We start from the raw sequence: 72,089 nt of genomic DNA on the forward strand, positions 1-72,089 counted from the left end.
TCATATCTCTTGGTAGTATATACTTGGCTTGTTGCTCAGGAAGGAGAGCTGAAAATGGATGCTGATTGAATACAGTCCAAAGCTGAGTGGAATTACTAGCAGGTTGCTCATTGAGAAAGTGTAAAATGATTATTGGTGATGGCTGACATTTATTGAGTACTTCCTGTATGCTAGGAACAGTACTAAGTTCTTGTATGCATGACCTAATTTATTTCTCTCACCACTCTTTGAAGGAGATACTCTTATTTCTGCATATTTTTCAGAAGACTAGATCCATTACTTAGAGTGGTTAAAGAAATTGCCTAATCTATTAAGTGACAGAGAACAGGTTTTGATTCTGGCCACTTGACTCTGGGGCTCAGTTTCTTTACCTTGAGTGTTCAGGTAATGAGAAGGTTGGTGCCATAGAGAACTGAAGGCGTTCGGGTTAAAATGCATTATAAACTATATTTAAGACTCTCAGAAGGCATAAAGACTTGTGACAGTAAAGCACTGCCCCTTTCCCCAATTTAAGATACAAAGCTCGCCCTCTCTGATGGCATTGCTGATTCCTCTGTAAGTGGTAACTGTGAGAATGAATTTGGTTGGTGCACTCCTTTACACATTCTTTACGTATACATTTATCCTTAAACAACGTACCTTGCTGTTTTGCATTGCTTTTAATTAGGTCTGATATGAATATTTCTTTGGAAGTTGGAAAGAAGGAGCCTAGACAGAAAATGGCAATCATGGAGCTTGTCTCCTAGGTGAGTGTGTCCTGCAACAGTAACCTGTTTTACAGGGTTTGGTACTTTCTCAGGACTGCATTCAAGAACTGAACGATTTTGCCCGCATGTTTTCAGGGAAAATGTTTCTGAACCACAAGTACATAAGACAGATCTTGAAACTGTTGCCCTTTCTTGCAACCTGGGGGGCAGAACCCAGTGTGCCCTGTTGTCTGCACTGTGTGATTGTCAGAATAGCTAATTTTCTTTGATTCTGCATTTTCTGGCATTTGGAAAATGTACCCCAAGAAATTAAATCCTTTCTCGGTGCTCCGTGGCAGCTGCCTGCCTGGTGGCTTCTGGTAGTTCCGTGAAACGTGTGGGCAGAGGAACAGAAGGGCTGAGGAAGGAAATAGAGTGACTGGAATAGCATTTGCCGGCAGAATGTTTGTAGCTGAAGGGGGAGCATATCCAGAGGACACTGTTTGGAATATTTTAAAATCACAGGTGCACTTGTGCTCCCTGCAATTTAAAGATACATTGCAAATGCAATTTGTATAACTGTTTCACAGAGTGGATACATGGCTTCCTTGTTTCTAAGTTGGGGTTCTTGTGGGCCCTCCATAGGCAAAGGGGAAATGAGTTGTGTCTACTTCTCCCAGGAGTGAATGAGTTTTAAAGCAGCTCTCCTTCTCCAGCACCCAGGATAGAGCCTGTAGGAATTTAAGAAAGTTGGTTTTGTTTTGTTTTTGTTTTGTTTTTTGGTTTTTGGTGGGGTTTTTTTTGGAAAAAAAAAATGAATAAATAGACATGTCATCTCTTCCAACTTGAGGCTAACCCAATTGTGGTTACAATTTTTACTTATGTCTGTTAGCCCCACTATACTTATCTATTTTAGCTCTGAGGCAAGACAAGTGCTAAAGACTGCTTACCCTTAGGTGGATTCTGAACGTACTTTCAGAAGGTGAAAGAAAAGACTTTCCTGTGTTCCCCTTCCATTTACTTACTAAAATCTGAAATTCCACTTGAGAAATTTTATTTAAGGGAGTAGAAGAAGGAAACAAAAGGGAACCTCCTAAAAGTAGTTCAAAATTCTAAAATTATATATCCCATCAATAAACTTTTTTGAATACTTACTCCAAAATATGCATATTTATCGATTTATAAATTATATATGTACTATTCCATGAATTGTTAATACATAATAGAGCCTATGCAAACATTTTAACTGGAGGAGACAAAAGTGAGATAAAATATTTCATATAGTAATGGTACAAAGTCCTTTACTTTCACAAAAATTTTCATTGTGACCATGATTGGTTATAATCAACAATATTTTATCATCTTGGTTTAGTACTTTCTGATGTAGCGTGGTCTGGTTCTAAATTCAGCTTATTTTGAAATTTTGTGTTGGTGTCTGTTACAGGTAAAAAGGATACTTCATCAAAGTGTGTAGGCCTTTGGCTGCACTTACTAATTTGTGATACTCAGTTTTTAGTTTTCCCTTCCCCAATATACAGGCAAATGTCCATCTTTCCTAATGCTAATCAGTTGTCTTTACAGAAGAATTAGAAGGTATACATTCTTATATTTTAAACAAATTGATTTAAATTCCTCTGAGAGCTTTGATCTGGGGATTTTTAAACAGGTTATTCTATTTTCAAGATGCTATTTTAAACAAGTTATTCTATTTTCAAGTTGTTAAAAAGTATGAATTATGAAGATATGGGAGCTTTTTATAGCATTTTATAGGCGACAGACATACCATTTTCAGTAGTAAAATCATATTAAAATGGAAATAATGCTAAATACCAATTTTTAAATATTCTTTCCATGGCCCAAGTTTTAGTTTTAGTTTTTTTGGGTTTTTTTTTTTTTTTTTTTTTTTTTTTTTGCTTTAATACAGTATTTCTTGCCCATGAAATACCAAGTTAAACCTTACAGGCCAGATGAAGTATGTTTTTTTTTTACTCCAAAACGTCAGCAAATTCATACCCTTTGATTTTTTTGTAAAAGAAAAATGCAAACATATTTATAAGTGTCCCAAGATTTTCTTTTAAAAAATTTTTTTTAAAGCTTAAAAAAAATGTTTATTTTTGAGAGAGAGGGGCAGAGAATCCCAAGCAGGCTCCATGCTGTCAGCACAGAACCCAATGTGGAGTTTGAACTCATAAACAGTGAGATCTGAGATCAAGAGTCCAGACACTTAACTGACTCAGCCACCCGGGTGCCCCATTGTCACCAGAGTTTCTAGTTCTTGGTCATGAGATAATCAGCCAACCTCTGTGTGGTATAAAAGATTTTTATGGGCTTTTTCTGTCTTATTGCAGAGAATTATAAATATTTTACTATATTTTAAAGGTTTTGTGGTTTTCATGGTTGTTTTTAATGCTGTAGGACTTTGACACTTAAAGCTTCAACATTTTTGCTATAATAGCTTATTAATGATGCCAGTGGAAAGTTTTTGTTTTTTTTTACATAAATTTTTAAATCTTCTCACTATCTTGTGTTTAGTTTACAATTGTCTAGTTACAACTTGGTAACAGGAATCTATTTAAGCAAGCCTGAGGGAACCTCACAGTAAACTGTAAGCAGTCTGATGCACCCTTGTGAACTGCTACATAGTAGATTTCCTGATCTCTCCTCAGGGTACTTCCTGTACCTTATGCGACCTATGACCACTTGAAAGGCAGACTTACCGGGGAACTGGAAAATTTCTATGTTAAATATTAGTGAATCTTTTAATTATTCTACATGAAAAATACATATTAAGAACTAGTATTTTTCTTCCCTACCCCAGTGTATCGCTGTGTGCATCCCAGATTTGCAATTGCCTTTCTAACATTGATCCTGTTACAAAGCAGATCTCCTTGGGTGATGGAAGTTCTTGAATTAACTCCACTTTTTTTTGGGAAATAGATTTTGGTAGGGTGGGAACATGAGTCAAGTAAATAGTCTTGGCCCCTGGTGGTAGTGGGTAGTTATTTGGAACTCAAGGAGAGATGGAGAAGATAATGTGCAACAGTGGGAAGCTAGGAGAATGAAACCTAAATTCTGGGATTTTGTAACAGTATGTTCCTTCTTCTGACTTCTGTAACAATTCAGAACCATAGTACAGGGCAAAGCAGACACCCCAGTTGTCCTCTCATCCCAGCTCAGAGTGCAGCTCTGTACTGGGCCCACCAGAAGGAAAGGTATGGGGCCAGGACCAAAGGGTTTGGTTCAAAGCTCAAGTGATTTGAGGCCTAAGGATGATATTGCTCCATGGATGGTTGACTGCCATCCCTTGGATTATGAATATAAGTCTGGAATTCTTTGTGAGGTCTAAACCCTACATGTTTGGGTAGCTTTTCCGGATGATGCCATTTTCCAGTGGGGGAGGTTGAGGAGGCTGCTTAGTTTAACTACTGCAGTAAGGTCTCATACCAGCTTAGTGGCAAGGTCAGTATTTTCAAAGACTCTCCCAATCCTCTCATGAAGGTTGGTAACTTTCTTCCTCTTATTCTGTCTTGAGCCTGGCAGCAGAAGTAGGGGATGTGTTTTCTTTGCTATATTATTTTTATTTCTAGCTGCTAGTATCATGATCTCACTTCTTTCCTCTGTTTTCCTCTTGCTCACTCTTACTTCACTCCCTGCTGAAACGCTACCCCCAGACTCCAGAAGTCACTAGTGGTAGTTGACATCTTTATGATATTCACCATCACAGATGATCATCATCCAATTACCTAATTAAATCATGACTCCTTTATACTTGATGCTGAGAGGAATAGGATGAGCAGTTTATAAGAGGACATTTTAGACCATTTATGTCTTTCAACATCTATCCGTTCTCTGGAGAAAACATGTTCTCCCTCGCTGAGTAAAAATACATCTATTTTCTCTAAATCCTGAATGCCACATCAGCTTATGTTACACTCCATGAGATGAAAAAAACCCCTCCATGTAGCACATGGAAGATAAAGTCTCTACTCTGTTTGTGCTGAGTCTGATGCTGATGGATGGAAACTTATTAGAGGAATGTGCTCACCATGCTTGGAGACTTTGCTGTTAACAGTTTTCCATATCTCATTTTTCTGATGTGAGTCCTGTTTCAGAGAATGCAGATTAGATGATGAAAGACTGAGGAAGAAATCTAAAAAATAAGAAAAGGGAATCCCCCTAAACTTGTATACTTTTTAGATTGATGTAACTCATAGGTGAAGGTGGATGATGAAGAGGAACCAAAAGCAGTACACATTCTCAAGTTACCTTCCTCTACAGAATCCACATGAACACCTCGGATTTCATTGGCTCTGTAACACGAAAAGCAGCTCACCAGCCATAGAAATAAATTCTGTAAAGTATGCTTAACTGGGGGATGGTCAGTCTCTGGGAAAATTCTGGATTATGGAACTTTATATACTCAGTGTTTTAAAATATAATAGCACTATACCTGTGGAGAAGCCAGATCGACATTTCGTCATCAAGACTAAATTCTAGAACTCAGGAAGACTTGGCGAAGGCCTTACTGGCAGTGCAGAGACAGGCTTCCAGAAATGTAAGGGACTTCCTAGGAGAGCTTGGCATTTCTCACAGTCCCTCATCTGGACCATTGTGTGTACAATGAGGCACTTTACTAGAAACCCCAGAGACATACTGATAGATAATGAAGAGCAATGAAAAGAAGGAGATGAAAAGCTATTAGAGGCCAACATAAGTGTGATAATTTGACATGACTTAATATAGAAAAAAGTGGTCTTGTAAGGCATAATACAGTTATTTTCATGATGATGATTTTGAATAAATAATGGGTTAAATTATGATCAGTGCATTTGGTTTGATAACGCAGATAATTGTGTGATATATTTTTCTAAATCCTTTCAAAAAGGCTTGAGTAATAGTAATTTTCATGTATTGAGCATTGATTGGGACAAACATTGATCTGAAGGCTTTTATAGGCATCATCTCATTAAATCTTCAGAGTGACTCACACTATGAAGAGTTACCATTGTTTTCCCCATCTTACAGATGAGGAAACTGAGGCAAAAGACATTAACTTGCTGAAGCTAAAGGCAGAAGTAGACTCAGCCTCAGCCCCCATGTTTAACCATTATACCATACCTCCCTAATTAAAATAAATAACCATTGCCACTTAAAGTCAAAATCTTAGTTGTCTGGGAATTTTTCTTACATGGATTCCTGATGACGCACTGTAAAAGAGACATTCATGCATATGTCTAAATAGCTTTCATTACAATGAGGTTTCAATTTTCTTTATAAAGTCTTTTCTGAGACTTTAAGTGATAGATAAGAATGTTTTTACAGTTAAAGCTTTGAGTATTTTCTGTAGGTGGTGGTTTACATACAGTGTGAGGGAGCTTCAAGGTTGACAACTTGGTGTCCAGATACTTAGGAGAATGTTGATTCTGTCCCAGAATTTTAGATTTACAAAATCATCAAGCCTTGTTTATGTTATTCTTTTGCTTTGCAAAAATATGTTTTTAACAGACAGTACAAAGGTAAACTTTAGCTTTGCTCCTGTCAGAATTATCTAATTTCTAATTAGGGGAGCCTGATTTAATGAGATTTTCCTAAGTAGTTTGGATAAGCCTTGGATGACTGACTTTAAGTAAGTGATGTAGCTTTTTTTTTTTAACTAGTTAATCATTTGTTGCTTTCATAATTGATCAGTCCAGCATTTCTCATAGAGCTGGGTAATTAGGCATTTGTTACAGATACTGTGGGACTGAGATGAGGGATGAGAAAGGAGAGCCCAGAAGAAGAGAGGCAAGCCCTGTAGTTCCCCAGTCCCGTGCAGGCTGTGAAGGGGCGGGGCGGTTCCAGCCAGCACACCTGGAGGCCTGCCCATGACAATGTTCATCACCAGACCCAGGGTCCTGCTCACTACCTCTGCTAAATATTGGAGCTTGTCCACACATTTGCACCAGTGGTTTGGTGAAGTCAGTGCTATACTAGCAGCCAGTGCAATTGCATTTCTCCACATTTTTAAAAATGTTTTTAAATGTATACAGGACCATTGGAAATCACTGAAAAGTAGGGAGGAGACAGCCATCTGAAAATGTATGGGACACCATATTATTTTGAGATGATGAAGGGCACCATAGAGTAGAATATCCTGGAGGTCTCTAACAGTTTATCAGTTAAGTTCAATGACGTGCTTGGAAGTTATCCAAGAACAGGCAAACAAAATGACAATCTTAGCTACCAAGTAGTTGGTTTAACCTGAGTTATTTTAACCAAGATATCTATTAATCATTTTCATGAATTTAAATAAAAAATATTTCCAGAAAGTGAGAATGCTCTGGGTTTTCCAACTGTCTCCACATCCGTGGAGTATACCAAATTCAAAAGGCAATGCCTTTATGGAGAGCCTGGTGTGGCAGCTTGGAGAATTTATTTTGAACAGACAAAAGGTGGCCTAGCCCTCACATGTATAAACATGTGCTCCCATAACCCATTTCTTTTAAAAAGTAATGAATTACCTCCCCTGTTTTCCTGAACTTCAGCCTTTTTCCAAAGGGCTATGCAGAAAAGTGCATTGATGTGGAACAACCAGGTAAGAGGAGACAGGGTGTTCAACCCATGTTATTAAAGAAATTGGTTCACCTTTTTGATTCTGTGTCATTGTAGTTTCAACCATTCATTTGTTCAATAAGCAGTTTGGTATGTTCTGGGAAATAATGAATATTGATCATAAAATCGATCACTTATTAAGAAACAGACTAAGGGAAATTGTTTATCCAATCAATTGTAATTTTTGATTTGTTATTTATATTTTCCAATTTCGTCCACCCCTCCCCGAGGCTCTCCCGCTCTCAGGAACACCAAGGGAAAGGCATATAGACACTGGCTAGAACTTTGGAAAGAGTACAGAACCCAATACATTCACCATAGATCACGTTGGCTGAAATAGCCCATAATAAAAGAGAATGTGATTGAGAACTGCAGACACACTGCCTCTTGCACCTGTGGCTATTGGGATGAAACTTTATATAGTAATCCGACTTGCTAAAAAGGGTGTGTGCTTGCTGCTCATGATGTGTAAGCTCGCTGGGTCGTGCTTTGGGAGACAAAACAGTTGCACACAATTAAGATGTTTGCACAAGCCAACAAAGATTTTGAGCGAGCCGGGAAAAAGAGGTCGATTACTTAGGATATACACAGTTTTTGTTTTACTGGAAGCATTCCTTTTTTTTTTTTTTTTTTTAATGTTTTTGGTACAATAGAAATGAAATGCATCACTCTAGAATTTTCTGAAGATTTAACACTGAAAATGTGTCCGTTTGAGGCAGGTTTGAAGTCACAAAATGATGTGATGTGTAGACAGATCTTCCAGGGATATAGGGAGAGGAAGAAGGCACATGTTTCCTTCGAGATCCTGGGAAAAGGGACCACTGTCTTCTTGTGTAAAATATTGACACGTACTTGGATGAATCCTTGGGGAGAGATTGAGTGAGTCCTGCAATGAAACAGCCAACCTGATCACCATTCTCGATGTTCTTGTTAAAACAAGGAGTGAATCTGGTACCACCTCAGGGTATATGTTTCTAGATTCATTTTTCACTTACGTGGAAAACCAGAATATGAAGCCAGTGTATAAACAAATCTCATTCCTGGTGGAATGATTCCAACTTTTTGCCCTTTTTCCCACAGTGCATCTAAGGTAGAGAAAATGTAACTGCATCCCCAAGTGGCTAATTAACTTTCTCTGGGATTTGTGAGCACCGGGCGAATACTCTGCTCATGCTCATACTTCATCTGAAATGTGATTTTGAATATCCCTTTAGCTGGCTGCAGACAGTGATGAAAATTGCCTCTCTTTATCTTTCTCTTTCTTTTTTCCACCCTGTTTTCCAACCCCTTCAAGATCAGAGACCTTCATTCATTCATAGCATATGGTAGTGGGTCCAAATTCCAGCTGAAGTTTCAAGAGAAGATGTTCAGTGCTTATCTTAATGACTACAAAACCTGAGAGTCCTTTGTTAAAGAACCAAAAGAATGGTCAATTTTACTAGTTGGGCATCCTTCTTGCATTTGTTTTTAGACTTGACTCATCTTTTGTCTTTTGCCTGCTTTTACCTATTATCTTCAAAGTTTTCCTGTGTGAAGTAGTTTTCAATTTAGTTTGTTCAAATGCCTTTTCATTGTGAACCTACATTCACTATAGGAGCAAGGACTACTACTAATGCAATGTGATAATAATCTTATGAACATTGTATCACAGTGAGTTCTTGTGACCATCTCTTCAAAATGATTTCTTTTATTAAACTGTATTATGTCTTTTTATTTCCTTCTTTTTGTTTTCCTACCTCAAGGCCTATACTCCAGCCTTCCCTTGCATGCATCCAGGTTCGTATTTTTAGCCGTAACCTCTCCCTTGGGCTCTGGAACTGTGTTTCTAACTCTTTATTTTCAGATTTTTGTTAAAGCCACAGCCTTCCTCCTGGGCATCCTACTTGCACTAGTACTTCTGTAACTATATAAAGAAAATTTCTTTCCCCAGGACTTTGCTTGGGGATGGCCCAGTTGATCCATGTTTACAAGAAGTGCTTGGAAAAGTATGTTGAGATGGGTGGTGAGTACCTCACAGGGCTGCATGGGTAGCGATATGGCAGCTGAGCTCCTCTCTGAGGTGGACAGTCTCTGTTGGGATCTCAGCTCTGAGCTTTTCTAAGCATGGCCTAGGGGTGCTGGGCTATGCAACATCTGGAGTAGCAGCCAGGTCAGAACTATGTTGCTTTGTGTAATAAAGGGCTGATACATTTTAAATTCTCAAGGGAAAAATTTGGAAGTGGGAGATAAGTGCTAACAAGGCTAGATGCTATGTGGGAGCTTGAAGACAGAGAGGCAAAAAACTTTTTTTTTTTTTTTGTTTTGTTATAAATCTTGAGGCAGGCGTGGGTGAAAAAGCTTGGGGGAAGGTATGTATCTGTTGGGGGATTTTGAAGCAAACAGCTACCTTGCTGTGAAATGTAAGGAAAGTCTCCACTGCTGTTCTCTTCATAAAATTGTCAGTGAAGGCTCCATTATGTATTGGTAGGTTGTTTTTGTTTTTTGTTTTTTGTTTTGCGACTGAATTCTTTGGAGACTTTCCATGGATGCTGAGTCCTGTGGTTGGGTTGCAGAGGGTTTAAAAATGAGGCACTGCTGGGGGGTGAAGTGAGTGGGGATTAGAGGAGCAGCTACTCATACTTACTATAGTCTTCTCTCCCCTGTGACTGCAAACTGTTACCCGGCCTTGGTAGTGTCATACCACATTTATTTCCTCTCACCTGGAAATATGTGCTGAGGTTGTATCAACTGGGCTTCTCCTCGACCAGTATAAATTTCATGAAACTGTAGTTATCTTAAAACACAATCCGATCACGTTAGAAAATGGGTGGAGTTTCATCGGTTTCATCATGAAAAACCTGTGGCTCCACTTTGAGTGCAATTTTGATTGGCCTCAGCCAGACAGCACATTTTTCCTTCATTTTGAAGCTACTTTTTTGAAGTGTGTTTGTTTGTTTATTGAGAAATAGGGGAAGAGAGAATCTCAAGCAATGTCCGTACTGTCAGCACAGAGCCCAACACAGGGCTCGAATTCACAAACCATGAAATCATGACCCGAGCTGAAACCAAGAGTCAGACACCTAACTGACTGAGCCACCCAGGTGCCCCTGGAAGTTTTTATGTATGTCATATTTGCTATAATTTCCCCAACTCCCTGTTATCTGACATCCAGCCTGCGTCACACTTAATTGGTTATATGCCTCTGAAGCCAGTGGAGTCTACACTCCTAGAAATTAAGACCAGAAGGATTGAAGTTAGATGTGAATTTGAATCCAGCTCAACTACTTGCTCTGTGATCTTGGGCAAGCTCTGAGAGCATCCTGAACCTTTAGTTCTCTCATAGGTAAAATGGGAATAAGATTATTTTACTGTGAGGTTGTGGTGATTATATGAAATTCTATTAGCACAGAGTAAGCCCTTAAAATGATAGTAATTAATTTTTATGTCTTTCCTCTACACTGAAACCTTCACAATTTCTTATTGTTTTCTAAGTAAAGAAACCAAACTTATCCTAGCCTCTGGACCCTAATGCTTTGACCCTGCTGTGTCTTTTCTGGTCTCACTTCTCATTATACTCCTGTGCACACTGTATCCATCGACTTATTCGCTGTTCTTCGAATAGGCTCCATTTATTCCTGTTTCTGTGGCTTTGGTCTTGCCTTCCCCATCTATTTATATTGTTTCTTTTCAGATCTTCACCTGTCATAAACCTACTTACTTTTCAACACTCAGTTGAAATATTCCTTCATGAAGACTTCCTTCTTCCCTACAGATGGAAGTCTCCCTGCCCATTGCCAAAACCCAGTGATTATCTCAAGACAAAGGTCACACTTGCCTTACACCTTGAGAATTTAGTTTCTGGATCGTCAGCTCTTTGAAGCATGGACCATATTTGCTTCGTCCTTGTAGTCATCATGACACCAGGAAGTCTGCAGTTCTCCGTCTCATTCCCCAAAAAAGGTTCCTGAGTGCCTGATCTGTGTGGGACTCCAGATGTATGCCTGGTGCTCAGCAAAAATATATTGAATGTAGGAATACATCAGTGAAGAAATGTGTTAGTAAATGGATGGTAAGCCAGTGAAATTTGTGATATCCTAACTCTCTTGATGCATTTTAGCAATGGAATCAGACCAGTCATCTAAACACTTAAGGTATTCTGTTTCTTAAAAACTGCAAAAGGAGTTCTTTGGAAGTTTATGTTCTTTTAACCCACCTTGGCCTCTAATCTTAGTCTATTATCATTTTTGCTCCTAGTTGCTGTTTTTAGTGTACCTCTCTTGCAAGGTCCCAAAGAATAGAACTTTTAGGAGTCAGATTCTTTCTGTTTATTACTTCCATTCCAAATCTTTCTCTTTCTTCTTTTCTGACTGGCTCTCACCCTGGCTTAGTGTTGGTAAATTTCTCTCCACTGTTTTTAGGTGGTAATCTTAATTTATTAGTTTACTAAATAAGAGGAAAATTATAACTCTCTAAAGAGATGCATTTGTATGTATTATTCAAAGTATGTAGACTTGTGTATATAACTTTTCAAAGGGTATTATATGCATTCACTTTTCTTTTGCTTACCCCTTTAAGTTTTAATTTCCCAGTAGATACTCCAGCACCGTTGATCTGTGTCAGGCTTTCTGGGAAATAAAGAGGACAACCCCAGTGTCCTTGGGTGTTGCGTGGGCATAAGAATAGGCACTCACTCTGGTGGTTGAGCATTGGAGACCTGAGTCATAGAGACCTGAAACATCCTTTGGGAAACTGTCCCAGCAGGTTACGAGCAACTCTAGCAGTGTGCCATTCTTGTGTAGCACTTTCAAGTAGTCTTTGCTGCTCCCTCCCTCTGCTTCCACTTTCCTTTTTTCCCACTACATTTATGAATGGCTTTTCTCCCTACTCTCATTCTGTTATCTTGTGGCATCTACATCCCTATGACTTCTGATATTTCATAGCTTCAGTTTACTGCCCTTGTGTCTTTCAGAGTGTGTGACACATTAATTCCTCTCTATAGGTCTTTCCACATGACACCTTCAAATCTCCCACGGTGAAGATATGATTGACTAGTGTTCAGTATATAATGACCCCGTTGGTTAGAATTCTGCACAGAGTCACTGAATGGGTTTCCTTTAAATCTGTTCCTCAAGTGTCTGGCTTTGGAACAGGTGCCTGGTAAAAACATTTAGAATATTCCTGGTACAAACATTTAGAATGAAGATTTCAGGAATAGAGGCCTCAAAAGCAGAGTAACCCATGAATGAGTAACTAGATATGGCTTCTTTATTCAGAAGATCATGAGTCTATAGGTTTTCATTCTTTACCAATTTTTTTAAATCTAGAAAATATTTTAAATTATTTGTTTATAGATAGACATAAGACATAAGACAAGGTAGGTATATTGGAGATTTTGATTCTCCTATGAAGTTTCTCGCTATAGGTAATACTGTCTGATGATGTCTGGATATCAAAGAATCGTAGTGCTGAAAGGGGTCTCAAATCATCTAGTCCAGTAGTTCTCAAATCTGTTGATAGGAGGGCTACTTAACAATCTTAAAAATTATTGGGGCTCCTGTGTGGCTCAGTTGGTTAAGCGTCTGACTTTGGCTCAGGTCATGATCTCAGTGTTCCTGAGTTCAAGCCCCGTGTCGGACTCTGTGTGCTGACAGCCCAGAGTCTGAAGCCTGCTTTGGATTCTGTGTCTCCCTCTCTTTCTCTGCCCCTCCCCAGCTTGTGCTCACGCTGTCTCTCTCTCTCTCAGAAATAATAAATGAATATACTTTAAAAAAATTAGGATCCCAAAGAGCTTTGGTTTATGTGAGTTGTATCTGTCATTTATTGTATTAAATATTAAAGTAAAATGCTCATTAATACATTAAAAATACATTATAAATAAAGATTTTTGTGAGAAACAATACATTTTTATTAGTAAAAAGGGTGGCATTGTTTTACTTATATTTGTGACTCTCTTTAAGATCTGGTTTAATGGAAGATAACTAGATTCTCATGCCTGCTTCTTCATTTAATCTGTTATGATATTACATGTATTAAAACATAAACTGAGGCACATTAAAATTTTCAGGAGTTTATTTGAGCAAAAATCAATTCACATTGGCCAGCACCAAACTGAAAGTGATTAGGAGCACTCCATTGACAAGAGCTAGGGGCAAGATTTTTAATAGGGAAGATGCAGAAACAAAGAAATTACTTGACTGGTTATAGCTTCAGGAATGGCCTTATTTGGGAAAGCCAAGTTGGCTCTTTGTGATTAGTTGTTCTTGTTTCCTTTTCTTAGATTCAGGTGCCTGGACTATGGCTTTGGTTTTGATCTGCTTATGTAGGTTATCAAGGCATGAGCACCGCCTCAGTCTCATGACCACCGCCTCAGTCTCATGACCACCTCATGTGCTTTTGGAAAACCACACCGAACACTTATGAGCAAATGAGAATAAAATAGGCAGATTACATCTTAGTATTATTATGAAAAGTTTTTTTTTTTTTTTTTTTTTAATCTCACAAACACTCTGAAAGGATTTCCGAGCCCTCTTGGGTCCTGGGACATTTTGAAAACAATGAAAGAAACTCATAGAGGAGAAAACAAGGGTTCAGATACTGGAACTGACTTGTTCAGGGCTGCACGGTAAGTCAATAGCAGAGCTGGGGTTAGAACTCAGCTATCCTCTTTCTTCATTCTATCCAGATTCAAGTCCCAAAGAACCAACTTTGCCCAAATTGTGATCCAACGAGTTGATATAATGCCAGGTCTCCACCTATTTCCTACTGTGGAATCTTGGCTTCAGATAGTTAGCTAGGCTCTAGGAGATGAAGAGGGGTGGTTACATACCATCAGAAGGGGCACAAGCATTAGAACACAGGATCCAGGAGAAACCCATCCTCTCGTTAGCCTGTGTGTGCTGCAGTTTCATTCAGAAGCCTTACCTACCAAAGGTTTATTATAGAAAAGTAAACAAATCAGGACTTAAGAAGACATGACTGGTTCACACCAGTTCCTTCTCAGCATTTCTCAAGTTAGATCAGACGGGGCAATTCCAGAAGCACATTCTCCATTATTGCCTTTAATTTCCCCATGGCTCACGACTAACATTGTCCGTTCCTTTGTTGTGCTCTTGGCAGAAAGCCATTCCCTCATGGTTAGACTTAATTGGAATCCACGCCAAAGGGGGATGGGACAGGCTGCCAAGTTGTGCCACTTCCCTGAGCCAGTTCTTTGGGGAATATCTGTGTTTAGTTGATATAATGATGTAATACAAGGTTTATTGCATGGTACGTGGTATTAAAGGAAGAATAAAATTAAAAAAATTTTTAAGATTAATTTTAAGGAAGCAAAAAAGATGTGTTTTTTACTCAAATTTTCACTTGAATGTATATGTATATAATGTATGTATGTATGTGACTGTGTATATATGTGTATTATATGTATATGTACATATATATGCACACGTGTGTATTTCAATCTCAAGTTAATGGTCTTTAGGTAATTATAGTAGTAAACACTCTCAGAGCAGGTGCATGTCCTTTTAGAGAAACATCTGAAAAAGATTGAAATTGTTCAGTTTTAAACTTAGAATTTAAATCCTGAGCTTACTATTGACAACCTGTAAGTATATGCATTTTAACCCATAGGAACCTTCTGATTATCTGAATAAATGATTAATTTTTAGAAGTTTTCAGATTTAAGAATAAAATGCTATTTGTGTTTCAAGTGGGTTGTTTCCCTTTTGAATGAAGAATTTCCATGTTTTGCAATCTTTATGCCCCCTGTCTTGGAATGTAAGTGTCCAGGTACATTTTCATCTCTAACTATGCATATTGTTGAGATTGTAGCTAATTAATCCCTGTGCCATGAGGTGGGATTACACCCTCTTCCAAGGGGAGTTGGAGGAAGTGACTGGCCAGCATTCTGTTATTCCATTTTCTCTGTTCTCTGATTTTGCAGAGTATTCTAATCTTCTCCAGATGAGTGCAATTGCAGTCCTTTTTGCTTGACAGCCAAAGACAAAACACCAAGCTGTCCAGAAGATCGAGTGCCATTTTATTCCTCTGTCGACATTCCTGATGAGACAGGCAACACATCAGGAAATTCTCCCAAGAAGACTTTCTGAGCTTTCATAATATTAGAACTGACATTTTCTAACTGAACTAATACCATAATCTTTTTCTTTCCATGAAAATCTTAACAAGCTGTCCTTACCAAAACAATTATATAGGAACAATGCTTTGCCCACTACCCATCAACCAAACTCAGAATATTTTCTGACCTTTGGGATTTATTTTTAAAAGTTTTTAGAGGATTTTGGAAGTTCTTTATGTAACTCTTCAAATCTCATTCTCTCAGCCTTGTTTCCTCTAGGTAATAATAACCTGCATTTTTAGTTAACCATTCCTTTGTTTTTTCTATTTGACATTTTTCAATGTTATGAAAATGGGCTTATTCTCTATGCAGTTTTCTGCAGTTTAGTCCTTTCTTGATGTGTTAGGAGATTGAGATTCAGCCATTATTTGAGACTCATTCATTACTGTAACTACTTAATTTTTTTAAACCAAAGAGAATCAGAACTATCTAAGTTAAGTGGTCATTTCTCTGTCACCTTTTTTTTTTAGAAGATCTTACCAAGTTTTTAGCCACTTGGTCACTTATTCCTGTCAAGTTGTACATGCTGTGGTTTATTTTTATTTTATAAAAGCCAACACTACTTACCCATGATTAGTTGAGAGGCTTTCAGAGGCCGTCGCTATCAACCACAAGCAAAAAAATCTCTAAAATGCCATGTGTACTTATGATTCAAGTATGTTTTCTGTGACAGGTTAGTTTAAAAATTGGGTAAGTGCCTTCTAAAGTATTTACAAAAAGGGAAGAATGTGAAAGAACAAACAATAGCGTTTATAGTCTTATATATACTAACAAGAGAAAAGATATTTTTACACATTGGAGGCCTAAAATGTCCCAGTTCCAATGAATTGGCCCTTGACAGTTATGAATGGTGGACTAGTTGCATTAAAGCAATGAGGGAGCTAATATCGGGGTTGAAAACTGGGTTTGAATAAATCATCAGCCGAATGCATAACGGCACTGGGAGAACAGGCCAGACCCGGTGCAGCCATGTACTCCCTTGCTGCCTGGAGACCGTGAATCTTGGGTGTTGTATAAATATTGGAAATGTGTTTTTGGCTACCTAAAATTTTCTAAATTATTTAAAATATAATATATTTAAAAATTAAATTTAAAGTTCAATATATATTTTTCTTAAACTAACTCTGCCACCATTATACATAAAGTGTTCATGATTATATGTAAGGTGTTTGGCAGCTTTAAAATTAGGGTGTATATTTGAAGTCTTAAATGGAATTGACCTTTATATCACTCTTGAATAGGTATAACAGGACTACTGTGCTACCTCCTAGAATCTTTTCAGTGATTATATAATTCCTCCAATATGGTATCATTAAACTTGTAGGAGGTGGAAACCATTACAAAAAGTCCATTCAGATTTGGTTAAAACTCTTATGAAAATGATTTATTTAATTTATACATATAAATAATATAACCAAAATGCAGGAAAAGAGTTACTAAAACATAATTCTGTATTAAATTAAAACTGAGTGTTTTCATTTTGCCTCTCTTATTATGAAAGTTGAATAGTATATGCTATATGAAATAGATGTCTGGTAAAGAGCAAAGATCAAGAGATGAGTGTTTTGAACAGTTATATGTTAAAAATCTATAAATAGCTTAATAAATATATTATGTGTAGAAAGCAGAAAATTGCAGGCTACAAAATGATTATCTAAACGGTGCTATTTTGAAAGCACCTTTGGAACAGTACACATTGTCTTATCCAGTTTTATAGCTCCTGCATATAAAACTTGTTTTTAAAAAATGGGTCCTTTTGAAATATATATTTTTTCTTTTATGTTTCATTTCATTCCTGAAATTATTTGAAGTGACTTACATCTTACTGGGTTTAGGAGGGCAGAAGTTGTACTTGAGGTAATCAGTAGAGAGAAAATCTGAGTAAGCAAATGAGAGTCAATGACCAGGAATTCACAGATCGTGTGTCCACAGTCCTATATATTTGCTAGTGTGTTTGCTATCAAACCACGAATATGTCTCTGAATTTCTTAGCAACCATGGCAAGGAGGGACAGGCTCTTGTTGTTGTTTTTTTTTTATGTTTATTTATTTTAAGAGAGCATGTGAACAGGGGAGAGACAGAGAGGGAGAGAGAGAATTACAAGCATCCTCCATGCACCAGCATGGAGCCTGATGTGGGGCCTGATCCCACAACGCGAAGATCATGACCTGAGCCAAAATCAAGAGTTCGATGCTCAGTCGACTTCCCAGGCACCCCTCGTGGTTTTGTGATATATATAAAAACAAGTTTTTTTAAATGTAATATGTACATATATATCTGTATATAAAGCAACCTAGATTTTTCTTTTGCTGAGAGCTGGGGAAAATTTCTTTTAAACTTGTATAGCTGGCCTAACTTCTGATCTCTCACCATTAAGTTACCCTTAAAGTTATCCCTAAAGTCTACCCTATTTCTTAGCGGGTATTTTATGCTTTCTTAATAAGTAAATACTATAGAGACAATGGGGCTCTCCTCAGCCTTAGGATAAGGCTGACTCCTTTTAAAGCCATAGGAGCCCCAAACAAACACAACACAATATTTGTGTGCACAAAGAACTAAGTGTAAGTCAGTGGCCTCAAACAAATTTCATTTTCCTCTGATACAGCAACCCAAAGTAAACATTCCAGGTCAATAGGTGGCTGTGCCACACATTCAGGGATCCAGGTTTTCCCTCCCATTGCTCTACCATCACTGTGGTTCTTATCATCATCTTCATGGTTGACACAAGGTTGCTGTGGGTTTTAAGCAGCAGCAAGGGGGAAGAGCACAGAGAAGGCACACCCAGTCTTCAGGACTAGGTCTGGAGGTGGCACATTTTACTTCTCTTCCTCGTCCTTTGGTGAGAACTATCCTGTAGCCACCCCAAGATTCAGAAGAGGCTGGGAAGTATAGATTAGTCGTGTTCTCAGGTAATAGAGAATGACAGATTTTGGCAGAAAACTCAGTCTTTTAGAAAGGAATATTTTCAGGGAAACACACTGAGTTCTTGTCCATCTGTTGAATACCTAATAAATAGAGTATTGTGTTCAATTTTAGTGCCCTTACTGGCAGAAATGTAGAGAAACTAAAAGTAAACTCATTTCTTCTGATTTCCATTTCCATATATGCTCTTCATTTCTTCCTTATGTACATTCATTTAATGTTATTTCCTAATTTTGTGTATTTTGTATTCCGTAATCAGGTTGGTTTCTCTCAATTTTTAAAAAATGTTTATTATTTTTGAGAGAGAGAATGTGTGGGGGAGGGGCAGAGAGAGAGGGAGACACAGCAACTGAAGCAGGCTCTGAGCTGTCAGCATAGAGCCCAGTGCAGGGCTCTAACTCATGAACTGCGAGATCATGACCTGAGCCAAAGTTGGACGCTTAACTGACTAAGCCACCCAGGCGCCCCTCTCTTCCTTTCTTAAACTCCTATATCCAGTTAATCAGAATCTCTGATAACACTACCCCTATAGTATCTCCCAAGCCTGTTATACTTGGCCATTTCCAACACCATTGACTTAGGCACTTACGACCTCTTGTCTGGATCACTGCCCCCTAAGCAGCCTTTCTGTATCCAGGCTCCTCCCCACTCATCCCATTCTAAACCAGTGCTCTATATTACCTCCATGGTTGACAGCAAATCTGTCATTTTCAGGAAACTGTGCTGGGGGAACAGAGGTGAAACATACAGGAAAACTGCCCTCTGGAAGCTTGTTTTAGAGGAAGATAAAGCATGCACTCAAACTACACTATTATGTAAAAACTTAGTAATGCAATTAGAGATATTGCAGTGGAAAATCACAAGGTTCATGATGGATCACCCACCAGAGGAACTTTATGATATCAGAGTCTTATGTTGTGAATTTCCCAGGAAATAGAGGAAAATAAGTTTGGGGCCTGAGTCCTACACACTTTAGGGAAAAAAATAGTAAGTGGAGAAAATGGCCACATGGGCTTTCTTCTAGTAATGCTCCGAGAAGCCCCCTGAGGCAGGGAGAAGCAACCCTCCGGGATGCAGGGTTGTGGTGGGTATTTTACTGTCTCCTTTCTAGCCCTTGAGGATTTGACCTATGTTCCATGAGAAAGCAAGTGGTAAATATTAAAAAAATTAACTTTTGGGCAAGAAGGGGATTATTTACTCACTCTAAAGTTAGAGTATCTAAAATTTTCTGAAATGATTTTCATACAAGGAGAGGAAAATCTCTTGAAAGGCCAACAACGATAGAGCCAAACATAGGAACTGTAGCAGGTGCAGCAGTTACCGTGTACAGGGAAGGAAGCCCACAGACACATTCTGTCTTTCCTTCAGACCTTTTTAGGGCAGAAGTAGGACTAATTTTTAGGCCAGTGTGCCTAAATTAGGTAATTAGGTAAATTAGGAATTTACCTAATTACCTAATTTACCTAGTTAGGTAAATTAGGAATATCCATAAACTTTGTAATTATTTCTTAAATCTTTATTTTCCTGTAGTCAATGGAATAGAATGATTCAGTAGTTCTAGTTTGATAGGGGCACAGAATATGAGGCATGAATCCTTCTAAGGGATAAGTCCAATAGTCATGGAAAAATAGAAATAGTTTTTTTATAAGTTACCTTCTATGTTATCAAGCTAAATTTGAGCTTGTAAGGTGGTAACCACATTGTCATATAGGATGCTTTCAACTGCTAGTATAAAATAACCCAACCCAAGTGGTTTATCCACATAGGAATTCATTAGGTCACATGACAAGAAGTCCTGAGGTTGGGTGGCCCTAGGATTAGTTAATTCAGTGGTTCAGTGATGCCACCAAAGACCCAACTTCTAATTTTCCTTAATGCCTTTGTCAGCAACTCAGCTTCTTTTATAGTTGAATGAAGTATGATAAGAGGAAGGGATTCCAGACAGTGGAATGGCATGAGTGAAGGCAGAGAGTCAGGAGGTCCAGAGAAATCTAGAAAACAGAAATTGTTTTATTTGACTGAAGCATTGTAATTAATGGGAGCTTTTACCAAAAAAAGGTCTTTGGGACCAGGCATTGTGAGGCCATGAATATGAAACTAATGAATTTGGACTTAATTCTACAGACTCTTCAGAAGCATGGGTATATTTTAACTAGGGCAATGATAGGACCAACAAAGTGCTATAGGAAGAAGAATCCAACCAGTCAGTAGTGTGGGCTGGAGGATAGAGGGCCTGGAGGTAGCCTAAATCCAGCACAAAGCCTAAAACAAAATGAAGCAACTTCTCCCTTCTAAAATGGGGAGAAGGCCAAGAAACTCGTGAATACAAGAGCTGGTGCAGAAAGAACATTGAAGGAGTTTGTCCACTGGTTGGATGGGAAAGAAGTGAAGTGTCAAAACAAATCTGAGATGTCATTAATGCAAATAGAAAACACAGGGGTGTGGGAAAAAAACATTTGTTGAGCATATCTTCTATACTAGGCACACATATTTTAAAACACCAATTCACTTCCACAATATATCATATTGGGGATTTTATTAACTTATTGTTTGCTATGTATTTATTTAAAATCCAAGTTAACATATAGCATAATAGTAATTTCAGGAATAGATTTAGTGATTCATCACTTCTGTATAACACCCAGTGCTCATGCCTGGGTCTCCTCCTTAATGCCACTCTTCCCTTCAGCACTTCCCCCAACCCAGCACCCCACCAGCAACCCCCAGTTTTTTCTCTGTATTTAAGAGTCTCTTATGGTTTGTTACCCTCTCTGTTTTTACATTTTTGCTTCCCTTCCCTTATGTTCATGTGCTTTGTATATTAAATTCCACATGAGTGAGATCATAGGGTATTTGTCTTTCTCTGACTGACTTATTTTGCTTAGCATAACATACTCTAATTCCATCCACATTGTTGCAAATGGCAAGATTTCATTCTTTTTGATCGCTGAGTAATATTCCATATTTGTGTGTGTGTGTGTGTGTGTGTGTGTGTGTGTGTCTGTACAGGCACAGATACACACACACACACACACACTTAAGTTCCATTATATATGTGTGTGTGTGTATATATATATATATATATATATATATATATATATATATATATATATATATGCACACGCACCCACCCCATCTTTATTCATCTGTCAGTGGACATTTGGGCTCTTTCCATACTTTGGCCATCGTCGATAGTGTTGCTATAAACATTGGTGTGTACATGCCCCTTGAATCAGCACTTTTGTAGTCTTTGGATAAATACCTAGTAGTGCAATTGTTGGGTTGTAGGGTAGTTCTATTTTTAATTTTTTTGAGGAACCTCCATACTGTTACCATACTGTCTTGATGAGTATAGCTTTATAATACAGCTTGAAGAATTGTGATGACTCCAGCTTGGTTTTCTTTTTTAGGATTGCTTTGGTTATTCGGGGTCTTTTCTGGTTCCATACAGATTTTAGGATTGTTCTAGCTCTGTGAATAATGCTGGTGTAATTTTGATAGGGATTGCATTGGATATGTAGATTGCTTTGGATAATATGAACATTTTAAAACTATATGTTCTTCCAATCCATGCGCATGGAATGTTTTTCCATTTTTTTGTATGTTTTTCAATTTCTTTCATAAGCTTTCTATAGTTTTCAATGTTTTTTTGGTTAGGTTTATTCCTAGGTATTTTATGTTTTTTAGTGCAGTTGTAAATGGGGTTGATTCCTTGATTTCTCTTTCTATTGCTTCATTATTGTTGTGTAGAAATGCAACCGTTTTCTGTACATTGATTTCATTCATGAGACTTTGCTGAATTGATGAATCAGTTCTAGCAGTTTTTTGGTGGAGTCTTTTGGGTTTTCCACATAAAGTATCATGTTGTCTGTGAAGAGTGGAAGTTTGACTTCCCCTTGCCAATTTGGATGCCTTTCATTTCTTTGTGTTGTCTGATTGCTGAGGCTAGGACTTCTAATACTATGTTGAATAACAGTGGTGAGAGTGGACGTCCTTGTTGTGTTCTTAACCTTAGGGGGGAAGCTCTCAGTTCAGGATGATATTAGTGGTGGGTCTTTAATATATGGCCTTTATGATATTGAGGTATGATCCTTCTATCCCTACTTTCTTGAGGGTTTTTATCAAGAAAGGATGCTGTATTTTGTCAAATGCTTTTTCAGTGTCTATTGAGACACCCTTATTTATTTATTTATTTATTTATTTATTTATTTATTTATTTATTTGAGACAGAGTGTGAGGGGGCAAAGGGCAGAGAGAGAGAGACAGACAGACAGACAGACAGACAGAATCTGAAGCAGGCTCCACGCTCTGAGCTGTCAGTACAGAGCCCGACATAGGGCTCGAACTCACAAAACATAAGATCATGACCTTTGCTGAAGTCAGGCGCTTAACTGACTGAGTCACACAGGAGTCCCCTTATCCTTTCTTTTATTAATGTAATGTATCACATTGATTGATTTGCATATATTGAACCAGCCCAGCATCCCAGGAATAAATCCCACTTGATCCTGGTGAGTAATTCTTTTAATGTATTATTGGACCCAGTTTGCTAGTATCTTGTTGAAAATTTTTGTATCTATGTTCATCAGAGAAATTGGTCTACAGTTCTCCTTTTTAGTGGGTTCTTTGTCTAGTTTTAGAATCAAGGTAATTCTGGCTTTATAGAATGGGTTTGGAAGTTTCCCTTCCATTTCTATTTTTTGGAACAGCTTCAAAAGAATAGGTGTTAACTCTTCTTTAAATATTTGGTAAAATTCTTCTAGAAAGCCATCTGGCCCAGGACTTTTGTTTGTTAGGGGATTTTGGGTTATTAATTCAATTTCTTTACTGGTTATGGGTCTGTTCAAATTTTCAATTTTTTCCTGTTTCAGTTTTGGTAGTTTATATGTTTCTAGGAATTTGTCCATTTCTTCCAGATTGCCCAATTTGTTGGCATATAATTGCTCATAATATTTTCTTATTATTGTATGTATTTCTGTGATGTTGGTTGATCTCTCCTTTCATTCGTGATTTTATTTGAGTCTTTTTCTTTTTGAACAATATGGCTAGGGTTTTCTCAATTTTATTAATTCTTTCCAACAACCAGGTCCTAGTTTCATTGATCTACTTTTTTTTTTTTTAAATCATTGATTTCCACTCTAATATTTATTATTTCTTTTCTTCTGCTGGTTTTGGACTTTATTTGCTGTTTTTTTTTTTTTTTTCCTAGCTCTTCCAGGGGAAAGGTTAGGTTGTGTATTTGAGACCTTTCCACATTCTTTCCAAAGGCCTGAATTGCTATATACTTTTCTCTTATGGCCACCTTTGGTGCATCCCAGTAATTTTGGGCTGTCATGTTTTCATTTTCATTGGCTAATGTGTACTTTTTAATTTCCTCTTTAATTTCTTGGTTAACCCATTCATTCTTTAGTAGGATGTTCTTTAATCTCCAAGTATTCATGGTCTTTCTAAATTTTTTTTCTCGTGTTTGATTTCGGGTTTCATAGCATTGTGGCCTGAAAATATACAAGGTATGATTTCAATCTTTTTGTACTTGTTGAGGGCTGATTTTTGTCCCAGTATATGATCTATTCTAGAGAATGTTCCATGTGCGCTCGAGAAGAATGTGTATTCTGTTGCTTTAGGATGAAATGTTCTGAATATATCTGTTAAGTCCATCTTGTCCAGTGTGTCATTAAAAGCCAATGTTTCTTTGTTGATTTTCTGCTTACATGATCTGTCCATTGCTGTAAGTGGAGTTTTGAAGTCCCCTACTATTATGGTATTATTATTAATGAGATTTCTTTATGTTTGTGATTAATTGATTTATAATATTTGGGTTCTTCATGTTGGGGGCATAAATATTTACAATGGTTAGATCTTGGTGGATAGACACTTAATTATGATATAGTGTTCTTCTTCATCTCTTGTTACAGTATTTTAAAATCTAGTTTGTCTAATGTAAGTATGGCTACTCCAGCTTTCTTTTGATGACTGTTAGCATGATAGATGGTTCTTTATCCCCTTACTTTCAATCCGCACGTGTCTTTAGGTCTAAAATGAGTCTCTTGTAAGCAGCGTATAGATGGGTATTTTTTTCTTATCCATTCTGATACCCTGTGTCTTTTGATTGGAGCGTTTAGTCCATCAACATTTAGAGTGAGTACTGAATAATATGAATTTAGCATCATTGTGTTGCTGGTTGAGTTGGTATTTCTGGTGATATTCTCTGGTCCTTTCTAGTCTTTGTTGTTTTAGGTCTTTTTTGTTTTGTTTTGTTTTGTCTTTTTCTCACTCAAAGGGTCTCCCTTAAAATTTCTTTGAGGGCTGGTTTAATGGTAACAATCTCCTTAGTTTTTATTTGCCTGGGAAACTCTTTATCTATCCTATTTTGAATGATAGCCTTGCTGGATAAAGAATTCTTATCTGCATAAGTTTTTTCTGATTCAGCACGTTGAATATATCCTGCTACTCCTTTCTAACCTGCCAAGTTTCTCTGGATATGTGTGCTGCGAACCTGATCTGTCTTCCTTTGTAGGACTTTTATTCCTTTGGTGCTTTCATAATTCTTCCCTTGTCGGTGTATTTTGTGAATATGACTATGATATGCCTTGGTGATGGTCTGTTTTTTTTTAATCTAATGGGAGTTGTCTGTGCTTCTTGGATTTTAATGTCTGTGTACCCAGATTAGGAAAGTTTTCTGCTATAATTAGCTCACATAAATCTTCTGCCCCTTTTTCTCTCTCTTCATCTTCTGGGACTTCTATGATTTGGATGTTATTTTAAATAAGTCACTGAATTCTCTAAGTTGTGTACTGTGCTCTTTTGCCCTAGTTTCCCTCTGTTTTTCTGCTTCATTCTCCATAATTTAGTCTTCTATATAGCTGATTCACTGTACTGCTTCATCAATCCTTGCTGTCATGGCATCCATTCGAGATTGCATCTCGGTTGCCATTTTTAATTTTATCCTGACTAGATTTTATTCCTTTTATTTCCACAGAAAGGGATTTTATGTCTTTTTCAACTCCAGCTAGTATTCTTACTATCATGGTTCTAAATTCTAGTTCAGACATCTTGCTTTTATCTGTGTTAATTAAGCCCCTGGCTTCATTTCTTCCTGTTCTTTATTTTGGGGTGAATTCCTTCATTTTGTCACTTTGGAGGAAGAAAAAAATTAATAAATAAAAAAAAATTAAAAACAAAAAAAGTCAAAGAAAGCTAGATATTAAGTGTGTTTTGGTCTGCTTGTTGAAAGAAACTTGATAGAATAGAGAAAAAAGGGAAAGAAAATAAAAACAAAAAAAGATAAGAAAAATTTAAAATTAAAAAATCATATAAAATAGAATAAAATGAAATAAAATGAAATAGAATAAAAAATTAGGAAAAATAAAAACTAAAGTAAAAAAGAAATAGAAATAAAAATTTTTCTTTCTGTATCCTAGAAGAAGGAAGAAAAAGAAAGAAAAAATGAAAACAATTAAGCCAACACAGAAACAAAACAAATGAACAAATAAATGAACTAGTAAACAGAATGAAACCCAAGTGAAGTTACATCCAGTTTCCACTAGAACTGAAATTATGAAGCCTTCTATATTCTGTATATTAAGTAAGTGGAGCAACATGTGCTATTCTTCTATGGGATGTGCTTGGAAGGCACAATTGGATGGCGCTTGGTGTAATGGCTCCATTCTCTGCTAGATGGCGCTGCTTATCTTACAGAGGTGGATCAGTTTGGTGCACATTTGCATATGCTAGTGCAGTGGAAATGGCTTCATCCAGCTCCCTAGTCTCTGGCACAGGAACTTGGTGCTCTCACCCACCCAGAATCAAGCACTCCTCCTTTGTCTCAGGCCTCTATCCACTCCCCACCTCTACCTGTCCATGTCCAAGCTGTCTGCCTGCCAGGCAGCACCTCCCTCCAGAGTTTTATCTCAGATGGGTTGTATTTCAAAGCCCCACACTTTTAAAGACCCCTGTGGCTTGGACCCATTGGACCCATTGGCCCTCTGTGGGAGGGTCTTGCTGAGCAATGGCCAGGTGCCGGCTTGCCCCAGAAAACATTTGTGCAATTGCACAGCAGTAGAGGTTCAGAGATGCTGGCAAACCACAATCCACAGACAGCACCAAGTTTCATCACACTCTGGCTTCTTTGTCCCAATACCAGCAAATGTGGCTGCTCTCTGGGGTCTGCTGGGACTTCTGCCTATGGGGAGGCCGTATGGTCTCTACCAAATGCTCTCCAGGCAGAAGAACTGCTTCTCCCCATGTGGCACATGGACCCCTCAAACTCCACTGACTGCTCTTGGGGATTTGCCATGCTTCTTCACCAGAGCACCACCAGGCACTGAGCTTCGAACTTCAGAATCCTGGTGGTATTGAAACCCTTTCCTTTCTTCCTGTCAATGGTTTTGGGGAACATATTTCTTGTTCAGTCCCCTGGGAGTGTTTTCACACACTCTCTCTCTCTCTCTCTCTCTCTCTCTCTCTCTCTCTCTCTCTCTTTGTCTCTAGCTATGTTTTTCCTGCACTCCCTCAATGCACCACACTCTCCTCCTTTCTCTGTCATCTGTCAGCAAAAACAGCTCCCTACCCTCCACGGCTTTTCTCTCTCCCAGTTCACCTTTACACACCACTTACCTGCCCAGTTCTGTGGCTCAAGTTATGCACGTTGTTGTGTTAATCCTCAGATCAATTTCCTATGTATTCAGAATGGTTTGGTGCTGATCTAGCTGCATTTCAGGGATGAGACAAGCTCAGAGTCTCTATGCTGCTCCACCATCTTAACTCTCCTCCCATATCAGAGGTTTTGTTTTCCTAGTCTACAAAGGAGGAAACTGAGGCTAGAGGAGAAGTTTAAGAAATGTTCTCATTATTAAGCAAATGGAATAGCCAGAATTTAACCTGGTTCTGTCTAATTTCAAAACTCATGCTTTATGCACTCTCCTTTCTAAGAGGCAAGGAAACTAATTTGTTTTTATTGATTTTGCTGTTCCATTCAAAAGTCCTCAGTGGCTCTACATTGCCCTGGATAATAAATTCCAACCATTGTTGCATGACATGCAAGGGCACCCAACCTTTGCCTTCAACTTGCTTTTCCAGCCTTATCTTCCATGCAATCATTTGGTATCTTACTACATTCACCCAATAATGATTATTATTTAGAATTCCTTAAGTACACCCAATGCTCCTTTGTTCCTTGTTACATGGCTTCTTTACCTAGAATGTATTTCCTCCATTCTTCCTGTGGAAATTACATCTGTCCATTTCCTCCATCAATCTTTTTCTGATTATTTATTTTTACTCACTCTGATACTTTATATTATGGTTTCCTTAGTAACACATTTATACTGTCTTCCTGACAGAGCTGTAAGATCCTTAAGGGCAGGGATTGGTTTTATCAGCCTTCATGTTCCACGCATAATGTCTATCAAGATCATAAACTTATAGAAAGTGAGGGAGATAGGAAGGAAAGAAAGAAGAGACAAATAATATAGAAAAATAAAGTGACTTGGAGATAACCTTCAATTATATTTTCAAGGTATACTGTATACTTATTAAAGCACTACTTATTGAGGAATGGGAAGCCATTATGAAGGTAGACAACTGTAACTGGAATGTTTTACTCCAGGGAAGACTAAACATTGGCTTTATGATTGTCTTTAATTCATAATCTTTTTTCTATAGGAAATTAAAACCAGCTTTTTTTCTATGGTCCAGGAGATTTTAACGATAGGAAATGGATTTAAATTAGAGTATATTCCAGTTTGACTTAAGGGAAATCTAGTCAACATTTTAGAACTGAAAAGATCCTCAGTAGTCTTCTAGAACAACATTACAGTAAGGAATAAAGCCACAACATGGAACAAAATACAAATATGTAAAATATCCCTAGAGATCTTTGAAAGAGTTGATAATCTATTCTGAGAGAGTCTTTCCTCTCTGTGATTCATACCACATCATGTTCAACTTACTTGTTTATGTGTCTCTCTCCTGCACTAGAGATGGGAGTGAAAGCAGGGCCTTACTAATCTGTTTTCTCAGAGCTTAGCACAATGCCTGGCACCTCGTAAACATGCAATCAATGTTTGATAAATGAAATTGTATGTACAATGCACCAGGCTAAAGGGATAGCCACTGCTGAGATTCATTTACAGGGAATTAAACTGGTTAGAAAGTTTGGTAAAATTTGCCTTTTGATAGCTGGTGATTCAAGCAGTACATCAATTAGTATGCTACCAAGTTTTGAGTTTTATTTACTGTTTTATTTAATGAGCATAGAACTTGCTCCTAACATGGAGATACATATATACAACATGGATCCTACCTTTGAGGAGCTTGTTCTCTCTGGTAAAACCTAGTTTGAGGAAATATTACCAAATTAAAACAAAATAAAAGCTGTACCATACAAAACCATAGTTATCAGGGATATCTTGGAAATATTGCAGGTTCATTTCCAGACCATGGCAATAAAGTGACTATTGCAATAAAGTGAGCCAAATGAAATTTTTGGCTTCCCAGTGCATATTAAAGTTAACTTTACATTATACTGTAGTTTATTAAGTGTGCAGTAGCATTATGTCTTAAAAAACCAATGTACATACCTTAATTTAAAAATACTTTAGTACTAAGAAGTGTTAACCATCATCTGAACTTCTGATGAGTCCTGATCTCTTTGCTGGGGGAGGGCCTTTCCTCAGTGTTGTTGGTTGTGACTGATCAGGGTGGTCATTGATGAAGGTTCGGGTGGCTGTGGCAATTTCTTAAAATAAGACAACAATGAAGTTTGCTACACTGATGGACTCATCCTTTCAGAATTTTTCTGTAGCATTTTATCTGTAGTAGAGCTTCTTTCACAATTGGAGACAATCCTGTCAATCCCTGATGCTGCTTTATCAACTAAGTTTGTGTCATATTTTAAATCCTTTGTTGTCATTTCAACAACTTCACAGCATCTTCACTAAGAATAGATTCCATCTCAAGAAACCACTTTCTTTGCTCATCCATAAAAAGCAACCCCTCATCTGTGAAAGTTTTATCGTGAGATTGCAGCCATTCAGTCACATCTTCAAGCTCCACTTCTAAGTCTAGTTCTCTTGCCATTTCCACCACTTCTGCAGTTACTTCCTCTACAATGTCTTAAACCCTGCCAAGTCATCCATGATGGTTGGAATCCACTTCTAAACTCCTATTCCTATTGATATTTTCACCTCTTTCCATGATTCAGGAATGTGTCTTAATGGCATCTTGATTTTTTTTTCTGAAATGTTTTCAATGGATTTTGCCCAGATCCATCAGAGGAATCACAATCTGTGGTAGATATGGCTTCATGAAATGTATTTCTTAAATTAGGGGACTTGCAAGTCGAAATTACTCCTTGATCCATTGACTGCAAAGTAGATGTTTTGTTAGTAGGCATGAAAACAACATTCACCTTATTGTCCATCTCCATCGGAGTGTTGGGTAATCTGGTGCATTATCACTGAGCAGTAATATTTTGAAAAGAATCTTTTTTTCTGAGCAGTTCTCAACAGTGAGCTTAAAATATTCAGTAAACTCTGATGTAAACAGATGTGCTATCATTGAGTCTTTGTTGTTCCATTTCTAGAGCACAGATAAAGTAGGTTTAGCATAATTCTTAAAGGCCATAGGATTTTCACAATGATACATGAACATTGGCTTCAACTTAAGTCCTCAGCTTTGTTAGCCCCTAATAAGAGAGGCAGTCTGTACTTTGAACTTTGAAGCCAGGCATTGACTTCTCCTCTCTTGTGAAGAAAGTCCTAGATAACATCTTCTTCCAATTTAAGGTTGTTGCATCTACGTTGAAAATCTATTGTTTAGTGTGGCCACCTTCATGAATTATCTTAGCTGGATCTTCTGGATAACTTGCTGCAGCTTCTACATCAGCATCTGCTGCTTCACCTTGCACTTTTATGTTATGAAGACAGCTTCTTTCCTTAAACCCATGAACCAGCCTCTGCTAGTTTCCAATTTTTCTTCTGTAGCTTCTTCACTTCTCTCAGTTTTCATGACATTGAGGAGAGTTAGGGCCTTACTCTGGATTAGGCTTTGGCTTAAGGGAATATTGTGACTGGTTTGACCTTCCATCTAGACTACTAAAACTTTCTCCATATCAGCTACAAGTCTGTTTTACTTTCTTATCGTTTGTGTGTTCACTGGAGTAGCACTTTTAATTTCCTTCAAGAACTTTTACTTTGCATTCACAACTTGGCTACTTGGCACAAGAGGCCTAGCTTTTGGCCTGTGTTGGCTTTCGGCATGCCTCCCTGACTGAGCTTAATCATTTCTAGCTTTAAGAAGGGGAGAGAGATAGAGAAACGCCGGTGGGTGGGACAGTGAGAACAAGTACGTACAACATTTATCAGTTGAGTTCACCGTCTTTTAAATGTGCAGATTGTGGCTCCCCAAAACATTTACAATAGTAACATCAAAGATCACTGACCAAAGATTATCATAACAAACATAAAAATAATGAAAAAATTTGTAACATTGTGAGAATTACCAAAATGTGACCCAGAGGCATGAAGTGAGCAGATAGAGTTGGGAAAGTGGCACTGATAGACTTGTTTGATGCAGGATTTCCATAAACCTTCAATCTGTGAAAGCCATAATATCTGCAAAGCACGATAAAGTGAAGTACAATAAAACAAAGTATGCCTGTACCTTGATTAAAAACTCTGTGGTAAATGGAGTGTCTTTATAACAAAGTACACATGAAGCAGAAATAGAGGCATTTGTCTTCTGGACAATGTCAAAATGCCTCTGCACATGTCTTCTCTTTGTAGCCATCCTGCAGAAATCACATAGTATTGTTACATACCCATGTTGACTGTTGTTCTCTGGTGTGAGTGAGTCTCACCTTCACAGACAATTGCCTTCTAGCCATTTAAATTTTAAGCTTTAATTAATGAAAAACTTTGCCTTCTATTAAAAGACCTTCATGAACTAGCAAAAACGGTATAGTCATTTACATAAATGCATATCTATTTCTGGGTGGCTGTCTATCATCCAGCTATATTTGGCCTGGCGGATAGTGGGGCCATTAGGATTCCGTCCATGGTCCTTCCTTCAAAAGGGCACTCTCTTCTCATATAGGAGGCATGGATCCTCTTGCTGAAGGCCCCATGGATGCTGCTTCTTGGGGAAGAGGAGGCTGTGGGTATTCACCACCAGTTCTATCAGGGGCTTGTCCTCAATGCTGTTTGATCCCAGATATTCTAACCTCCTGGAGTTTTTTTGCATCTTCTGCTTTTCCTTATCTTCCCTCACTAGTCTAAATGCATATCTGATACAATCAGTAGCCTCTCCTAATCCTAATCACACAATTCCTTCCCTTTCTCTGCCCTAAAATTCACATTTTATGTCCTCTAGTAATGTTGACATTCTTTCACTTCATCACATTTTTGCACAACAGCCCACCTATTTGACATTTTGGAATGCACATTTGTTTCTAGTATTAACTTCCACCTCAGAAATTTATTAAATCGTATGCAAATATTAACTGAAAAGACATGGCTGCTGCTCTAAGGTGTTGAGTCTGGGAAATGTTTTTGGGAGAGAAGTGTGTTACCAGTTACAAATGCCCTGTATTAATGGCGGAGTTAATCTATAGTGACAGGAGTTCATCGTAGGGTGCACATCATTGTGTTTCTGGGATGCCGGGAAGGAGCACTGAGGGTTAGCAGAATACCTGGAGGCTTCCTGGATCGGTAATCCTTATGCAAAGGCCGTGAGGGTGGGTATGATTGAGCTCTATTAAATCCTAGTCAGTGTAGCATCATAGGTGCAATTGTTGTTACCAGTATTTTCTAAAAAGTTGCTTCCAGTGTGAAAACAAACTTCAGAATAGGAATTGGTACCGTTGGATTCAGCAGGGTTTTGTCACTAGGAAGGTGGGTAGATTGTCTTCCCATCTAAGGATTCAATCAGGCATGAATTCAGAGTGCACTTGAATTACGTCTTAAGTAGATATAATGAATACACCAATTATATTCTTTTTGTAAACTAAATTAATACAGATTTAGTATTCCTTTATTAAAGTGCTTTTTTTTTGTGGTAAGGGGAGTTCAGTCAACTGAGACTTTCTTTTTCAGAAAGCTCTGCTTTGCATAAAGCAGCTACATCACAAGGAAAAAAAAGTAGGGAAGGAAATCACTAGCCAGGGTTTGGGAGAGAAATCGAGTGAGTGAAACTAAGGGCATGTGAAGAACAGTCAATATCCAGCAACAGCGGCAAAACAGTTTCAATTTTCTGGATTATTAATTCAAATTCACACGCACATGCCAGTTAAAATTAAAGGCCTCTTTTTACTGCACTAGTTTAAATTAAAGATTATATTCTGCTCCACAAGTCTGAATTAAATAGCTTATTTTGCACACCAAGCTCTCATTTTAAAGCTAATAAAGAAAAGACATAGCATGTACGCGCAAGCTCGAGACAGGAAGGGTCTAAATTACTACACCTGTTTCACTTGGGAGCTACTTTATTAGTGTTACAAAACTTGGCTTTCAATTTGGCACTCAGAAGCACATTTAGAACAAGCATTTCTTTGTTTTGACAGAGAAGCCGTGGTAAATGAATGACGTTTGAGCTAGGTGTGAAATGTGAAGGTACAAAATTAACTGGTAAGGTAATTACTGTTCTAATTCTGCATAAACAAGCGTTTTGAAAATCATTAATAGTTCAGGGAAATAATGTTAGTGATTAAATAAGGTGGCTTGCATCACTGAGCACAACTAAGCTTCTTTAATTACATTTGAAAGCAAGGGAAAGCAGCTAATTAAAATTAGCACAAGGTTCCTGAATGACCAGCACTGCATTGTTGCTCTAACCTGTATAATTGTGTGTTTATTAATACGTCTTCATTTTCCCTCTTGAGCATTTAACAAAATTATTTAAAATAACTAATAACCTTTAAGGAGTAAATGTGACTGAATCCAGTTATCAAAATGAATCCTACAGGCCTTGCTCAGGCCTGCCATCAATTCCCTTTCCCAGCGCCCATTAACACTGGTGGGAGCCTCATGGTTGAAACCCAGCAAAGCAATGCTTTGCACTTCGTGCCACTGGAGGATTAGCATCCGTGGCAGTGCTTCATGGGATCCTGGCTTGGCCCATCATCATCCCTTTAAGGGAAAAAGAAACATAATTTGGGTTTCAGTGTCTCAGTTGTTGACTGTTTTCAGAGTCATTCATTCATTCATGCATTTAATCCATTCATTTGCTGATAAATGTCATTCTTTTAATAAAATGTATCAAGTTTTTGTACTGTTCCTGGGGTTATAGAGATGAAAAATAATACGGTCCCAGGCAGAACCAGCTGTATAATTTGCGGGGCCCAGTGCAAAGTGAAAATACCAGGTCTCTTGTGCAAAAATTATGAAGGGTTTGATGACAGAGCATTAAGTCAAGCGTGGGGCCCCTCTAAGGGTGTGTACCTGTGTGTATATCTGCACACATTTGCACTGGTGAAGCTCAACTCAACAAGCTCATCAAGTTGTAAGGGTAACACACATGCAAACAGGGACAAGAAATGGGATTCCTCTGTACACTAGTAAGGTGCAGGCAGAGGAATGGTGGCCCAATGCTGGAAGGGTTCTCACCTGTGCTGGACTACACTGATGAGGACACCATTTAGATAATGAGTCTCTGCCTGTTTTCACTGATTTCTCCAACCTCAATCTGCTGGAACCAAAATTCAGCCCTCTAACTGTAAGCTTCCTAAAGACAGTAACCCTGGTTTATTCACCTGGAGATAGGAGCTCAATACAAGAATATTAAAATGTGTTCAAAATGTGTTGACTCTTGAGTAAATAAAATTTGTTATCTATTATGATATCAGCTTACATTTTTTTGGAATGCTTGTAACATGCCAGGCACTGTTCTAAGTGCAGTACAGTAATATTTAATGTTCCAGCGACTCTATGAGGTAAGTACAATCATCGTCCACATTTGACAAACGCCAAATTTGGGAAAGAGAATTTTAGTGATTTGCCCAAGAAATTAAGTGACAGAACTGTGTTTCAACTCATATGGTCTGACTCCAGGGCCCGTGTTCTTAATCCCTGTGTGAAAAGAGGACTTTCCTGGCAGGGTCTCCTTACTCCGTATTTCGGTTTGTGAGTATAGACGGTAGACTTGGATCACTTGAGAATCTGAAATGTTTGTTACATGCCAATCAAATAATGTTGGACACCTGAGATACAGGTGTGGAGGTGTGTTCTTTTTTAGTTTATGGAAAGTAATCACTGTTCTAGTGTTGGGGAAATTATACATCGGTAGAAATTTTATGTTTGTGTTGTTGCCACAAGCCTCCTTGTGAAGTGGCCCAGTGGACGATGATGGCTACTCTGTGGGGAGACCCAATACTCCTCAAAGTTTTCCTGTGTTAGCAGAGGTCTAACCTCAGGGTACACCACATCGGAGAGGAAGGCAGCAGAGACTGTGGAAGGCCCTTTTGTATGTTTTGAGAATTTTGAATTTGTATAAAATTTACGGTAAAGTAGTGGTGTGATGTGTAAAGATGAGCCCTGTCACTGTAGCCTACATAATTATTTTTAAATGTTTGTTTATGTTTGAGAGAGACAGAGTGTGAGTCGGGGAGGGGCAGAGAGAGTGGGAGACACAGAATCTGAAGCAGGCTCCAGGCTCTGAGCTGTCAGCACAGAGCCTGACACGGGGGTCCAACTCACGGACTGAGAGATCATGACCTGACCTGAGCTGAAGTTGGATGCTTAAACGACTTATCCACCCAGGTGCCCCTAATTTTTTTTTTTTTTTTTTGAGGAGGAAGAGGAGGAAGTACAGCTATGGGACTTTGTGTACTCCAAGACCACTAAGGAAGCCTGGGTGGGAATAGTAAATGCTTCTATATAACTGCTCTAAACAATACTCTTAAAAGAAAGCCTTTCCTTGCCCTCACCCTTTTTGGGGGTATAAAAGAGGGGGTTTCTGCAGTCTCATTTCCATTTTTGTTTTCTTTTTAAATTTGCTCAGATGTGAGGGGTGGGTCAAATAATACAGCACTTAAAATTTTTGATTTTGGAATCATTCCTTTGGCAACCACCTGTCCTTGGCTTCTTCTCCATGGATCCATGTGACCATGGGTCAGATGTATTGACTTGATTGACCATGCCAGTTTCAATCTAATATGGAATGATGCAACTGGAGTTTCAGAGAATGGCCCGGTCTTAACTCCCAGTGCTAAACGAAATTCGGCTACAATAGAAAAAAGGCACCACTGAAGCAGTCTGAGGGATTTCTCTTTGCATTTTGCATTGGCTATGTTAGCCACGCTGATGGTGTCCATTGTGATTTTTTGGAGGATGGCTTTTCCTTTACATTTACTTATCATAGTTTGTAGTTGTTTGACGATGCAGTTCTCAGTAGACTCTTCGCTGTGTGGATACAGCATGTATGCTCACATCTCTTATTTCCTCCCTTCACCCTCACCCCCAGCATCTAGCACAATGGTTGAAATGGAGAAAGTATTCAATAAATATTTGCTAAATGCATAAATGAGTGAATGAGCATCTTCTGTGTCTCCAACTTGTTATTTCTCCTGTACACTAGTCCTAGGTCTTCAGCTGCTCACATGGATGCCTATAGTTTAATGTACCCTCTTAACTCAGTATATCTGAATACCAACTGCCATTATCTCCCAAATCATATCTATATCCAGCTTCCCAGTTTGTCAGCTTCCCAGTCTCCCAGCTATGGAGATTCTAAATTATGGAGTTAGTCCTGACCCCTTTCTATTACCCAGTATACATTTGTTTTCTAAGCATTTCTATTTGCCTTATGTGCATTATCTCATTTGGTTCCCATAAAGTATCTATTGGATATACTTTATATGATGCTATGTATGTTATATATTTATTATATACTGTATCATATATGTATAATGTTATATATATATATATATATATACACACACACATACACACTCTTTCCTTAAAATTTTTTGTTACTGTTTATTTATCTTTGAGAGAGAGACAGAGCATGAGTGGAGGAGGGACAGAGAGAGAGGGAGACACAGAAACTGAAGCAGGCTCCAGGCTCTGAGCTGTCAGCATGGAGCCCAGTACAGGGCTTGAACTCATGAACTGTGAGATCCTGACCTGAGCCGAAGTTGGATGCTTTACTGACTGAGCCACCCAGGTGCCCCTCCCTTTCCAGTCTAGAATGAAAACCCCCCTGAGGCATTGACATGACTACTGAGTTGTAGAGCTGGATTTTAAGCCATATGTATATATCAGAGTTTAGAGCTTGGACTCAAAAACCACTTTTCATTTTTATTTGTTATGTGGAAGTTCTTCCTTTCCATTGCCATCCCATAATCCATTTCCTCATCCTTTGAGCCTGTACTGTTGTAGATTTCTCAGAAAGTTTATTTTTATTTCTTTCCCTCTCCTAGCTTTTTACAATGGCCTCAAAATACTATACTCTCTAACTTTCCATGACTTGCCAATGTCTTTGAAGTAAGATCCATCTCCTAAACTTTATTTTATGGTCCTCTCCAATCCAATCTCCAGCTAAATATCTCATCCAGCTCCAATTAGTCATAAATATATGCTGCTTTCTGGCCAAATGGACTTACCTACTTCCCTCATCATCCACTTTGTTTTGCCATTGCTGTCTTACATATACAATCCATTTGCTCCTTTTTAAGTATTAATCTTATTCAAGGTCCCAAGTCACATGTTAGCTTCTCCATGAAGCCTTTCCCAATTGCTTCAATGGATACTAATCTCACCTTATTAAGTTTTTGAAATACTTATCTATAATATTATGTGATATCTGTTTAGTAGAATGCCTTGCACATTATGCCTAACAAATCCTTGTCAAATGAATGTGTATGTTATTTTATTTGTATGTTTTCCCAGTGACTAATGTTACTAAAGTTAGGGGTCGTGTCTTATGCAAGCCTGTAAATCTTATCTCTGATTATGATTCAGTCACAAGCCTCTGAATACCTAGGTATTTTATTCTACTTGTCTTAAAATTGCTCTGTTTTATATGGAATAAGAGCACGGCTTTCTTTCCTCTAATTAAACTTAACAAATAATTATTGAGCACTTATTGTATGTTAATCCCTGGGAACACAAAGATAAATAAGAGAAGATTTCACAAAGCCTGAATGTCCCTTAGGGGAAAATGAAGAGATTCAATTGACTATAACACAATTAGAGGAGTGCTCATGGCATGATAGTGTTTTGGAAGGACAAAGAGGAAGGATATTATTTCTCTCTGGTATGGTGGTGGTCAGAGGTGTTCACAGAGAAGGAAACGTTTGACTTGAGCATTGAAGAAGAATACGATTTCATGAGGTAAAGAATAGAAGCAAGAACATTCTCAACAGAGAAAAACATCATGAGCAAAGGCTTGGGGGTTTGATGGAGTGTACCTGTTGAGGGATTAGCAAGTAGCACAGGATGGCCAGAGCTTGAAGGAGAGTGCAAGGAACTAAGACTGGAGCTGGATTATGTAACATCCTGAATGCCACGGATGGCCTCTGAATGTTATCTGGGAGACAGAAGCCATCAAGTATTTGGGAACTGGAAACGGCATAACTTGAACTACGCTTTTGAAAGAAAATTCTGTTAGAAATGTGGTAAATGATTTCTTTCATGTGTAGCAGGCTTGGAGCAGGAAACCTAGTTTGGGGTCAGTTTTAAACTCCAGCAGTAAATGTTGAGGTTTAATGCTAGGGTGTATTCGAAACATGTTACAGAGCAACTACTTAGATTCCACAGATAATGCACCAGTTGCAGAATATTGTCAATTATCCACCCCACCCCCCGCATTGTAGTGATGGATTTGTAGGGTTATGCTCATCCCCTATCATCTACTTTTGTCCAAGAGCACCCAGTTATTTGTAAGGCTAAGGTTAAGGGAGGGAGACACATTACAAGGTTTTAGGACAGAGAAACAGATGCAATTCAGTGGGCCAAAAAAGGATAGGTGAGACTGTTTTCTCTTTAGCTCTCTATTTTAATCAATTCTCCACTTGAATAAAAAGAACCACTAGAACAAATTATGGTATATCTCCCTGGAATCTCTCATTGTGTTTCAGAGACTTCTGTGTCTCAGATTTTGTAGGTAAGTCATATTTCACCAAGTGAATTTCTCTGATAATTCATGGTCAATCGTGTAGACATAATTTTCACTTGTGTGACAACTGTGGAAGGTTCACATTCCCGTAACCTGGGGAGGGGGTTGGTAGAGAAGGTGTGGGAGTGGGGAGCTGGGAACAGAGTTTGATTTGGTGTTGTAACCATCCTGACACTTTCCACCTCTGGGTACTTACTTTATTTTAAATCTCAATGTCTCATTCCATTAGTGTTTTGATTTTTTTAAAAAGGTGCAGCTTCTTTAACCTGTCCTCCATTTCAACGATGTTCTCTTTGAGAACACAGAGCCAGCAAATTACTTAAAACAGCAAAGTGTCATGATTCAATAGTCGTAACTTTTCTTCCTATTAATAATGGTTTCCCCCCTGAATCATATCTATGTGTCAATCACATCAATAGATGAGACAAATGATGTTTGGCAGTGTTACAAGACACAGACAGCTTGGAACCTGGTTATTTTCTATTTTTTAACCTTTAATACTGAGCTAAGATCAATAATAAATCTGAAAAATAATCAATATGGATATATTACATTCTGCTGAAAATTTAGTGTAAATCTTTCAGTCTTTACAAATTTTGGCCTTATGGAGGTATAGACAGGTGAATTGTAAATTAGGTGTTTTTAAAACACATATGTTTTTAATTAATGCATGATATAATACAACAATAAATACAACCAAGAATAAAATGCTAATTTATATTTTATATTTAGATATAATCAAGTCAGGTTAAAACAGACACTTGATGTTTCCCACATTGATTCAGCATTTATATCTCAGATGCAAAAGGATCCAATGAATAATAATTTACATATATATACATTTTAAACAGTAAAAATAGATGGAATCATATATAGGTTTGCATGGCAAGATAGTGGAATACTAGAAAGCAGTTCAATTGTGAGATGTTAAAAACTTAGGAAATTGATATGCAATTTAAGAAAGATGTAAATTATAGCTCCAATTAAATTATGCAGTATTTGAGAGTCTCTATTAGTGTATTCCATGTGTTCTGTGTTCTTTAGCAGTAACCTTCATATTTTTAAAAATTCGTTGGGACTTAAAATATCCATTCTGGCTTGAGAGCTTTTTATCTCTGTTACTGTTAGGGTAGGTCTGGAATGGGGTTGTTGACCCTGCAAAGGTAGCCCCAGTGAGTCAGGCTCCAATAGAGGCAGTGTCCCAGGAGGGTGTTTATTGCACAAGTTTTCTTCTTTCTGCTGGTGACCTGTTTTCCAGGTATGAACTGTTCTGATTGAGAAACTCACACAGCATGGCACAGATGGGCGATTATGAATATAAACTCTGATCATTACACTGACTGTGAGGCCTTGGACAAGTAATTTAGCCTTCTTTGCCTTGGTTTTCCCATCTGTAAAATAGAAATCAAACCATTAGTGTTGAAAGACCTAATTCAGGTAAAGACAAAATAGCATTGTGCATGGCACATAGGGACTCTCAGCAAATGTCAGTTATTGCTGTGTCACTATGAGCCTGGATTCCACCTCCTTTTTCACTCTGACTTTATCTTGGGTTTCTTCCTGATTTTGAGAACCTAAAACTGAGTTTGCTGTCTATTGGCTGAATCTGTTTCATCTCTTTTTTGCCTTTTTAATTCCAACTTGGTGAGTTTACATTGCTGTCTGGGTATCCCCTCTAAATCCAATATTTATCTTGGACTCCTTACCTTCTCTCTCTTCCCACATCAATTCATCTTGAAGTTCAGACAATTCTTTTTTTTTTTTTTAATTTTTTTAACGTTTATTTATTTTTGAGACAGAGAAAGACAGAGCATGAACGGGGGAGGGGCAGAGAGAGGGAGACACAGAATCAGAAGCAGGCTGCATGCTCTGAGCCATCAGCCCAGAGCCTGATGCGGGGCTCGAACTCACGGACCGCGAGATTGTGACCTGAGCTGAAGTCGGACGCCTAACCGACTGAGCCACCCAGGCGCCCCCAGACAATTCTTTATTACATCTTTTATATCTGTCACTTCCTTTCTGACACATTGCTGCCATTTAGTTCCAGGTTCACACCATTCCACAGGTGCACACCCTCCTGTTCCTTCTCCTCCTGCTCACAGATGTTATGTTATATTAATCTTCCCCAAATGCGACTCTTCACTTAATCACGTTCACGCCCACTACCCCTTCAGAAACCCCTGCCTGCTCAAGTATAGTGACACTTTCCCTGACATTTAAGACTTCTACACTTCACTTTTCATCACTACCCTATGTTAGTTCATTCATCAAATATTTATTTTAGGCTAGATTTCATAACAGGCAGTGTAGATAAAATAACTTTAAAAATTAGTCAAAGTCTTTGCCCTCAGGAAGCTTACAATCTAGTGAAAAGATTTTTTTTTTTATAAAATCTTCTTCTAGATCTCATGTATGTTCTTATTTCTGTTCTGAAAGGACTCTCCTCTCTTCTTCATTGACTCTAGTACTTGCTTTCCTCCAGGTCCTCCTGAAAGTTCTTTGTAGAAACCTCCTCAGGAGGACTGGTGCTCTGCAAGCCTAATTCACTGCTGGTTTCAGGAAACACTGCTACTGATTGCATTCACCTTTGTCTGTAACTCACTGCTCTGCCCTGCCCCAAATGCCAGACACAGGCGCTGAGCATCTGTCTTTGCCTCTAAGATCCTCAAATCATCCCTTTTACAGAATCTCATGGGGGAGAAAAGGAAGACTATAAACAGCTTGATTTTTGAATGTCTTTTCTGCTTGATTTCCTTGGACTTACTTTTGTTTATTTTAGGCCCTAAAAACATGGGTAAAAGCTCCTATGATTCTTTGAGATTCAGCTCAAGTTTCCTATATAATTCAAAACAAACTCCATGTTTAAACAGTTATTGGAGACTGGAACATTTACTGAACGTATACATAAGACTTCTACTGGTTTTATGGGGGAATGCTGATGTGAGCAAGAGGAGTGTCTAGCTTCTGTCCCTCTAGAGTTAAGTAAGGCAGGGGATACATATTAATGTTATGGAGGACGGAGATATAAAAACAACCAGCACCATTGTGAATTCTCCCAAATACTTAAAAAATATTTAAGTTTTTTGGGGGGCGGGGAGAGAGAGAGAGAGAGAGAGAGAGAGAGAGAATATATGAATGAATGAATGAATGAATGAATGAATGAATATCAAGCAGGCTCTGCACCGTCAGCACAGAGTCTGATGCAGGAAAGGCTTGATCTCACCAACTGTGAAATCATGACCTGAGTTAAAATCAAGAGTTGGTTGCTTAACTGAAAGAGCCACCCAGATGCCCCCCCCCCAATACTTCTTAATAACTATCCACATAACATCTACTCACAATTCATATCTATCACTAGTGCTTATACTATGGTTCACTTTTTTTTGTTCCTAATTAGTCTCAGCTTCAGACTCCCACATGCTCTCCTACCCTTATCAGTTATAAAGTTGTATCATGTCTGTTGTGCCATGATCCTCTTTCAAAATGTTTTTATGACTAGCCATCATTCTTAGGGTAATACTCAAACTCCTTACCCTGGCTTGCTAATAGTCTTTCAGAATTTGCTTCCTTGTAACATCAAGTTTTTTATTTGTTTGTTCTGTAAATACTTACCAACACTTAAAAGGCATCAGGAAGTATTCTAAGTGCTACATATATGGTGGGCCCCTAAATTTGAGGTCCTTGCTTTCAAGAGGAGTTGAAATAATAAATAAGCAAAGGATTAAGATAATGACAGAAACAGTTGTTTCTGTAAAAAATAATTCGAAAACTTTGAAAAGAATAACAGTTGCTCAAAGTTAGTTGTCAAGTTAGGTTTAGATAAGACAGACAAAAAATTGGGGGTGGGGAACACTGTAAAAATACTATCTGCATTTAAGATTACTTCAAAATTGTTTTTCGATTTTGTCTCTATCCCAAGCAAATCTAAACGGGAAATTGTTCATGATGTATTACAGGTATGGTTTACGCAACAGAGAGAAAACAAACCTCCAATGAGAGGACTCATTCCCTACATCACATGACTGATAAGTGAACATATATTTATGGTGTGAGTTAAAAATAAACTGTTTAGGGGCGCCTGGGTGGCGCAGTCGGTTAAGCGTCCGACTTCAGCCAGGTCACGATCTCGCGGTCCGTGAGTTCGAGCCCCGCATCAGGCTCTGGGCTGATGGCTCGGAGCCTGGAGCCTGTTTCCGATTCTGTGTCTCCCTCTCTCTCTGCCCCTCCCCCGTTCATGCTCTGTATCTCTCTGTTGCAAAAATAAATAAAAAAACGTTGAAAAAAAATTAAAAAAAAAATTAAAAATAAACTGTTTAGAGTTTTTGATATCATGTCTTATGTTTGTTAAATACCATTTTTAATCAGCTGATTCGGTATAGGTTCCAAATACTACAGGATAACGAGCTTCTACTATACTGACAAGAACTGTGAAAACAATGAGACAATATAATATCGTGGAGCACAACATGGTGGTGACTTATGGGGTAGCATTAGCTTGAGTGTTGTCAGTAAAGGCCTTTTTTGGCACTGCCCTTGGGAACTTGCATTGCTCTTTCTGGTGCTTTAACATTCAGGGTTCCCTCTCCTGTTCCTTATCTTCACACATGCTCTTCTTTTGCCTAGATTATTTGAATTGATTTCCAGTCGTCTCTCTTTTTCTTAGCTGGTTCCAGTAGGTCAAACTGAGATATCTCACTCTCCCAGGAGCTGGCTTCCCTAAATCTGGATTAGGTGTCCCTCCTATGTGGTTTGTCTGCTGTTTGCCACACAGCGTCATAATTGCCTGTTTACTCATCTGCATTCCCTGGCACACTGAGCTTTGAGAGGATCAGGATCTTTGTTTCTTTTATTTCCTTCTGTATCTCCAGTACTTAGTATAATGCTTGGCATATAATGCTTGTCAAAGACATATTTATTGAAAAAATGCATGTCATAATAAATAAGTTCAGATGAAAGAAGGGGAGGACATACCTAGTTAAGTAAACAGCATAAGGCAAACATTGAAGATTTCTGGAGACCTGTAGGTAACATGGCTGAAGAACCATGGAATGCTTTTGAAGGAACTACTTAGCGCCACAGTGCAACCTTATGGCGAAGGAGCTATACTAAGTATGCCACCTATACGTAATTGGGATTCTTTTTCTGGAATGAGGTCAATAGGAGTCAAAGGGATGTTAGCGAAGACAAGGCAGAGCATCAGATCTTAATTATTACAAAGAGAAAATCTTTTATCCTGGTTACTTATACTCATTGTTACAGAAAAAAAAAGCTTGGTGCCATGGTTACTACTTTATTATTTTTTAAATTTTTTAAAATGTAATGTTTGTTTATTTTTGACAGAGAGAGACAGAGCATGAGCCAGGGGAGGGGCAGAGAGAGAGGGAGACACAGAATCCGAAGCAGGATCCAGGCTCTGAGCTGTCAGCACAGAGCCTGACACGGGGCTCAAACTGACGGACCGAGAGATCATGACCTGAGCCGAAGTCAGACACTCAACCAACTGAGCCACCCAGCCGCCCCAGTTACTACTTTATTTTTAAAAAGGAAGAATTTATATGCATCAACAAACATTTTTGGGCAAAGCAGGCCATTTAGTCATTCTCAAGTGCAGGTTATGGAGTGTCAGAATTCGGGGTTTTAATTTTTTAACTTGGATATTATTAGCTCTGATCAGCTAATCTACTTTCTAAAGTGAAATAATGCCCAACACTCACTATTGATTATGATTAGCTGAGAAGGGAGATTAAAAGAGTAGGTATATAAATGTGCTCATATGGAATAAAACAAACAATAACAAAATTGGAAGAAAATATGTTTTAAACTACCCTGTGAAACTATTCATTATATATTGGAATTCAGAGTAAAATGGAGCCACTAGAAACTTCTGAGGGGATTCATTTACTGAAGTACTTATGCCAACTCAGAAGAAGCCATCTCATCTCTAAGAGTGCCTCTCAGCATGGGTCCTCAGGGGAAGCATTAGATCAAGACTCCAATGTGTTCTCTCCAATTCATTTACATGCCCATCTCGTTCTACCCTAGGATCATCTGTATTGCATATGTGAAAGACAGTCTTATCCTTCATCTGCTAGCACCACATAAAACCAGGCATTGCTAACCCAGCAAGATACCCTGTGATGTTACACATGTATGCTAAAAGTGGATGTTTTCTTGCTGTGATGTTCTTGATTTGGTTTACAGACATTTTATAAAGCTTTTTGTTAGTGGACATGGCCAAAACAGACTTTTTTTCAGGTTTCTGGAGTACTTTGGCTAAAAAAAAAATGCAGGCACATATTTCTTCTTATTTGGAGCTATAATTTGGCAGGATTGAAGATACATGAGTTTATACCCCCTCTCCTCACCCCCCCGCCCCCCACCAAGCTTGAGAAGAAAGGACTTGAAGAAAGAACTCTCAGGTAGTATTAGGCGAGATACAGGATAGATCAGGTACCTTTTTAATGTGTCTCTTTTCCCACTAAAGCCCTGATGTTAGAAGACATTGACTAGTGACAAACAGTGCAATTTTCTTTGTATGTGAACTAGAGCATTTCGGCTAAAAGCTTAAAGGAGCTTACAGGTAAGATGTCGCGGCAAGAGTTTCTCCCCTGAAAGAATACAACTTAATAAATGTGCAGTAGCTCTGTTTGGACCCCCTACCTGTCTAGAAATACAAAATCACAGTCTGTCTGCTGCCTTAAACTCATGCCTCGTGCACGCATGAGCTGTCCCCCTCTGAGGTTTACTGGAGTGTATTTCATTAGAACCTCTTCGTGGCATCATGAACCTGATTGTAATGAATGGGTTGAACTCTGAAAGCACTGGGCACTGACCTCCCATCTGCTGATATCCTAAATCAGGCCATTAGAGGATTCCACAAGAAAGAGCATGCTGTTTATAGGTTAATTTATCTCTCATTTGGTTCAACTAGATGTGTGCTTATAAAGGTCTTCTAATTGAATCTTATAGATGCCACAGAGATCTTTCCATTTTAAAGAAGTCTTTGGGAATAAATACAGTCAGTTCTCAATTATCTATGGTAATGGAGACCTGGCCAATACAGATGAGCATAATACAGAGGTGGTTTTTTATCCTCATTTATGTGATTAATTTAAAACCTCTATCCCCATCAAATATTGAACCAGAACTACTACAATGGCTAATCTTGGTCACTTTCCCATTTATTTTATTTGATAACCTTCCAATCAAAATGCTATAAACAACAAAGGAGGCCCAATGTCTGATGACCGTGTGTATCTCCATAAAACTTGAAGGAGCGTAGGCACTGATAGAGACAGATGTATGAACTCCCCTGATTAATGACACTGTGCCATTAGAAAAGCAAGGCATTCCTAGTCTATAGCATATGGACATCGCACTGGCCTGAGACCCAATAATGGTAATGACAGTGTCTATTCATTGAGCACCCACTGTATGCTAAGTTCTGGACTAAACATTGACATTTGTTTCATCTTCACAGAAAATCTGTGAAGCTGGCACCATTGTTATCTCTGTGTTGTAGATGAGGGAACTGAGGCTTGACAGAGATTAAATACTCACCCTGCATGCATTGCTAGTGGTAACCTGGTGGGGATTGAAGGCTAGGTGTATTCAACTCCCCAGCTCTTCTCCTCTGCCTCCAGAGCTGGCACCCCCACTTCACCCTTCCTCAGCATGTGAGGCTTTTGGAAATCACCCACCCTGATGCCCATGACGCCTGCATGCTGGCCATCCTCTCGGCACTTATTCCCTTCATTCTCCACATCTTGATTCAGCATCTTTCGGAGGTTGGTTGACCCCTCTTCTACAAGTTCCTGATAGTGATATACCATGAAATGACCCCTTTTTGCTAACTTATGATCATGTATACTCTAGCACCTGGGAAATCCTATCTGCTTTGTTTTGATGCTTTTTGAATTCTCTCCATGTTTGCCCCCTTTGCTGGAGCCAACATATAAACATATGCTTCATTTTTTTTGGTGTGTGTGTTTAAAAAAATTTTTTTAACGTTTCAACCATAAGGAGCCCTCATGTCAATGTCTTACTAAAGTATCCTTATGAGTAAAGTGTTTACAAATCACGTAGAATGCCTACTTGTTGATATGACACTGTCCATGTACACTTTGCAACAGTCAATTTCTAAATATTTGAAGGTTTGTGCTTCTAGTACTTAGTTAATTCATTTATCACCTACCTTTGAGGGATAATTGTGGGTGCATAATTTTAGTAACATCATTATGCCTGTTGATATAATCTAGAGCCGCCACGGTGGTGCAGCCCCTGATTATATGTTCAATTAACTGCCGCGTGTTGTCAGCACCTCTCATCCACCAGGTTTCCTTATGTTGGATACTTGTAATAATTTATAGCAAAAATAGTCCTGCCAGGAATTATTGCAGCAATCCTATGGCCTTAGAAACCCATATGTACAAGTGACGTATAGCTTTGTTTTCCAGTCTACATTTTTGGTGAAGAAAGCACAGGGATAGGCTGCCTGATTTCTGGTGTGAGTTTCATGTGACTTTGGGCAAGTCACTAACTTTGCCCAGAAACTACTTAGTTTGGGTATGAAATGAACATGGAAGTGTTTAGCTTGTCTAACCTCACAAAGTTATTGTGAAGTTAAATTGGAATAATATATTTAAACGCACTCTTAAACCTGTAAAGCAGAGGCAGAATGTGATGTGATTACTCTTAGTCTTGACACATATTTTCCTGATGTTATATTCATACACACTAAGAAGCATTTTTACTTTCCAGCCTACGATTGTGCAGTTAAACATTTTTAATCCATATTTTCTATGACAGAGAAAGGCTATATTCACATTTTTGTACTCCATGTGAATTCTCTACAGGCGGAGACAGAATCTCCTGCTTCTTTGTTTCCTTGATGAAACCTACATATAAAGAGTATCTTAGCTTGGAGTGCCTGAACTTGGTTACTTGGAGATTGTATGGCTTAAGGAACATACATCATTGGCACTAACTATGCCCTTTCTTTGGTCTTTATGAAATTAGAGGGTTTTTTTTTTATGGTGTTTTGTCATGGAGGGGATGGTGTTACAATACTGACTTTTAGTTTACATGGAGGCTTTTTAGGACAAATTATAACCTTGCACCCCAGACCACAAAGGCCTCCATTTTGATCATATCATCTCCATCCCTAGAATAGCTCTGCCCCACTTTTCCATTTTGCTGTATAGTCATTTGGTTTGGATATATATATATATATATATATATATATATATATATATATATTTATTTTAGTGGAAACATTAGTGTTTAATATGAAACTAATATCCATGTATTCTTCTGTCCAAGGGGCAGAGGAAGACAAAAGAACAGGAGTGCAACTGGTTTGTAAGGTGACTTGTGGCAGTTAAAAAAAAATTCACTGTGGGTAAACAAATTAGGAAAAGATGCCACTTCTGTGAGGTATTAGCCCCTGCCAGGGCCTTGAACTTGGAGAGTAGAGTTTGGGCTTGTTTCAGCTGCCACTTACTGCCTTGGTGGTGCCTTTGTGCAGGGTACAAACTGCATGGGGGCGCACAGCAACCCTGAATATAAGAGTCTGGGCGCTCACTTGCCATTGAGTGGAGGGTAGATCATAAAGCAGTCTTATCCTGCTATATAGACGAGTAGAGTGATCAGCCTAAAGTGAGCAGGCTTTCAGAGAAGGGGAGAAGAAAAAAAGAGGTGATGTCCTTGCCAAAGAATGGGGCATCACTGAGAGAGAGGAAGGGGGCACCTTCTCCTAATGCGAAACAAAACCACCCAGCTCCCATAAACATATACACGGCACCCAAACCCCAGCATCAGGTGGGCCTATGGAGTGTCACTGCCATGTGCTTTCTTCTCCACCTGTCCCCTACCCCACCACGGATTCTCTGTTGCCCTTTTATGGCATTTTTCTTTATTTTATTTTATTTTTTACCCCCAATCTGGCATTATCATCTTCGTCAGGTTTTATCTGTACAGGACTATGGGTAAGAAAAAGAGGAGGCTGTCCTCAGGTCCATCAATCTCTAGGCCTTTAGACATGGCTCTGGGTATAAGAAGCCAAGTACTTCTGGAAATGGAACGATAGGCATGAATCTATTCCATAAATATTTATCGTGTATCTACAGTACGCCAGGTCTTGGCAACACATCAGTGATCAATTATACAAGCTATTTTCTCTGTCTGAATATTTCCCCACGAAGTATTCAACTCTTCCTTATCATTCAGGTCTTTGTTGAAATGCCCCGTCTTCACCCTCCCAACCAAATTCCTGTAAGTTTTTGGGGTATTCTAATACCTCTGTCTTTCATAACATTCTCCACTTTTGTGATTCCTAGTACAATTGCCTTCTTACCTGCTAGACTGTTTCGGGAGGTTAGGGCCATGGCTGCCATAGCTCTGGGCCTAGCTGAGTGCCAGGCACATACTAGGCCCTCAGTAAGTGCTGGTTATGCATGAATGAATGATTGACTGCCAAGCATGAGACCCACTAATTTACCTTTCCGGAAACCTTTGTGAAAACACTATTATGCATTTGAATGGGAGGTATTTATCCATCATTGAAATCGAGTGAGCTTTTACAAAAACCACCAAAGTTTCCTGCTTAGAGTTTTTCCTATGACCTCTGCCTAAGAGATCTTTTTAATAGGAGTATATTATATCAGAATACCAAAAAATGTCTTTTCATAAGTTTTAACAATAACACAGCCATCTTACATGACAAAAGGGGAATCTCAGAATTTAGTTCCCCCGGTGATTTATATGATTAATTGTGTCCTGCTGCAGTTAGGCAATGGTGATAAATAACAATGCCTTTGCGATATTTTAATTGTAAAATGGCCATTTCTCTTGTCTTTGATTGATCATGGTTACTGTGATCATGACTGAAACCTTTCATTAACCTTTTTATATTTAATTTCTGTTTTTGAGCTGGCACCATTGTTAATCCTATTTCCATGAACAACATAACATGCGCCCTTTCAATATGCACCTAAACTTGCTGGCACTGTATGGCAGCTGAACCGAAAGCAGAGACTAACCTTTTCCCAAGCAGATCTGAGAAAGAAAGGGCTACAAAAAGCCTTTGCTGTCTTCCCTCCTAGGGAGGTCTCATCAGGATGGGGAGGGGGGGGACACCCAGTGAGTATAATGTTCTAAAGACCCATAAAACATTATTTGACAAGAAAATTTTGCCTCGCCTATGAGCTGCCTCTAATGAATTACATATGATGCAAGAAGCAGCATGGCTGAAATATTTTTATTAATACTAATAATATTTTTTGCTTATGCAGCAACTTTCATTGGAGGAAACTCCAATGAGTTAGGAAGGAAGCATTAAAGACATACTTGGGGTAAAATTACTGGCTCATAACTTTTTAGACTCACTGCTGCCTCTCCGCCATGCTGGAGGCTGGGGGCCGGCTACAAAGCTAATGGTGTTAACCTCAGAGAATTTCAGTATCCAGAGATTCCTAGGCTTACAGAAGCCACAGAAAACAAAGTGAAATTGTTTTGTATGTTTGTTGGAAGGCGCAGCATATAAGGATTTTCTTAAGGGGTGAAGTTCAAACAAATCCACTTGAGAAAAAGTGGTAGTGAGAGCTGATTTTGTTATGCTGTTGTTGGTTGCCAGTGGCGGGTCACTCTATTGTGTACCTGGGATTGTTTCAAGTGCTTATATGCACACATTTTATTTTCACAACATCCCTGTGAAATTGGTGTTACTGTGCTTATCTTATAGATGGGGTGACTGAAGCACAGAGAGGGTAAGCAACTATCCCTGCTTGCCCACACCCTGCTAAGAACTGTTCCCACCTGTGACCCTTGGGTTCCAGCCTGCATAAGATAGGAAAACTTGGACAACTGTTGGTGCATTCTTAGGAGAGTATGTCCTGTCTTTTGGCGCTTAATGTAAATTCACTTGCATTTTATTCCTTTGGTTCCCCAACTAGATTGCAGGCTCCATGAGGATAAGGATTTGAAATTAGGCTTATAAAATTTAGCTTAGGTTTTTGTAACTAAAAACCAGGACATATGTTTTGATCAGGGCAGAGGCTGTTTTCTCATGGCAATAGTTATAGAGGATTTTGAAATTAGGGACATTCTGGCAAGCCCAGGACATATATCATCATAACTATTGTGCTTTCTTTTATAGAAAAGGCCAAAAGGAGGGGCTCCTTGGTAGCTCAGTTGATTGAGCGTTCAACTCTTGGTTTCGGCTCAGGTCATGATCTCATGGTTTCTTGGGTTCGAGCCCCGTGTTGGACTCTGTGCTGGCAGCGCAGAGCCTGCTTAGGATTTTCTCTCTCCCTCTCTCTTTGCTCCATCCCCTCTTGTGCTGTCTCTGTCTCTCTCAAAATAAATAAATAAACTTAAAAAAAAAAAGATCAAGAGGAGAGTAGAGAGTAGCCCACTGTCATTTTTAGGCTAAGTTTATAGGGTGTGTCCATTTTGGTAGAGAATAGGGCCCAACACTCTGTATTACATATTCAAAATGTCAGTATTATTACTATTTATGGGACAGTCATGCTCCAGGGAATTTGTTTAATACAAAAGCCAAAATGTAGAATTTATTGCCACTGGAAAATACACTTTTAAGGTTGTATCTCTATGACATACTTTTTATGTCTGAGTTAGGACATCTAAAAAAACAAGCAATCCAAGAAGCTTGGAGACCATGGAATGAGGTGTCCACCACAGCTATTGCTGAAGCCACAGAATTATTCCTAGTCTTTTAACCTATAGAAAATATCTTCCTGGTGGCTTGCATTCTTGGACCCAATGTACAAAGTGTAGCTCTCCATTGGACACCTCTAAAGAGGTATAAACTCTTTATTACCCATCCTCCCCCCTTTTTGTATTGTTATCCGAGACTTCTTTTTTTTTTATTATTTTTTTTAATTTTTTTTTTTTAACGTTTATTTATTTTTGAGACAGAGAGAGACAGAGCATGAACGGGGGAGGGTCACAGAGAGAGGGAGACACAGAATCTGAAACAGGCTCCAGGCTCTGAGCTGTCAGCACAGAGCCTGACGCGGGGCTTGAACCCACGGACTGTGAGATCATGACCTGAGCTGAAGTCGGACGCTTAACCGACCGAGCCACCCAGGCGCCCCATGTTATCCGAGACTTCTAAAGAAATCTTTGTCATCTCACCAACAATCCATCTCTTACTTTCTATTCCTTAAATGTGGCCTGATAAAATTTAGAATGCATATTAATCTCATTAGCAGCATGCCACAAATCGTGTTTTAAGTGGATTAATTCCTGGACAGGGACCCACAAATGACAAGTCACTGCCATTTACATTGATTCTGTTACCTTCAAGTTCAAAAGGTAATATTCCAAGAGGGTCAGAAAGTATGGTGCCATAGCAGGAAGAAATAGGGTCTGGAATCCAGTAAGTGGTCAGCCCACTTATTCTCTTTGAACCCCAATTTCCTTATAATAATAATAATGACTATGTGATAAAATAAGGAAATGAATGTGAAAGTGCCTGAAAATGAATGAGAAAGTGCCTGATAATATATACAAGGTAATTTGATATTTTGGTTTACACCAGTTTGGGAACCATAGTATGTAGGACACTTTCAATTGCAAGTGATAGCCCAACATAAACTAACATGTGATAATGTAGGGATTAAGTAAAGCCAGTTCTGCTATAACCTGACATATGCATTTCTAAAAGCAAGTCTATATGGTGAAGATTATGTTTATACTAATTGTCTAAACCAGCACTAATGAAAATAGAATACTTACCAAAATTGGCTATATGTGTAATTTAAAATTTTCTATAGAGATATTTAAAAAACAATAGTGAAATTAATTTGAAGATGTTTTATTCCACCATATCTTAAATATTATTTTTAACATATAGTCAATATAAAACTTATAGCTATTTTACATTTTTTTCTTTTTATAAAAAAAGAATGTAAAAGATTGTATTTTACATTTATAGCATATCTTAACTTAAACCAGCCACATTTCAAGTAGCCATAGGTAGCTAGTGGCAATTGTACTGGACAATGATGGTCTAACACCTGGATCACATCCTTAGAGCAGGAGTTGGATCTCAGTCCCCAGACTACTTGAATTGAGAGTGGGGAATAAGTGAATAGAAATTGAGGTCAATTTCTTAGAAAAGAGAGAATGGAATTTGTAGAAACAAAATCATCCTCACTGTCGTTGTCATCATCATCATCATCATCATCCCCACAAAATCTTTTTCTTTTCAAAGAATTAAAATTCCTAATCTCCAGGCCATTTTAAGCCAAATTCTATTAAAATGAATTCTGTAGTTCAGTGAAAACATAGCAGATGCACAGAGTACTAGATTGGGATTTAGGACTTGGGTCTGATTGAGCTGGACAAAAGTTCCTTGATGTTCATTCTTAATCTATAACATAAGAGGGTTCAAATAGGTGTTTTTTGAAGTGTTTTTCAACTCTAGTATTGGTAAAAAGGATGTTATTGAAGTATAATTTATATACAATAAAATGTACTCATTTCAATGTGTATTTCAAAGAGTTTTGACAAATTTAACACCCTTGTAACTACTGTCATACTCATTACGGAAAACATTTCCATCTTCTTAAAACATCACTTGTACTCCTTCCCAGGCAATGGTTTGTTGATAGATACACAGATCTTTTCTAGTTTCTGGATCAAGTAACTTGCGGGCATGGCTAAGGTCAGCACTGAAATGGGTTTGGATGAACTTTCTGGGTCCTATAGCCAGTGTATTTTTAACCTAAGAAGCTGTCAAACTGTTTTCCAACAATTTGCACCACTTAATAAAACAGCAACATATAAGAACTCCAGTTGCTTCATATCCTTGCCAAGACTTGTTATTGTCAATCTTTTTAATTTTAACAATTCTAATATGTATGCATAGTGGTATCTCATTGGGGTTTTAATTTGCATTTCCCTGATGACTTAATGATGAAAAACCTCTTTCCATGTCCTCATTAGCAATTTGCACATCACTTTTTGTGAAATGTTTGTTCAAATCTTTTGCCCATTTTTAAAAACGGTTTGATTTTCTTATTTGTCTGCTCTAGGTATAGTGACTTTTCTTTTAGTCTGTACGTATTTTATTAATGGCATGTTTAGTACTTTTAATTTGAAGTTCAACGTATCAGTCTTTTCTCCTATGATTCAAGTATTTTGTGTCTTAATCTAAGAAATCTTCACCTATGCCAAGGAAGATCTTATCCTTTACTTGTCCAAAAATTGTATAGTTTCGTTTTTTACATTTAGATCTACTAACCATTTTGAGTTAATTTTGTGAATGAGGTAAGGATGGAGATTCATTTTATTCCAAATGTATATCCAGTCATTTCATTGTTTTTATATCTTTTTCCATTGAATTTTCCATGCCTATCATACATGTAGGATATTGCTATATATAAGCAATAGTGTATATAATATCATATAATACAATAAATATTTATGTATATAATATTTTATTAAATGTATCATAGATTGTTCTTTTCATATAATACAATAAATGTTTATATAATATTTTATTAAATGTTTAAATCATAGCTTGTTATTCTTATTTTGTGTCTCTTGTTTAAAGCAACTTGGTAATGAGACAGCTGAGCATGGGTTTCTTTTCCGAATGCGATAGTGAGGAATTTGGAGGCTAGTCTTGTGTACGGGGCCTTGACTACGGGCCCATCTCACAACTTTGCTCAGGAGTCAACCACGTGCAGAAGGAATATCCTGAGGGTCTTATCTGAAAGCAACTACCTGTCATAGTTCAAGGATTTGGATTTCTGGTCATTCTTTCTCTCTTTCCCTCTGTATCCTTCCATTTAAAGCCTATTATTCATATGGCCACCATACCAATTTGAAAACACTTTACTCTGTTTCTGTGGATCTGTCCCTAAATGTACTTGATACACAAGTAAACTAGATCTCTAAGAGTAGAATTCTCTAAGAGTATTCACGCTAAACTTCTAAGGGAAGCAGATTTTTTATCTTTAGTAGCCTAGAAAATAATCTGTGTGTAATCAGGATAATGTATACTCCTTGAGTTAGGATGTCTCTGGTTCTGCAGTTACCTTGGCAGATGAAATGTTCACCTGATTCTCTCTGTCACCATTTCCACCATTGTTTTTATTTATCTTGCACTGCGTTGAGCTGGTGTGTTGCCCTAAGCTGTGGCAGATTTGATTTCTTGTAGCGCTGCTTCTGTTTTTGTTATCCTTCTCATTACTTCTTCTTAGCACCCTGTCCTTGACTTCATAATCCTGGAAGGACCCTGCTTGCAAATCTGCTTTTGGCAGAGCAAGATATCTTCAGCTCTGAGGTCACGTTTCAGGCTTTTGTTCAGTCACAAGTTCTGTTTGGATTTATCCTCGGTGTGTCTACTTGAATATTCAAAAAGTCATCAGCTAGTCTAATTTGTTTTTTTTTTAGCCATGTAAAAGACTGATTTGCTTTGACAGGTGGATCAGAAACAGAATTGGAGCTATTTTATCTGGACCTAATTAAACAACCTTCATTACCGGCAGATATATGTTTGTGACTTAAAATTAGCATGATTGGAATTAAAACTCAAAATATAAGGCATTGAATTCAGATATGGCTGGTTTAAAAATAAATTCCATACATTTTAAATGCAGCAAGTCTGGCTTTTAAATATCCTATAGTGACAAATTCCATTTAGGGGTGTGTGTGTGTGTGTGTGTGTGTGCGTGTGTGTGTGTGTATGTATGTGTGTGTGTGCACGCACATGCACGCATGCACCCGTGGCCATGGCTGTAGATAATAGTAAAGATACGGCCCATATTTTCTGAACAGTTCCAGAGCAGCATTCTGAATTGAAACTTTAGTAAAATATTTTTAAAATCTCATTTCTTCTCCTTTCTTCCAACCCCCAAGTATTGAGTTCAGCTTTGAGGATTTTATGTAGCTTTCTTTGGCCTCAAAGGTTACTATTCTCTAATCAAATTATTTCTATTCATCATTGTCGAGTTTCTGAGATTTTTGTGATTGCCTTTTATTATACATATCCTGATTGTGTGCAGACATATGTATATCCAGACACAGTGGAACCTGCTTAAAATGTTCGTTCGCATGTAACATTTAAAATCATATTAGATTTTTTCTTATAGCATTTTATTTCCTTAACCTTTTGAGAAATATTTTAAAAGATTCTGTGTGTGTATGTACATATATAGGCATGCACACACATATACCTAAAATATTTCTGTAACTGTGGATGTGCATTCTGGATAATGATAAAAACCTAGTAATTATCAAATAATTATAAAATATAGGCTCATATTTTTGTCTTTCTTTAGAATTTTTGAGGGTTATTATGCACTTAGATATATGAGCCTGATTCTACCTTATGAAGAAAAATAAAAGGTTGAATAAAACATATTGACATTTCTGTTCAACATTAAGGCTGCAGGAATTATGGTGGATTCCTTTTCCTAACAAACATTAATATGAGATTCCTGGTGTGATGAGAACTGGATATCAAGAATCTAATCCCTCCCCTTTCCTTTGTGCATCAGTGGCCCTCTCCAAATTATTAAAATTCTGGTCTTTTGTGATATTTCTTGATGCATTGTTGCAATTTTAACCACTTTGAAATGCAAGCAAGAGCATGTCCTTAGTATTTATAGCCTCCTGTGTACCCACCATTTTTTAAAATAAAATATAAAATAAAGCATTTGTGTTTATCCATGTCTTTTAACAATTAGAATTTCCATATGGTCCCTTCTTTTTTATGCTTTTCTGGAATCAAAACAACAGTTCCTGCACATGTTTGCCACCTTTGTTTGGATTTGTTCAGCCCTGCCTTCTTACTGAGGAGGGGTCTGATTCAGCCATTGCTGGTCATAATTGCTCCTGATCTTTGTTCAGTCATTTCCCTTCATGTAAAAGAGTTCCAGACTCAACACGGGCTCAGTGGTAGGCATTGCTTTCATTTGCGTTCCAGCTCTTGAAATTAACTTTTTGGTGTACATTGTCACCATCTTTGAGTTCTTCTTGAATCCCAATTTGTATGTATCTGAACTTTAGGTGGTTAGAGTTTAATTTGGGAGCATTAGAATGAGCTAACTGGTCAAATTTGAAATGTTGAGTCCTTGGATTTATTTTCTCCTTCATTACAGGTGGGTGTGTCACCTTACAAAGGGTGTTTATCATTCTTTTCTTCTTTCTCCGTAATGCAGTGGGGATGATAGCAATGTCTTTACCCAAGCTTGTTGATATTGTATGGCAACTCCCTTAGTTCTGGAAGGATCTACAGATAACTGGGTGCATTTGGTGAGATGTTGGACAAGAGATTTCTGGATGGTTGCCTTAAGTGCATCAATGTGTGAAAGGTTGTGTTTGTAAAATTCTGTCAGCCTTGCTTTGTTAAAGCCCATCAAATCTCATAACATTAAAAACTGTGATGATTTTTGTGATTTTTTTTGAGATAGGCAAATGGAAATTGAAATACTAGCTTCTCTATAGGCTTTGTGACCTTGGGCAAATTGCTTAATATCTCTAAGTTTCACTTTCCTCATGTGTAAACCCAGGAAAAGCACAATCCCTCACCCAAGGAAAAGTGAAGATTAAATAAAGGGAGTGGAGTGTGGTGGTTGGGATCGCAGAGACTGGGTCTCGATGGCCTACATTCAAGTGCATGTCTCTACTACTTGCCATGTGATTGTGAACAGTTCATTTAACCTTTCAAGGCTTTGGTTTCCACATTTGAGAATGTGGATTATAGTAGCTTTGGTTTCCTCATTTGAAAATGTGGATTACAGTAGCATCTACTCACAGGCTTGTGAGAATTAAAGCACTTACAACCATAGTTGATGCATGGGAAAGGGTCTAATAGGGTCATTCGCCCAACAAATATTTATGAGGTGCCTACTATGTGGGAAATACTGTTTTAGGTGCTAGAGACACAGATGTGAACAAAAGTTTATTTAATATATTTTATATCTTTATATCATAGTTTAAAATTTATTGATTGGTTAATTGATTGTAAGGGCTAAGTAGGAAAATGAAGCAGAGAATGAGGATAAGGAGGGTCCCAGGCAGGGTAGGCTTACTTGGAAAATGGTATTTGAGCAAAGACCTGAAAGTGGGAATGATCAAGCCATGTGGTCAAGGAAAGAGTAAATACAAAACCCCTATGGCAGTAAACTTAGAGTAAGCAGAATATGACAACAGTAAGAGATGAGGCCAGAGAGAAGATAAGGACCAACTCAGAGGGTCTGGCCAGGTACTGTTAGGAGTTTGACTTATACTCTGAGTAAGATGGAGAGCCACTGAAGAGTTTCAGTCAGAAGAATGGCATGACCTGACACATTTGTGAGGAACACCTTGGCTGCTACGTTGAGGATGGATTGTAGGAAGCAAGGGTAAAAACGTGGAGAGCACTTAGGAACTGTGATTATAAACCAGATGCGGGTGAAGGTGCTTGGGTTCATGATGGTATTGGCTGGGGAGGGAGAAGTTAGCAGAATGTGGGCATCTTCTGAAAGTGGTGCTGTTAGAATTTGTCATCATCAAGTGAGATGACCCATAATTCCTTTGGAACATTGACTACTACAGAGTAAACGTTTATTAAATGGCAGGCTGTTGTTAATAAAAGTAAACTGGTATTAGTCTGAGGTTTTCTTTGTGAATTTGGGAGCAAATTGAGGCTTTCTAAATGCCTCAGGAGGATTTAAGTGTGATGTCAGGACTTCACTTCTTGTGAAGCCTTGGACTAAATATCTAAGGAGATTTAAATCCTACTTTCCTAAATTCTTTTTTAGGAAACTGCTTATGTCAAGTTTTCTTAGTTGAAGAATCTATTAGATCAGGAGTAGGTAAACTATACCCTGGGGGCCGAATTTAGCCCACCTTTTGTTTTTGTAAATAAAGTTTTATTGAAACACAGCCATGTTCATTAAGTATTGCCTATAGCTGCTTCTGAGCTACAACAACATAGTTACTAATTTGCGAAGTCTAAAGTATTTACTCTCTGGCTCTTAACAGAAACTGCCTTAGATGAACATTTATGTGTGGCTTAGTGTCATAAACACAGAGTTGTTTTCATTCAGGGCATATTTATTAAAGTACATGGCACCTAGCAATGAACGAAGGTATCCAGAGGTACTCATAAATATATTTATTTTACAGGAAGAGTCCAGGCTTTGGAACACTTTCTTCAGAAAGTGTCATCATCATAATGGTACTATTTATCTATGCTTTAATATGTTACAAGTGACTGTCCTAAGCGCTTCACATTTGCTAGTTCAGCAAATGTGAGGTTAAGCCTCACAATAACCATTCAAGAGATGATATTATTACTCCTATTTTACAGATGAGAAAAGTGAGGTACAGAGGAGTAAATGAGCTGCTCAGAGCTGCACTGTTGGGAAGTAGAAGAGCCAGGGATGCAAATGTAGGCAGACTGGCTTGAGAGCCCATGCTGTTCACCTCTGTGCTTTTCTTCTATTCAGGCAACTTCTGAATAGTTTCTTTGCTAGATACTGCATGTGACTTCTCCCATTAACAGATTCCTAAATTTGGCTATTGAACCTGATCTTGTGAGATTGTTCAATACATTGATCATCAACATCTCTGTCATTTACACTGCTTCTGCACAGTGATGCCATTCAGCTGCTGAGGGGCAGAAAAAGGAGTGGAAGATTGCCACATCCCTGATTGTGTTCTTTCCTTTTAAGTCAACAGAATAACAGAAAGGCAGTGCCAATTTTGCTGCTTGCCTTCTAAGTGCGAAGTCTCAAAGAATAATGCAAAATAATTTTCATATGTTTATGAGTTTATCCAAGCTGAGGGGTTCTTAACTCTTTAAATTTCAGTGTTGGGCTACTAAAAGTGGATATCATTTTCTTTAAATAATGGCCCATTTTAGAATAAGAGTGTCTGTCAGAAATGAAAATACTATATTTATGCTTCATTGTAATCTATTCATTGCTTTGAGGGCTCTAGGTTCCCAAGGGAGCATTAAAAATCCAAATGGTGTCCCTGAGTGCTGGGTTTTGCATTTGGATCTCTTATGTAGCTTATATGTAAGAGCATGAGTCATCTGACAATCACCTATTGATAACACACTTGAAAAGAAGCAACCCAACTTCTTCTGGCTACAGTCTACAGTAATTTTGCATCAAAATGTTCCTCCCTTTCTCCATCTCGTGGCCTATTTTAGATGATAACATGCAAATAAGTGTTTTTTCCTGCTAATTTCACTCATTTTTGGGTAACTGCCACTTTGAAGATGCAGCTGCCACAGATCAAAAGTTTCAAGAAAAGAGAGAGTGTTGTGGCTGCTGAAAAAGCTTTCTCATTCCTGGACAAGATACCAGAAGCCCTGGGGCTTGTCCGATGGCAAGAGTCTGATCTAGGGCCCATGGATGTGGCTTCTTCTTGTTTCTCTTTGTTGAAAGTTGTTGCTCTCTTATGCACAATGTCCATTCCCAAGGGAGTGGTTCACCGTTCAAGCCTCCAAAGATTGTGAGACTTTAGTTGGCCTAAGAAAAGAAATGAAAGGGTCCTGATTTACATGTATACATTAAACACATTAAACAAGTTGAAATGAAGGAACTCACCAGTTTCTAATGTTCTTATACATTAAAGGAATAAGCAGAGAAATAACCTCAAATAATTTGTTTATAAAAGAATAGCCATTATACAGAATGGTGATAGGGACCAGACGTGCTGATTTTCCTTTCTCTTTTACTTTCTTCCTTTCTTTCTTTCTTTCTTTCCTTCTTTCCCTCTTTTTTCCCTCCCTTCCTCCTTCCTTCATCCCTCTCTCTTTTTCTTTTCTTTTTTTTTTCTTCTCTTTTCTTTCTTTCTATATTGAGTGCCTACTATGACAGACTCTGCTAAGCCCTGAAGATACAATTATAAACAAGGCAAATGGAGGTCACAGTCTTTGTAAAATTTACTAGAAGAGACAGAAATACAACAAATAATTAACAATAAATTATGCACATAATTATGTGATTACACTAAGTAAATTCTGTATAGAAAAGCATAGAATGTGACAGGGGTGGGGAGAATAATGGGGACCTTAGACTGATGAGCAGAGAAGTCCCCCAGGGAAAATGCTATATAAACTGACACGTGGGAGATGAATGGGAGGAGGCAGAAGAAGAGGTGGGGGCAAGCACATTCCTTTCCCTTGAAGAAGGATTTCTATGGGGAAGGATGGAAAGAGCAGAGTGAGGAGCACAGGGGTGTGAGATGAGCTTAGAGAGGCAGTCAAGGGCCATAACTACTAGTGCCTGGTAGACCTTATTTACATGTCTGTACTTTATCCTGAGAGAAAGGAGAAAGAGCTAAAATATAGGGACTTTAGTGTGTGTGTATATGTGTTTGTAGATGGTCAAAATTACAAAATTTGATGGATCTTTTCTATGTGTTTGAGAACCTCATAGAAAATTCCTTGGGAATCCACAATCATTCTCATATGAGATTTTATCCGTAAGTACCTAATACCATTCTAGTACATCAAAACTAAACATTTTTTTTGTGTCTCTCAGGAGTCTGGTGAATCATCATGAGTAATTTTGGAGACTGAGATAGTTGGAACTGAAATCCGAAGACCCAGTGAGTGGGCAGGGCTTAGCTCACTGATTTTTGGTACATCTGAATTGGGAAAAACTTTGAGGAATTAGAAAAGGAAAGAGCAGAGTCCAAGAATTCTCGGGAACTAGTCCTCTAATTTTTTTTGTTTGTTGTTTTGTTTTTCCAGTGTATCTGAAAACAGTTAAGTTTTCTTATTAATACTGTTTAAGGAGTATTTGCCCTAGACCTTGACTTCCTGTGCACAATATGCTGGATTGCCTGTTGGCAACTTGATACCATTTCCCATCTTGTCTGCACTACCAGTAATGTAGGGATTTTGAAGCATAAGAACAAATTTCTTAGAATCTCTGTCAGTAGAATTCTGTTTTTTGTTCCACAAGAGAAAAACACTAGTGTAAGAGATGGAAGATAAAAGAGAATCAGAACCATTATTGCCTCTGGGCAGGTGTTTGGACTATAGCAGATGGCAAATAAAAGGTTTTGCCAGAGGTTTCTGGGTGTTCTGCAGTTTCTCTGTACCACTCAGGTGCTGGAGATGGCTGAGATCATCAGTGCCTTTATGTACTGAATTTAGACATTTCCTGATTTCCTGAATGCCACTGGTGGCTTCCCCAATCTTTCTCCCTCAGCCTTTCCAATAGGTCTTAAGTCTGTAATTCTTTCTGTTGGCATGACATACCTAGAATGGTTTCTGTTTTTCTGACTGAATTCTGATTGATATACACCATTATCACTCAGTTCACATTTGTTTAAAACTGAATTAAATTTGTTTAGTGAATTGACAGCTGTTTTCCAAGAATACTGTTTAACTAGCTTGGATGATTTTATTAGTATTTTCTTGAATATTCTGTTCTTATTTATTTAATTATTTGAGAGAAAGAGAGAGTGAGCAAGTGGGGCAGGGCAGAGAGAGAAGGGGACAGAGGATCCAAAGGGGACAAAGGGACAGGCTGACAGCAGCAAGCCCAATGCGGGGCTAGAACTCATGAATCATGAGATCATGAACTTAGCCGAAGTTGGATGCTCAACTGACTGAACCACCCATGCGCCCCTTGAATATTCTGTTCTTAGTCATGACCTCTGTACCCCTCTATCATTCCCACCCCCACTATCCTCCATAAAAATCGCTGATAGATCTACATAGCCTGTAAGTTAAAAATCTTCATCTCTTTAATTTGGAATATAAGGGTCATCAAGAACTGCTCCTCACCCTATTTTGTCTCCTCATCTCTGATCTTGCCCAAGAATCACTAACATGTTGAGTCTCCTATAATTGATGTTTCTGAATCTTTGCTCATGTGATTGTCTCTGCTTAGATATATACTTCTTCTTAGTCTGTTAAACCCATACATATTCTCAGAGATCCAGTCCAAATATTTCTTCTGCTCTACTCCCCCCCTGGCCCCCCGCCCCAGGACTGTCTTCCCAACAAATGCAACTAAACTTCAATAGCAACCTAGATGTAAGCCTACTACAAAGTTATTATATTATTCTCTACCTGTTTTGTTTTTGACATTCACAAGTCAGGAAATTCTTTGAGGAATTCTAGTTATTTTTTTTTAATCTCAAGAACCTAGAACCCAGTAAATTATCATGGACTGGAAATACTGAGTTGAAATAGCTTGTCACCTCTATGCCATCTGTAGGAAAAAAACCCAAAGAACAAACAAAAAAGAATACGTCTAGAAGAAGCTCTAGAATCTTTTCCATAAAAGTAAAAAAAACTTCTCAAAAGTGATCTAATGCTTCATAAAGTAGCCGAAGAAAAACTTCAACTTTTCTCTTGCAAAAAGAGGAAAACTACTAAAGAAATTTTCTTGCTTTTCAAAAACTGATGTTTTGAATATGTATTTTTTTCAAGATATAAAAATGTAACTCCTGCTAAAGCCTTTGGGCATATGTACAGTTATAAATATAACATTAAAATACAAGTATACATCATAATTTAATTGTATCATACAATACAAGGAAAGGAAGAGAGTGAGGACTGGCATATTGCTTGCAGTAGAAGCCTCTCGTGGACAGCCAGTGGGGTGGGGTTAGAGATAATAAAACTGTGTGTGGGCAGGCAGGCAGGGATTTTGTGGTGTTAACTAGGATTGCACTGAAACAGCAATGTGAGGGTCTTGGCCTCCCATCTGGTAAAACAGTCATGCATGAATTCTCCCAATCATAGCCATTGATAAACCCAAGAAGCAGTTTTAGTCCTGATAACATGGGCGTGAGCACAGAGTATGCTAAATGGCAAACCTTTGTGGTACAGTCTCAATGCCAAGGGGATGAAATTCTTAATTTTCATGTGTTACTGGCTCAGTGTGGAATTTCAAGCAAGTTATTCAATATCTTTGGGCCTCCGGTACCACATCCATTTATGGGGATAGTAATGTGTGACTTCTACTCAGTTCACAAGATGGTTTTGTACTTTTCTTCTATACATTTACATATTCACTTTCAAAGCTGACTCCAGGCAAGATTATGAAGTAGAGGAGGTTTTTTCCAGGTACCTTCCCATGTCCAAAGTCATAAAACTCTATCCTCTCTTCTGTTTCCTCATTCTGCTGTGGCTCCTATTCCTACTGGGCCCTGCTAGATAGCACAGTAACCATTCTTTGAGTTATAGGTAACACTTGCATACTATTTTATAATGTGTGAGGATTTATTTTACCCTTGCAACAGCTTTGTGAAGAAGTATTTATTATGATTCACATATTCCAGGCCAGGAGACTGAGACACAGGTAGTTGTTAAGAATCTTGCTCAGAACCACATACATTATAAGTGGTTGGTCTTGGTCTGGAACCTAAGAATTTTACTCAAAACAAAAACAAACCCTAAACTAAACTAATACTTCTTGAAGTATTTAAGAATTTTGAAGGTTTAAGAATTTTGGAACACAAAAGAATGAACTTTTATAAGAGCTCCTTGGGGGAAAGGTTTGTACTCATCTTTTTCATGGTTGGATTCCCAGCCCATAGTAAAGTGCCTCACATGTAGCAGTCACTATTTCAAAGTAGTGAGTGAATGAATAAAATAATAAATGAATGGATAAATAGAATAGCAGTTATAATATTGATCTATCTACAGTTCTATGTATTTATGATCTACCTATAGATATGTGTATCTTATATATACATTTATGTATGATATGTAAATGAGAGTATATATATGTTGTTCTGTTTTGTACAAATAGATTATCCTTCTATTCTTTATCTTGACAAAAATGCAATTTGTTACATTTTTATTCCTTTTGTTTACATAGTAAAAAAATTCTAGGCTGGTTATTATAAGAATATTTTTGTGTTTTTAAAAAAGTTTATTTTGAGAGAGAGAAAATCCCAAGCATGCCCCATGCTGTCAGTGCAGTCAGACATGGGGTTTGATCTCACAAACTGTGAGATTATGACCTGAGCCGAAATCAACAGTTGGATGTTCAACTGACTGAGCCACCTAGGCACTCTGAGATATTTTTTTGGATTTTTAAGATAAACTTTTTACTCTGGAATAATTTTCAGTTTGCTGAGAAGTTGCAAAGAGGGCACAGAGTTTCTGAATACCCCTCACACAGCTTCCCTTTAAGTTTACATTCTACATACATTGCCAAAGTTAAGAAACCAACATGGGTATGTTAGTATTAAACTGTAGACTTTATTCAGATTTTACTAGTTTTTCAAGTAATCTCCTTTTTCTGTTCCAGGATCAAATTTAGGATAGCACATTGCATTTGAATACCACACCACATTTAAACATCACATGTTTTGTCTCCTCTTGTCTGTGACAATTTCTCAGTCATTCCTTGTTTTCATGACCTTGACAGTTTTGAAGATGACTAGCCATTTATTTTGTAGAATGTCTTTTCATTTGGGTTTGTCTGATATTTTCCTCCTGATTATATTGGAGTTACACATTTTGGGGAAGAAGACCACAGAGGTGAAGTGCCCTTCTTGTCCCATCCTATCAGGGGTTGCATGTTACCAGTGTGCCTTACCACTGGTGATCTTCATCTTGATCACCTGGCCCAGGTAACATTTGGCAAATTTCTCCACTGTTAACTTAACTCCGACTCCCCCTTTACATACTCAACTTTTTAGGAACAAGTCACTAAATCCAGCCCAGTTCAAGGGCAGGGAAGATAGATGGGACAGCTGGGGGAGAACAGTAAGAACCACCTTCTGGAGGGGAGAGGATTGCCATAAATTATTCAAAATTCTTCTGTGAGGAAGATTTTTAATCTTTTTCTCATTTATTTATTTAGTCCTTAATTCATAGTATTATGGACCCATATTTATTTTATACTTTGGGCTATGATCCAATACTGTTATTTATTTTTTTGCTCAAATCATTCCAGTTTTGACAGTCTTTTTTAAGTTTTGCCTTTTTAGAGTATCTCACCTATGGAAGGAGCTCTGCCATATTAGCCTAGCACCATCAAAAGTGCTTGGCTTGGGACTTACCCTCATGACTTCCGAGGCTCCCATTATATATACTCATGTTGCAGTCAGTCACAGATTTTCTTCTCTGTGTGCTCAGTTCACCAAAGCCAATCCCACCTCTCTTGCTCAAGACCACTAGTGATTTGGGAACTGGGATTCAGGGTTCCCAAGGCTGCTTCTGAAAAGCAGAAACAGTGAATGTTGCAAAGGGCCAAGGCCCTGACATTCCAGTGCTTCAGCATGATCTTGGGAATGCAGGAAGGAATCGGGGAAATACATTCCCATGAGGTTCCATTTACTGTTCTTTTGCCTTCTTTAATTTCAGTAGCAATTGGAGGCTTAAGACAGGTGATGAATTTGGTACAGAATGAGGTTAGTTGAGAAGGAAATGAAAACAGAGGTTTAACAGGAAGATTAGTGGACTTTCTACCTCTGGGCAATAAATGTCTGCTTTGGTCCTCACTAATCAGTTTTCCACATGCCTCATGCCATTTGCTTTACTTAGGATGAGTTCTTAAAGCTCCATTAGGAAGTGTTCAAACTGCTGTTTTGAACAGGCTGATTTTATTTTTTCAATGCCTTACTTTTAACCCATTTTCTTTCTTCTAAGTGTATGCACAGAGAAGGCTGGTCAAGGGGAAGATTGTGCTTTTTAGGAAGCATGGTCCAATTAAAGCCCACATGATGGGGAAATTGCCTGAGAGTCCAAACATATGACTCCAGGATAGAGGGGCCTCTTTAACACCTACAATAAGACTTTACAGATTTCATAGCTCATAGCTCAGGGCAAAGAGAATGGGCGTCTGATCAATTTGCATATAAAAATGATGGGAGCCAACTAAATAATAATCTGTCTCTAGACATGGAGGGGAAACTATGTGGTTCCTTTAGCCCTCTGATAATGAGAAAGCATTTACTATTTTTAAAAAAGGCAAAAATAGGAAGATTAGAGTAAGGGCATAAATAGTCCTTAATTATTTCCCTCACACCTGTAATGTCCTGCTTTCTTTCTGTCCCCTCCACTCCCAACCAGACCTTTAACAGTTTTCAAATCCTCCTTCCCTTCAATTTTTAATGAGCATTTACATAATAAGGACAGGACTCAAACAGTGTTGTGAGGCTAAAATTATTTTAGCTTAGGAAGGAGGAGGACAGAGGGTTAGGGGATATAAAGGAGAAATTGCTCACTGTGAAGCACCCCTTGAAATGTTCCCCATACTTTAGTTTTGAGAAAGTTTCATAGTGGTTGACAGATTATGTAATCCACTTGCCTACCCACTGATAGTGTTTTGTCATGGGGAGATTGTACAGGTATTTCGATTTTAGCTAGTCTCTAGTTAATAATCAATAGTTCTGTTGTCTAATGAAGTGATGGCCTTGACACCCTGGCCTTTGTGCAGTGTTAAAATAACATTGATCACTATCATTATCATATGCCCTTGATATACTGAATAAGGACGTGGATATCAATCTTGGAGCAAAGCAACATTTCATAAATCTTCTAGAAAAAAACAGGATTTTCCACACAGGCATATGTTTGACAGCAATGTGACACAGGAGTCTAAGACACCAATAATTTACAATTTATCTCTAAACTCAGATTGAAGAAAGACTCAAAACTAGGATTTAGTAGAAAAAGTGTATCTTTATATGCCAAAGAGGACAAGAGAGCCTTTTGATTTTTTTTTTTTTTTTTTAATAGTAGGTGGCGTTAGGAGGAAGGATCCCATGGGCACTTATGGGGTAGAAGGAAGGAGCAAGAGTTGATAATTTCTCTTGGCTATCATTTCTTTAAATTTTAATTTTATTTGAAATTTGTATTAGTCTTAAATGGCTTGATAATCAGAGTCATGTCATCTGTGGAGAGGGCTTTAAATGGGACTGACCCTCATCCAGCCACGCTGAGGAACTTTAAGGAGAAGAATCCCTTTTTCCAACAGAATCTTGTCATCAGCATCTCAGATTTAAAACTTTTTTTTTCCTCAAAGTTAATATTTTAACCTCTTCACAACTAGCTTTTTTTTTTTTAATTTATAAATGTCCATTATTTATATGAGTATTCTTGTATCAAGGGATTGAGTTATTCCCTATTGCTCGGTGGTGGATGATACAAAATCAGGAGCACTGGATCAAAATTTCAAGATAAAATTCTTTCTCACTTGTTGTACCATTGCTCCTCTAAGACAAGGCCTTCATGGATCATAGTCTCTGGTAGACACCCTCGCCACAAATATGGAAACATTTGTTTAGAGAAGTAGGCTACACTCAATGACTTTCCATCCCAGAACAGTTACTGAAAGTTGTGTGAAGATTTCAGGATGTGGATAATTCACAGCAATTACTTTTGTGCTACAGAATTATCCCTGCACTGTCCAAAGAATTCCAGAATGGGTAAACAAGATGAAAGAGTACAAGAATTCCTTGAAATTTCCAGAATTCTCAGATGGGGAAGTCCATTTAAAGGTGGCAAAAGAGAGTAGGAACCTTAACCAGGATGCTGGCAGATCAAACACCAGGGTGTTTTTATTGTCATTAATTTAAGAATGTAAATGGTGTCTCCTGTTGTATTTTATCATTTTCGTTTAATTTTATTTTGGTTCATTTCACTTTAGTTCAACATATTTTGATTTTTTATTTCTACCTTGTTTACCTACATGTATTTATTGTCCTTAATTTATGAATGTAAAGATGGTCTTCTACTTAATAAACACCAGCTTTGTTTCTTAAGGTGCAAAGAGGTCTTGCTCATGAAAAGCCAGACGACTGAGTATGTATCACATACGTGATATACGTTGTGTGTGTGTTGTATGTGGGGGTGTGTGCCTGTGTGTGGTTCTGCTCTGTGTATGTGCATAGATCTTATTAGTGCTACTGAAGATATACCCCACCAGACAAAAAAATATACCTCTTTGTAAGCTAAATGTGGAATAGATGTTTTAAAAAAATAAATTTTAATTGTTACATACTAAAACCTACTTGGATATGTGCCATATCTACAGATACTTAATCTGGTTGGTAGTAATTTAAATTCTACTAAAAATATTCAGGTCTATAGCAAAAAATACTCAAGTCTATAACAATTCTTTTTTCTTCTTTGGCTTCCTCTTAAAAAATTATTATTTTACAGTTTTTCTTACAAGATATTTTTTGTTGTTACATTTAAAAAATGGAGTAGAAAGAGTAAAAGGAGCACCAGCTGTGTCTGGGGGCTTATTCTCAGAAATACTGAGATGGAGAGGGAGAGGGATGTGCGTATCTGTGTGCCCTTGTACAAGTATTCAGCTCTTTGTAGCCTTGTTGGGTCCCCATGCTTAGTCAAAGACACTCATGAAGAAAAACAACTGATATTTGGGCCTAGAAGTTAGGGATGGTATGTGGGGGTGGGGGTGGGGGAGTATCATTCAATGACTAAAGCCTGAAGCTTTTTTTTAATCAATCATTTCCTCCCCTTAAACACAGGAGGATAGCTTCTGGCTGTGTAAAATCTTTACTCACTAATCTGCCAAAAGTGTAAATATTTTCATAAATATATTATTTACTAGGCAGGAAGCTTTTGGGGAGGCAGTAGGGTGGTAGAGGAGCACAGATAAATGTGCTAGCGGTAAGAGCTTTATGGCCACTCCAGACCCAACTGTCATTCCTTCGGTACTTCCTGTCAGTCTGACTAAATCCTGTCATCCCTCAACCCGGTTTAAATTAACAGGTAATTTGTAAATGTCACTTCAGGTTAGGCCGCTCATTTTGTTTCTACTCTACCAATGCAAAGTCTAGGACTAATTTTTCTTGTCTTCTTTTAATAGGATTTTCATTTATAAATAGAATTATGTTCTGAAAATAAATTACAGTAAGTGATGCACAGAACGGGTAGCAGCGGCACTTTCATAGAATTTCAAGCACCTACATCAGAAGAGATTAATAAAAACACTTCAAAGGCTAAATTCTATTTAAGCAGAAGACAGCTTTTGGTTAATATTTAATCTGAGTAACTGAGATCTTGGTGGAAAATATAATTTTTTAATATCTAAATTAATTTTCAAAACAAAACCATTAATTTTGTTTGGAGAGTTTGTGCAGTGAGAAAGTTTTTAGTAATATATTTGTAGAGGGAAAAGTTAATTAATTTTGTGGTGAAAAAATTAGCTTTTAATATTGTATTTGTTCTAAATGAATTCTTAGTATTTGATCAGGTGTAGGGCTTTAGGATTCGTCTCCCTGAGTATTTTCCATAGGCAAAGAGGCAGGCTCTAGGGGAGGAATCTTTATTCCAGTTACTCCTCCATGGCTGCCATGCACTTTACCTGGTTCTTTATGCCGAAGATCTCAAGCTCAAACCCTGTACTCCCTTACCCCTAAAGACTGCAAGGCTGGTTAATGGGGTTCATCACATGGAAAGCTTTTGGTATTGCCACTGTAGCAGGTTCATTGCCATTGTGGAATTTTTTCATGGAGAGGAAATTATGGTTGGGAGATGCAGTGGAGAATCACATTAGGTTGAAGGAGAAAAGGAGAGAACTTGCCAAGCCACCAGACAAATATTCAGCAACGTTAACTGATTGCTTGAGACAAACAATGTTTGTATGTGGCTTGGATAAAGAAATTTGTGGAGCAGTCAAGTCGATCACTTGTGCCATCTTACCAGGTCTATCATTTACTAGTTTTGTGGCCTCAGAGTTTAATATCCATATCTGGTTTGATCCAGTGGGGGTTTCTGCAGCGGAAATATGTTGCCTATGCTTATAATCCTATTTTACGATAGTTACAGGCTTTACTGATCTCCTAACCAGGATTGGTGTAGCTGGACTGAGAAAGCTTTTGTCTTTCTTCTACCTTGTAGCCGAGACAGCACCATTTTACCAGGAAGATAAAGCAAATCTGTGGTAGTTAGGATCTGAAATTCGTTTAACAGAAGCTCCAGGTCCAGACCTACTAACCATTCTGGTGCTGTGTTTTCCTACCTTCTCCCTTCATCCCATTCTGCCAACACTCTTCTTGGACTATTATCTCTTTGTTGAGTGGGAGATACAGAAACAAAGAAAGCCAAATCGTGTTTGGTCCAAGCCAAATTTCCTCTCCACCGCTTGGCTGCTGTGGTTCAATGAACAAATGCACTGTGGACTTTTTAATTCCCCAAGATGGTCATCTTCCTACTTACATGTTTAATCATTGAACTCATATGATCACATTACAGAAATTTGGGAGATGGAAAGAAAATTACTCATGCCCTTACCATCCTGACACACTCTTGTCATATTTCCTTCGAGTATTTTTCTTATATATAAGCCTTTTAATTCTACTGTAACTTTAACGAGTACACATATGATTTATAGCATTTTTCTCTTAATGTGTCATTTTCTTTTCCCATATTTCACATAGCTTTTATAGTTATCATATTTCCAAAAGAAAAGACTATTAGTTAAAGGAAGCACTGTCACAATTCTTTTAAGAAGTATCCATATTACATTCATTTTGCAATAGTAATTTGGAAGAGTTTATGTCTGCTGCCTTTTGCTGTTATCAATGAATTTTTACCTGTGACAAAGAACTAACACTTTATCTCAGAAACAGTGCCCCAGTGGGCATGCCCCTTTGTGCTCCGGCCTTTCTGCAGGGCACCCCCCTGCCAGAGATGTGGCTCTGCATTCCCTAGCAAGCGCCTCCTCACCTTGTGTTTGAGCTTGTTCATGTCCATCCGTCCTTCTCTTTGGATATGTGTCATAAAATATATGGTTACGAAGTACATTTAGAGCGGGGAGAGCAAGTAAGAGAGCATCCTTTTCCCTAGTTGCCTTACATCGTTAGAGAAAAGAATAAAGAATGCTCTTACAATGGACTGTGTTAGATACATAAACGGGCGCCCCTTTTACCCAGATATTTTTTTGTGAGTTAAATAGCATTTTTACTTAAGGTCTTTCCCCTTAAGCCTTGTTTTTTTTGGAAAAAAATGAAGTAGAATGTTAGGGTGGAGGACCAGGGAAGGTGTATTTTAAGTCTCTGATTCATCATGTTATCTTATAACAAATTACTACCAAGGAACCGTAAATGAATTTTTATTGATATAGAAAAAAATAGAGATTGCTCCCCCCCACACACACACTTCTTAATTGAATAATTTAATTCCCAAATTCTCATTAGGATTAGAAGCTTTATTGGAGGTGCTAGGTGACCCTACACTTTTGAATACTGTATCTTTTTTAAAATAATAAATTTTCTTCAGGGTTTCACTGAAACCATAAGCTAAAACTAAACCCCCAAAGAGAAATTGAATGTTGGTGAGAGCCAATCCCAACATTACCGTTACAGTACCATGTTCACTTGTGGCAAATCATGTCCTTTTTTCCCTTCCCCTGCAGTGTTCTTCCTTGTAGTTAGAGGAAATAATTGGTAAGGTAGAAATGTACCATCACCAGTCAGACTTCATGAAATTGACTTTAAAAATCTTTGTAAAATATGAAGCATATGTTTAAGAATAATATTGATTAGGTCTCAGGCAGTTTGCATATGCTTTATAAAAAAAAAAACATGCAATAATAATAATAAAAAAGAGACCTGCTTCTTATTTACACAGCCCGGTACTTTGAAATTTCTCGTGGCAGAAAGCAGTCCTTCATGTACATAACCTATGAATTATCCTTGAAATAAAATGTTTAATTACAGTTGACATTTCTGAACCCATT

At 38.0% G+C, this 72,089-nt stretch overlaps 1 pseudogene; it reads right to left on the minus strand.

Moving 5' to 3' along the window:
• Nucleotides 1–28,925: 28,925 nt before the first annotated feature.
• LOC128775929 (tigger transposable element-derived protein 1-like) lies at nucleotides 28,926–45,995 on the minus strand (annotated as a pseudogene).
• Nucleotides 45,996–72,089: the final 26,094 nt, after the last annotated feature.

Source organism: Panthera pardus, unplaced genomic scaffold (assembly GCF_024362965.1).
Source record: "Panthera pardus isolate Hobbes unplaced genomic scaffold, ASM2436296v1 HiC_scaffold_11, whole genome shotgun sequence".
Lineage (NCBI taxonomy): Eukaryota > Metazoa > Chordata > Mammalia > Carnivora > Felidae > Panthera > Panthera pardus.